General features: G+C 36.4%; 2 protein-coding genes and 1 long non-coding RNA gene across 3 annotated transcripts in view; all 3 read right to left on the reverse strand.

Moving 5' to 3' along the window:
- The window catches only part of LOC116168675 (leucine--tRNA ligase, cytoplasmic-like), a 5,558-nt gene extending 82 nt beyond the window's left edge, over positions 1-5,476 (reverse strand). The window contains exons 1-12 of the mRNA XM_031484616.1: positions 5,342-5,476; positions 4,808-5,233; positions 4,597-4,758; positions 3,528-3,772; positions 3,254-3,479; positions 2,547-2,747; positions 2,338-2,496; positions 1,355-2,286; positions 1,025-1,301; positions 716-973; positions 454-666; positions 1-406 (exon numbers count right to left, since the gene is read on the reverse strand). The exon at positions 1-406 is cut by the window's left edge and continues 82 nt beyond it. Of these exons, the coding sequence (XP_031340476.1) occupies positions 1-406; positions 454-666; positions 716-973; positions 1,025-1,301; positions 1,355-2,286; positions 2,338-2,496; positions 2,547-2,747; positions 3,254-3,479; positions 3,528-3,772; positions 4,597-4,758; positions 4,808-5,233; positions 5,342-5,344 (3,508 nt within the window). The 5' untranslated portion in view covers positions 5,345-5,476. The remainder of the gene's footprint in view (positions 407-453; positions 667-715; positions 974-1,024; positions 1,302-1,354; positions 2,287-2,337; positions 2,497-2,546; positions 2,748-3,253; positions 3,480-3,527; positions 3,773-4,596; positions 4,759-4,807; positions 5,234-5,341) is intronic.
- A 38,499-nt stretch (positions 5,477-43,975) lies between these two features.
- On the reverse strand, positions 43,976-45,736 carry LOC116167996. The gene has a single exon (XM_031483631.1). It carries the CDS (start codon positions 45,734-45,736, stop codon positions 43,976-43,978), a length of 1,761 nt encoding a protein of 586 aa, XP_031339491.1.
- An 8,563-nt stretch (positions 45,737-54,299) lies between these two features.
- On the reverse strand, positions 54,300-58,638 carry LOC116168704. The gene is made up of 3 exons (XR_004144819.1): positions 58,337-58,638; positions 57,702-58,281; positions 54,300-54,564 (listed from the first exon to the last, which is right to left on the reverse strand). It is a non-coding gene; the product is annotated as an uncharacterized LOC116168704 (long non-coding RNA).
- Between the last annotated feature and the right edge of the window lie 13,451 nt (positions 58,639-72,089).

The raw sequence follows: 72,089 nt of genomic DNA on the forward strand, positions 1-72,089 counted from the left end.
CCAAGTCGAAAACTCCATTTTTGGATACTACACTAACTCTGTTGCCGTTACCATTTATTTGGAACGTACTATCTGGCGAAATGATAACTTTGCCAAGGAAAGGATTGTTAAAGGGCACCATCCTGCGATCTCCCATAATCGGATCTTCATATCTCCAAAGCTGCACACTAGGATCTTTCAAGTTTCTGCATTCCTTAACGAGGCGAGAGACAACCTTTGGAAAGGTATCTCCATTACTGATTTTGATGGATTGTGAAAACAGCCCGGAATGTGGAATCGGATTTATAAACTCAACAGTTACTCCCGACTTCACAGCATAGTGAATTTGTGGTTGACCTGGGCAACAGTCCACGGTTCGCTCTGGAGCTCCCTCCTCATCAGTTGAACGAATTTCCATATCCTCAAGCTGCAATTACCTTTAAAAATTGCTGTATTTTACGGTTGAATACTTACATCTAAAGTATTAGTTAAATAAATACTGTTTTCTTTAAGCACATCGATTTCGTTAAAGACTAGGGTTAGAGCAAGAGCTTGTGGCCCTAACTTTTCTAATTTTTCCTTCGTAGCTTGTACAAATGGCATAACTCGCTTCATATACTTTTGTAATTCTGGTTTTTTGGATAGCTCAGCCGATAAAAGTTTATTTTCGGGCAGTTTCCCGTCAGTCTACAATTTATTAGAGTAACTTGAATGATTCATTGTAGGTACAACTTACGTCGAAAAATTTCTTCATAACTGTCAGCACACAACTTTGCCAAGGTGGAAAACTCTTAGCGACCCAAATGGTAGCAGTGTTCGGTTTTTCGACAGGTGGAGGATTTGGATTGCTCTTCGAAGGCTTTACACCTTGCATACAATTTTTTAGATGAACACGAAATGAGTGAGCGACTTCCATTAAATACTCAGAAGACTTGATTAAAACTTCATTAATAGCTCCAACTTTCGGCCAAGTCGCGTTAATGATACAATCCTCCTGAAACAAACTGCAGTTCAAAATCGGAATCCCAGTGTAAGTGTCGGCTACCTTTCCCAAAAGGCTCCAAACATGCTCAGAAACGTGTGGGCAAATTGGAGAAAGGAGTAAAGCTTGAGTTTCGATGAAATGAAGGATTAGATTGACGTTCATTCCATCCATTGCCGTCAACTCGCGGTATTTATCTCTAACTGCCTGTAACTCATAAAAACCAGTACGCAGTGCTTCTTTAAAGAGCAACTTGTTGCAGAAGTCTTCAGTTTCCTTTATTTTCAAATTAATTTCGCTTTCAAATACTTTGTCGTGGAAAGTAGTCGCTGGACCAGACCTAAAAGGTTTGGAAAAGAATTTCGCTTACGTTTGGATTTTTTGTTAACCTACCTGAGACTAGCCTTCGATGCTAAAATCTCCTTTACCCACTCAATGAAAGTGTACAATCTCAAAATGCCAGCATCAGCTATATTTTCAACGAAATTCGCATCTTCTACAGTATCGCCCGAATCCGCTAGACACAAACGCATACCATCGGCACTAAACTTCTTCGTAGCTTCTTGCAGAGTCAAAAAATTCCCCTCGGATTTTGACATTTTGGCAGAGTTTAACATTAAATGTCCATTAGCTCTAATACCCTTCGGCCATTTAGACTTATCATTCGACCAAATTGCGCAATGATTATAGATATAATACGTTAAATGGTTTTGTATCAAGTCCTTTCCTGACGCTCTCAAATCGACGGGGTACCAAAACTCAAACTCGCGTCTCAACAAGTCCAATGTTTCTTTTTTAATGCCAGACTTGGAGGGATAAAGCGAGTTTTTGAAGAAGACATAATCCCAAACCTCTGGAGTCATTTGTTCCGCTTTTATACCCAACTGATTTGGTTTATCGCCCTTGAACGAATTGCCTTGAAGAAAATGAGCTATGGTGTAATAGGCATTGTAAATTGTAGAATCGGACAAAGACTCGATTAACCACTGCTCGTCCCATGGCAGCTTACTTCCCAATCCGTACTTTCTCGAGCAGGCATGTTCGTGTAACCAGTCAAGACTTGCAGAAAAGTTTTTCCTAACCTCCTCGGAGTAGGTGTTGATCGACTTCAAAGCTTCTTCAGCTTGCTTAGTCCAATTTTCGTCGCCGTAGTCTAAGTACCACTGGTCGCAAAGGGCAACTACACAGTCGTCGCCCGATCGAGAAATAATGGTCTTCTCCGGCTCATAGTAAATAACAGCTTCATTGTCCGTTAACAAAATTTTCTGTATAGTTTTCTTGACATCTTGGATCTTCTTCCCCTTAAATTCGCCTACCAACATCACCTAAAACACAACCAGGTTTATTCCATGATTATAAAGTTAGCAAAGACGAACTCCATCATAAAAACCTTTCATGTACACCATCTCTTTTGCCTCCAGTAACTTATCCTTATCATTCTGACTTTGAATCTTCAATTTATCGTATGCAGTAACCGCGGATAAATTCCCAAATTCGGGTACGTCAATGATTGGAACAGGATCAAAAGGTAAAACCTACAATTAAAACATTGGCGTGCTTGAAAACGGGCGTTTTAGTTACCTACCATTTCATCAGTTATTCCGTACTTTTCCCTAAATGCGGCTTTCTTCTTCAGATCGACAAGAGCGGCGTAATCATCGGGCGAGTCCGAGGGCACACTCGTCACTACGCCGGTACCTTTATCATCTTTGATTGTTAACATTGGAAGAGCGTAGATCTTTGCGTAGTGCGTCATAGGCGCCTTCAAAGCAGCACCCAGTAAATCCTTCGACAAAATGCATTCAGTAAATGCGCATGTAACGGTTGCCATTTATTATTTATGCAGAAAGAGAACTTCATTACGTGAAAGAGGCGATCGGGCGGCTGCTATAATTTCCAACCGTGAATATTGCAAAGCCCCCCCCCCCCCCCCATTATACGTCAAGGGGAACAAGTTTAAATAAATTGCTACTACGAAAGTGTTGGGGTCCAAGGTGTAAAACATTCCATTGCGCCAGATTTGTAGTAGCCAGTTGCGTAAAACACAATTTACTAATCAACGTTCTGCATCCAATTTGTTTATATGAAGTGCGAACAAAATTATGATCAAAACGACTACCGGTAAAAGGGTTCAAGACAACTAGTCAATCTTCTGTTTTCATTAAACCCCGAATTAAGGCGTTCCATATGAAGTGATAGTCCAAGGGGTAATTAATCTCACTTTAATTTCTCAATTTAATAATCAAATAATGTTTACACTTCCTTTTATTATTTATTTAATGATTTTCTTACCTGACCAGTGATTTGCAAAACGACATTCACTTCTCCTTCGACCTTTGTAAATCCCTGATAGGACATATTTCGCGCCGAACGCTCTGTTGCGATAAAAACCTCTCCGGAGGCATTTTCAAAGGCAATATACTTCATATCCGGTCGTACCCAACAGTTCGTTTGGCCGTACATTGTTTCAGGCCGGAGAGTCGCAGCCACTAAGAAAATTGGTTTCTTACCGAAGACCCTGAAAATATTTCCATGAAACACTCAACTATGAACTAAAATGGTATACTTGAACTTCGGCGAATACGGCTCTAGCATTCTCATTTTGATCAATGTGTACTCCTGCGGTCCCACTCCCTCACCTGACGATCTATCGTGGTCCATGCAAGGCTGTCCATCCTTTGGTGAGTAAATGGTGTAACGTTTGCCAAACTGAACTTTATTCCGCTTTTTTAAGTGTAAAAATTGCCAACGTACAAAGGAGTCGAAAAACGGATTCACGTCAGTTGTGATAAATGTACGGCGCCAATCCACCTGTGACCAATAACTTAAAAGGTAAAATACATGCAAGGGTACATTGAGGAGGGTAGCCACTCTGAACATACATATTTGTATAATTGCAGGAATCGCAATAATCACTGAAAAATCGCAGAACCACAATAATTTTGATCCATGTAATTCATTGCTAATAAAATCACCAAAAATTTGGCAACATAAATGGTACACGGAATATTTCTAACCGATTAGAACTGCGTGTTATTAAAAATAGAGTGCATTTTGTGTGGTGATTAAAATTCCGTTTAGAGAATTTGCAAAATTGAGTACTGTTACCACAATAATGAATTTTTGCCATTATCTATCAGCACTTATTTTGGCAAAGGGTAGAATGCAATTATTTTTCCGAAATTTCTTTGTTAATCTCAGATTCGCACGAAACTGATCTGATGTCTATCTATTACGGTTTTCATTTTTTAAATAGAACACCCTGTATAAAGGTATGATACTCAATTTTCTCTTCAAAAATATATCACACCATGGATGATATTAAAAAATTAAAAAAAGTTCCAGTGATTTAAAAAATGAAAAAAAATGTTTGTCCATTTTTAATTTTTTGTGAGTTGAGAGTGTGATATAATTTGCCGTTTCCATAATATGTATATGGGGTCAGGTAAAAAAGTTATTGCACCTAAGTATGAAGGAAATCAATAAGTGAAACATTTAGTTATTTTTTAAAAAAATAAAAAAATCCATAGAGTAATGTATGTGAAACCAAAGAAACTTTCTTTAATAGATCACATGCGATTTCTGAAAATACCTGTACGATTTTGCTAGAGTGGTTACCCCCTCGGAACACATACGTGAATTCCGATACCGTTTAAATCTTCTACGGCCTTTGGAGGGAAGTAATCCAGCCAATAATTGGCATCTGCAAATTTCGGTATCTCCTCATCGCTCATTCCCAAACTCTGCATGATTTGCCACTGATATTTAGTATTTGCGGTTTTGGCAACTGCCTTACTCTATATAAAAAATATCATTCAAACATGAACTACAAAAAATGAGCCCTACCTTTTTCCCCTTGGATTTGTCTTTAGGTACCACATCTTCTCGCTCAACGGCAACAATCGACACGTCCTCAACCGGAAACTGAGGTGGGCAACCGTATTCCTCGATTTCCCTTTTCAATTTATCGGCGCATGCCTTAATGGGCATACCGGTGCAGTGAAAACCGAAGGGAAACAGAGCATACTTTCCCTTGAGTCGATTATATCTCACTGCAAACTCACATTTTGACAAGGAAAATGTGTGGCCTAAATGTAGTCGGCCATTCATGTAAGGAAAGGGAAAGGTGCAGAAGAATTTTTCATCGGTCTTCTTGGGGGTTGAGGGTGCGTTGATTTCGAATACCTTCTCATCCTGCCACCGTTTCTGAATTTCCCGTTCGATCTTTTGTAAATATTCAACCTTGAAGGTGCCCTTTCGTTCCAATGAGACCTGAAAGTGTATAAGATATAAGAAGTTGCATCAGAAAATGAAGATGTGAAATCCCTTTTAAATTGGCACACTTTTCTGACAGAAAGCGTTCAGGGCTTTATTTATTACCATTTTCCGTTTCAGTTTTCCTTATGTATTAAGTAGTAGCAAACGTTTTACTATTTAAATAACGAACACGTTGCGGTAAGATTAGAAGGCAAACATAAAGACTTAAATTGAGGTTATCTTACATTTAACTGTCACTTTTGAACAGCGTTGCCACCGTTGACAGATCTCGTTCAGCCAGTAAACTAATTAAACATAGATGGCAGTGTAAAACATAATTATATATAGTCACGAATGACTAATGTGTGTGGAAGACGTGAGGGAGTAGTATAGAAGGCATAAAAAATGTGTAAGGAAAAAGCGCGTAGGGAATTTCAGGAGGCATGAAGAAGGATGTGAATGTGAAAGAAAAGGTAAACAGGGCTTAAAAAGATGTTGTTTAGAAAGGAGAAGTATAAAGAAGACACCCAACGCAAATCAAAAAAGGAAGGAAGCAAGTGTGAAAGGAAGTCTGAGACAGATACGAGAAACGGAGAAAAACATCGACGTAGGTATGAGCATTGAATAAGCACTTTCAATGGTATGAGTTAATACTTTCATACGTCCGCGTAGAAGGAACAAGGTGAATGACGAAAGTATGGAGTGAAGAAGCGTGATGGAATGAAAGGCGAAGAGAAAATTAAGAATTCGGGAAGGAGTCATGATCGCAAGAGGGTAAAAATGCATCAAAAAAATAGAAAAGGGTTGTTAAGATGTCTGTAGAAACAGGAAAGTAATGCGGTCAGTGTACGAAAAATGCGTGAAGAAAGCGCCAAAACGTAAGATTCGACCCTTTCACGAAAATTGTAAGTTCCTAAAATTTGAATAATTTGCAAATTTACTACTTCGCCACCTAACTAAATTTGTAAAAATGCGTCTCGCAACGAAAATATCTACCGCCTTAAAATAAAAACAAATGTTTTGACAAAAATACCAAAACCGTTCTTTGAGGGAGAACTCCAGAACCCCAGAGCCCATTCCAGAGAATTCCATAAATGCGTCACGTTACGCTGTTTTCAATTCAAGATGGGCAAAAATCGAATATTCGATTTTTATAAAAAGGACTGGTGATATGTGTGTTGCATACCTCTAAGGCACATAACGGCCTACAATCTCAATAATATTTACCGATTTTGTTTGGGCATTGACTAATTAAGTAATTAATTAATTCTAGCCGATAAATGTTTGATTTCAGCGACTATGTTCATAATGGCGTTTTGTCGCAATTTAAACAATAAGCACTAACTACAAACTATAAAATGTCTATTTTAAAATTTGAAGTCTCTTAATTAGAGTATATTATTTAGTTTTTCTTGTAATTTGATATACACAATAATAAATAAAGCGCTGTAGGTATATATTTTTTAACGTTATTTATGTACCAATTACGTAGGGAAGGAAACTAAACTCATTTGTTCGACACCCATTGTCTATATAGTTTGCTTTTTCTTTTGCCTAGCAAGTTTTGTTCGAAAAGATTGGACGCACTGGCAATATTCACGCAGTAGTGGCATTCAACTAAATCTAAGATCGTTATTGGAATGTCCCCAATCAAATATGTAGGAAATCGGATTAGTTTGATTGAATGCACAATGTCAACTATTCTATTTATAGAGATATTTTCTTGAAATTTTAACCAAGCCTAGTAAAAGCAAACATATCGCATGTTTTAAAATCATGTGCGCACGAATCACGGCATACAGCATTAACGCTTTTCAATTAACTGTTTGGTCGAAAAACCACATTAATATTACATTCAGAAGTTACATAAAATAAAATAAAAATTACTATCGACAATGTTTCCTGTGAAAAAATTAATGGTGAATTGAATTCAGGTAGCCTAGGAAAACATATAAATAAAACCGCGTCAGATAATTGTCCTTCACATACTAAAGGTTTAATTTCCAAATGAAATTTGCAAAAAAATTATAGCTAAACTTCGGACGCTTCGTATAAATGTTTAGCTGACGCAAAAAACTAACGGATATGAAATATACTACAAGAAGGGGCGTTCCCTTTTGAAAATGTGTAGTTACAGCTGTGGTACAGGGTAAATATGTAAGCAAAATTGAGAAGAAAAGGATCCAAAACGAATTTTTTTTTCGTAGAGACGTATGTACGAATTTTTCACTCAAACATAGTATAATAAACACTCCCGTTATAACGACCATCTACAATCCTCAAAAATTCTCGAATTGCATAGAGGCACGCAAAGTGGGAACCCGAGTTCCATTGCTCACTTTGCTGCCCATTTTGCAAAATACCATGGGAATTTGCAAATTGCAATATGACGGTAACATTATACAATGCTAAAGTGTTGAAGGTGAAGCACTTGTGAAGTTGAATTCCTGTCTAATGTTCCTCAAATTATGGATTATGGATTCTACAGGCCACATTCTATAAGGAAATTTTTTTTCCGGGTCGTTCTGAGACAATTTTTTTTCGGGCCAAAAAAAAGGCAGTGTACAACCTTCCTTTTTTTACCAAAAATCGACTACACCAAAATTTCTCGGGAAAACACTTTTTCATATTAATTTTGGTGCGTAGAATCCAAATCATTTCGTACTTTTTCGATCAGACTTCTCAATCAAAAATTATAGACTAGAAACCAATTTCGAAAGAAAATTCAAAGGGCTGCAACTTTTGAACTAGTAGCCCAATCTTGGAACTGTTTGAAATTATGGATTCTACAGGCCACATTCTATAAGAAACGTTTGTTTGTAACGTCGGTAATACAGAACACGCATGTATCAAATCCAAAACGCATATACATAACATATAATCCCATGTATATACATAGCACATCCAAAATGTATATTTATAGAATATCCATACTGAACATAAAATACATATGCCTATCCTATAATGAATATACATAGTATATACATAACATGGACAGGATATTCCCTGTACATTATGGATTTAAAATGTATATATGTCGTAGGCATTTTGTAAAATCCGTCATTTTATAATACGCCTAGGCAGTTTATAAAACGCGGGCAGTGTACTTTCTAGAGGTAAGCGATTGGTTCCCTTCCTCTTCAAGAGCGATCCCTTACGCATCTAGAAGGGGAAGGAAAACTAACCCCACAGGTCAGCATTTCAATGACTCCGCAATTTAGAAATGACGGATTTTACAAAATGCCTACGACATAAAACTGCCTAGGCGTATTATAAAATGACGGATTTTACAATATGCCTACGACATATACATAAGATATCGAATGCTATGTGAGATGTCTAGTAGAACAACAAATGGATGCACACATAATCGATTTTCAGATTTAATTATCCGTGTGCCTCAATTTTGGAAGGACCATTAGTCTTTGCGATGCAAATCAAAATTGACCAAAATTCTTGACAATTGTCTACCTATTACTGAAAACAGAATGAGAAAATTCGAAACCGTTCCCGATGAGTTATCGTATACACAGACGGACGGACGGACGGTCAGAAAGTCGAAAATCATAAACGAGCTCTGTGGCTAATTAAGAAATCAGCATAAATACATCAGTCCACATGACGTATCTGATGGAATCCAGCGAAGTACGTATACTACAATAATTCAATGTTACACTGTTGGGACACTTAGCTGCCTCAAATGAAACGAAGTGATTCCATTGTAAAGAAAAGAAGATTTAATGTGCGAAAATGCTTTATCTTTAGTTAAGTTCCTATAAATAAAAATCAGCATTGGCATAAACTCAAATAAGTGCGTAAGTAAACTATATTGTACTGATTGAAATGATTTAGTGATGGGTGTACAAATCTGTACCAAAAACCATAAGGTCTAAATACATCTGCTTGAAACTGCAACACATAATAATGCTAATTAAACTAACCAGGTGCCCAGGTGGTACGTTAATCGAAACTGCAAGGCGGTATGTTTAGGCGAAGCAATCACGTAAAGATAGAGACTCTTCAGCTGCACCCTTTGTAGCGTTTAACGCTATTAGGATAATCATGCTGACCAATCGCCGAAAATTTACTATTATTTTAAGCAGCTGTGTAGTTGAAAAAGTTAAAAAAGTTATAATCCTGAAACCCCACCTACGTCCATCCAGGTGTATGCGGGTGAAGAACACAAAAACTAATAGATAAAACCTATTGCAGAACAATGATAGTATCTATTAACAGTCATTTGGCGAAGGCACGCGTCGAAAGCTTCCCTTTAAATGTTTTTGTTTTTTTGAGTTAGTATGTGCTCCGTCAGTAACCCGATAATGGTGTCCTCTTGCATGTACTCCGCTTTTAGTACAGACAAAGATGTTATTCAAAATTCTTGGATTATACGTGAGCCCAATGATTTTTATACATCTCAAGTTACGGCGCCGACGGTGCAAGCAGATGCGACCCACTACAATGAAAATATAAAAGATGAATTTGAAGAGGCATCGAGACCACTACGAGAAAAGAATTCTAAAAAGACTGGTGGACAAAAACACGTGCCACATAGAGATAAACCTCCTCAGATCGTTGCGAAACGAAACGCGAGAGAAAGAAGACGAGTGCAGGCTGTCAACGGAGCCTTTGTAAGGCTTAGAAAGGCATTACCGATCGAAAATAGCAGGTAAATTGCGCTAATTTGCTTTCATTAGTGTTTAGATGGTGATTACTATCGTATCGTAGTTTGCCTAGCCTAGAGCTTTGATTTGATGCACATTCCATCATTGTACCTACCTGCCAATTTTGCTTATTACTTAATCTTTTGCTAACCTTTTGTCGAACATAATGAAAGTGAGAGAACTTGCTACGCCAGATTCATCTCCTTAATTTGATTCGTAAAGAATTGTGATTGGCAGTTGACATTCATATTTCTAAGGGAAAATTAGCGAAATAAACGTAAACGGTAATGAAAAGTCTATGAAGATTTACCTATCGAAAGCAGTTTTCCGTTTTGTTTGTTTCAAGTGTATTATTAAGTTCTGTGACAAACATACTGCTGAAAAATAACGTGTATAATGCAGATGGGCTTGAGAACACGTTCTGGCCGAATGTCCCGCGATGGCTGACAAATACATATAATTGTATTACATTTTTTCCGCGCAGTTGGTCCACCTAGCTACGTACCTGCCAAAATTAATTCTCAATTAGAAAATTATTGGGGCATCATTACTGAAAATAAAATCCTAGCGGCAAGGCGTTCTGCACCCCTATCAATGAGTTATGAGAGGACGTTTAATCCAAATGTACTAACGGGCATATAATTCCTGAGCAAGATTCCGTTACAATTGCCGAATGCAACTTTTTAGCGCATTTTCACAAAAATTTAAAAAAATGCGCTATTGTGGCCACTTTGTTCGTCCGTCCGTCCGTCCGATCGTTCATTGAGACGCTACTAGTTCTTTATATTAAGAGCTATTGTTCTACTTTTTTCGCTATTTGGTTCCTTATGGTGTCGAGGCTTGCACGATTATACGATTTTAACAGAAGTTGCATCTTACAAATGGGAAATGAATACAAGTGGAAATGCGCTTTTTGTAAATCGTTTTGTTTGTAACTATCGGAACTTTTGGACAACCACCAGTCGTAATTGAACCCTTAAAAGATGATGTCGGGGGCTTCTATCTTCACTCGTTGCATGCAAGGAAGATCTGTGTTGTATGGATTAAAATTTTATTCAGATGTCTTATGAAAAATCTTCCATATTTGCGTTATTCAAGACATAGCTGGGGAGGATCCAAAGTGCTTCGAATTTGAATTCTGAATCCTTTTACAGGATCCGAACATGTATAGGTACTTCCGGAAAACAGAATTTGTATCTCGATCTTTAAAAAGTGATTGTATCATTATAAAAGGATTCGGATTAATATGACAGGAATGTTTGATCAATCCTAGAAATAGTTTCAACGTAGTTTCAACAGTTACGTCATTCAAGATGAATTATTCCAAAATGAAAACTACAAGTATTTATTTATAGTTTATAACATAGACATTTTACAACAAAACCTTATAATAATATTAATAGTTACAGCACTTGTAGTGTTTCATCGAAAAGTGTTCTCGATAAAATGGCTAAGAAAAAGCACAGTAAATTTGGAATAACCATATTTTTCTATTGCAGGATTAATTAAAATATTCTAAAGTAAAAAGCTTCAGTGCCTTCGAATGGACCCCAGGTGCTGTGAAACAAAACTCCCATATTGTACCAAAAACACCAGATAAATCTCCAGAAGTGTAACCATAACTCCAAACTACCAAAAATATTCCAAACTGTTTTCCTTGGTATTTTTATTATAAAGTGTAACCAAAAGTCCATTTATAAACATGTTTAGAAAGGATTGATTGAGAGATTGTTCAGATCTCTATTCAAAACTCCAAGCACCTTAAAAAAAAATTTTTTTTTTGCATATATATCAAATTACCGGACTTTTTAACGGAAAATCGTATGGAAAGTGTTACTTTTTTCACGATTTATACTATGTGTTTCCAGGGCGTTTAGTCCTATCTATGCACAGTAACATCAATTTTTGAGTGACAGTAAATCACGAATATCAATGATATTATTCAATTATGTCATTAAGGATCACTATACAAAAAATTTTCGTGTACAACCAGCGACGGACCTATGGGGGGCAAGGGGGGGCAGGCTGCCCCTCCAATACTTAACTAGTTGGCAATTTTGACAAGAGTTGGTAATTTTCATTACCAGTTGGCGAATGCCGCGAAAGTAGGTAAATCGTAAATGTAATAAATCGACTATTGAAGGAATGAGGAATTGCGGCAAAATCTATAAAAAAGGACTCTTTAATAGGAAAGTCACTTCCTTCTTCTTCAACACAAGGTTGGTATTTTGGTAATGCTTTTCATTAGTATTAGAGACCGTATACTGATATCCTACATTTTCTACATGATTTATTAGATTTGAAAATACCACTTAATACTTAATAGATACTTCCCGCTTGAGTTGGAAATTTTTACAGTTGAGTTGGCAAGAAGTCATGTCGGCCCCCCCAATTTTTTTGTCTAGGTCCGTCCCTGTGTACAACGCATTGCGAAAGTGTCTTTTTTTCATGAATTTGCAGTTTGATTAATGAGGGCGAAAAATATGACTTTCAAAACTAGTTGTACGAATAACAATTACAATATCCCTTCAGCTAAACCTTAAAGAAACATTCACATCTCTTTGGGGATTATTCACTTTGCAAACTGCCATCAAAACTCAAAAATTACACAAAAAATGCATGTACTGTGAACTTAGCCTCACACGCATTTTTTCAAATAAACCGATGACAGAAAATGTATCGTGTGAGAGCTACTCCCCAAAGTCTCAAAATTTGTGTTTATTCTACAATTTTCTGCTTTAACTTTAACTAAGTTTATCTTACAATGCTTTTTCATTTTTTGTAAAAGAGCGAAATCCAAAATTCGAAAAAAAATTCCAACTGCAGCTCTTGGTTAGACTAGGAAAACTGGTGGATACGCTCATTAGAGTAAAGCATTTTTCTTATGGCATTTGAACTTGAAAAGGGAAAAATGGACAGGATAATGAACTATTTCATGCATTTTGAACTATTTCCGTAAGTGAGATGATTGAGATCATTTTTTGATGGAATATTGAGGATGCAATTGTCTGTTATAATAGTTTCCCCTAAAATGTTTGCAAAGGATATTAATAGTTTCTATTTTAATACATTTCTATCCATACATATATGTGGTTTATTTTATTAGCTTATCAAGAACTGTAGAACTATTGATGATCTATCCACAACGTTTAGAAAAAGTTTACTCGTTTAATCCTTATGAACAATTATTTATTGTGGCTGTAATGACGAAATAGTTTAACAAACACTAATACTTTGTTTGTAACGATCCTTTCTCATGTTCCAACAAACTAACATGGAAAACTTCATCGATAAATCTACTTCTAACATGATCTAAAGTTGCACATTTAAGTCCATACTTTCAAAATTTATTTTAAATTGCATAACTGTTGGAACGATTTATATATTATGTACATATAATAAGTTCTGACAAAAGTGGATTCTTCTAATCTTGCCAAAAAGGTACTGAAATTGCACCTTTGTGTTTGCGCAAAAAATTTCCATTATTTTCCATTTTTGGCTAGATTTTTGAGGTGGTGATGTCGCACATATTGGCTGAAAAAGAATAATCTGGCAAATCGACCTTGTGCTAAGATGTTGAGTATAACATTTATGATAAGACAAGGATCAAACATCATACTCTTATTCAGAATTTTTGTAAAATTTGAGATTTTTTCAAGCCCTATGTTTTTCTCAGTGAAACTTGAAAAAAATTTCAGGCCTTACAACTGTGTAAATAAGCTTTCACTAAAAACACATGATTTACGAGTGAGTGAAAAATATTGAAAATGACTTTTTCGGAGTAAATGGAGTGCAAGTATTCTAAGCCTATACGAGTGCTAGTGCCATAATTAATTAGACAATTGTTTTGCAACAATTCACTTTAGAGCCGATTCGAGTTACTATACTATACTGTATCAGGCAGATGGAACAAACTTTTAAAATAAATGGGGGGCGGATTGAAATAAAACGCTGGAACACGTATTTTTAGTTGCGCATTTTTTTAACTAAAATTTTTTATACTTACTGGGTGTTTTACATGGCAGTGACCAATACTAACTTTCTTATTTTAAATACAACATCCATTTTTTTTAATGTTTTCAGATTTATTGCAAAAAATTAGTTTTGCAAAAATTGCAATAAATAAAATTATCTACTTGTTTACAGAAAATCTCTACAAACAAACAACTACAACAAACACACATTTTCCTTACTTTAGCAAATTGTTGTGTTGACTGTGATTTGAATTTCTTTGACTACATATCAGGAAAATGGTTCATTTAACTTATATGCACAAAATAACTATTAGTTGTTATTGTTAGTTATAAGATAAGTGTTAGTAGGGCATTATACATAAAATGTCTATAATGTTTTTACGTATACAAAGTTGAATAATAATATTGCATTTAAAATAAGTTAGTCAGTACTGCGGTCAAGGGGTACGAATAGAGGAAAGGAAAAAGAGACGAATAATAGCTCTAACCACAGCTGGCGGCTGCTCACGGCGAGGCGAGACTAGGATATCTGTGTATATATGGTTCGTTTCTTTCCTTTGAAGCCAAAGAATTTCATAATCATAGGGGAATCGAAGATGTCTGTCTGTTTGTGAACACGATAACTGCATACACCTGTACGATTCGATTCAAACTTTGCACAGTTGACCGCATGTAACAAGCCTATTGAAAAATGGATCAGATCTATTGACCCCGTAGGGTCACCTCGACTGCTGCTTTGTTAGATCCGCTTTAGGGGTGATTTTGTGTTGGGATCAGTGTACACTCCTTAAAATAAAAAAAGTTCATGACAATTAAACTTCAAAGCATTAAAATACAGGAACTGTTGATTTCCCATTCACTGCACAAGTACCTAATCGTGCACTTCACTGTAACTTTGCTAGATTATGTAAAAACGTCGTTTCCGCAGAGGAACTTCACCCTACCATAATCAATTCAACGTTTCAACTTGATGTGACTGGACAATGAAGGAATGTTTTGGTTTTCCCTTGATTGCTACCAAAAATTCCTTAAAAAACCATAATCAGCGGTTGACAAATGATACCTAACTTCTCCCTATGTTTAAGTTAATCAACATTCTTTGGAACCGCAATTTGTGTTTTATTACAAAACTACTTTGAATATTTAATTACAGGGGTAAACGCGTTAGTAAAGTCAAGACTCTTCAAAATGCCATTCGGTATATTCAACAGCTTCAAGAACTAATAGCGGAGGACCAATTCCACATTCGAGATGTAAGTGTAAAGAATTTTTTTCCAGTTATTGGTACAGTGTTCGCTTTTAGTACTCGTTTGAAGATTCCACAAGTGACGAAGTATTTGAAGAATTTTATTTCGAAAGAGAATTTGAAAGATGAAGCAAGCGTTTTGAAAGAAGTGAATGGTATTATTGTATCTAGTCATCTCCCAAATAAATTATCATAATTGCGAATCGTTAGCAATAATTATAACTTCCTTCATTGCTTCATTTAGGCTCAAACGTTACGAAAACAAAAAATATTGTCTTTAATTGTGGTTATATAATAATTAAATTAGTATTCGGTTAAGCGGCTCATTGACTTGGTAACAAGGGCGCGTACGTATTTCGTTTAGGTGTGGTAGGAAATATTGTTTGCTTTCGTATGCAGGTGTAAGTACGAGATATTTGCACGTCGTAAAGGACAATACTTCACTACGACAAGGACGTGTGTACAATTAATGTAATCACTTTTGTAACTCAACTGTATTTTTTCATTTTAACATATTGTTTACATGCACGGAGGAATCGGCGATGTTCATTTTTTAATTGTACCCGCAATGTATAAGAAACGACCGTGTCAAAACGAATTGATGTTTCCGTGCTCGAATGACGAATGTACTTTCTTGTGCATAATAATTAGTAACGAATTAAAAATTAGCAATCGATAAATGTACAGTTAAGTACAGATATGCGAAATCGAGCAGCGATACTGACGAAGTATTTTCGTGGATGTTATGATTGAAATTTGCTCATTTAACGTTCAAAATCACACATTTTATGAACTGAAAATTGAGAAAGTAATACACATACAGGATATACTTGTGCTGATTGAACTGGTCCTGGTGAGGTCCTACAGGTCAAGGACTATAATATTACCTACCATTTTTTGCTTTAGATTATAGCTTCGAGCTAATAGATAAGCAAACTGGCTATTTACAAGTTTCTGGTCTGGTGAATGGTAATGATTTCATTCACTTTTATGGCCAAATTATTCTTCTCTGGAATATGCTGCTTTAAAGACGCTAGTAAGTTTGCTATGGTCGATCGAATAGAAACGTAAACTACTTAATTCAGGAATTTCATTAAAAATAGCCGGACGTGGACGTCTGTATAGAAAAAGGTATTCCATTGGTCTCCTCCCATTCCTGTTTGACTGATTGGAGTTTAGTTTAGACATAGGTACATAGACAAAGTATATCAGTGTATGCGTCGGTCCGTACCGCAGTCTGACCATGTATTTCTTACTAGAAAATGCTACTCGGGCATGTCAATCAAAGTCTATGGAAAACGCGCTTTGTCAATATTTTAATTAACCCCCATTGCCTCTTGGAGGCCGACAAAAGGTCTCTTATCAAACTGATACCGGCATAAATCTGCATGGCTTCACGCTCGTTTTAAATTAACGTAAGAAACCAAAATCATCTAATAATGAGTTAACGGGACTGAAATTCTAAACTATTAATTTGCCCTCGTCTTCTAAATGGTAAGAGCTTTCGGACGCAACAAAGATAATTGAAATATCTTGACGAGAACGGTTGCAAACGGCGAATTAATTACAGATTTTGTTTACGGTAACGGCGGGGGCTGAAACACAACTACAATACCTTTACCTTCTATCTTCAATTCCTAAAACTAACACAAATACTTTCGGCGCGACACTTTTTGTAGCGAAGCGCCTCCAGATACCGGGTGTTCACGTACTCATGAAAGTATGTAAACTTCAAGTAGGAAAACGGGTGCCTCGTTACAGTACTACAAAATCACATAAATTGGTGAAGACAAGGGTGACAATGAACATAATTAGCACCCATGCGCTTATGACCCATTTCGCTTTCATCTTAAAATTAATTTCAGCATGCCGCCAGCTTACGGTCGCCAACTCATTACCGCCATCTCAACTTTCTGCTGACCCAACTTTAAACTCTTTAAACGTAAATGTTGTCGTTAATTTGAGATTGATCACAATTTCAATCATGGTATTTGAATTTGAAGTCAATGCGATTTTGTTTTAAGAGTTATTTGTTGCTTAATTTTGTTTAAATAATCGCGTGGTATTTTGATTTTATTTTCTTGTTCATTTAGAAAAATAAGGAACATATGTTTTATTAAAGTTCTGAATTAAATCCGGTCGTTGCGATAAGGCATCTGTTATCGCTGCGTAACCAAATTAGTTTGAGGATAAGCAAGTTTCGCCAATACTAAAACATAGGTGTTTAATTTCGAAGACGTGAATCGTGGCTTTTTTGGTTGTGGACGTTAAAAGTTGCTTTTTGGTACAAGAAAGTTAGTTGAGAGTTCTAAGAGCTCCAAGTGTCAGTTCCAGGGAGTTTTTTCCGCCATTAAATAGCCAATTTTTTGCGTGCGTAATTCCAACGAACCCATCAGTCTTGTCGAAATTGAAATTTAAGAGCAATTAAAGAAGTGAAGTTCCGAAGTATCATCATTTGATGTTTGTATTGATTGATTTTGTGATTTTACAATTTTTTGTTTTATCATAATTTTGGATATTTGTTTCTACAAGTGTGCAATTACGTAATCTAATTGTAATACGATCTTAAGAAATACAAAATGAAAATATTTTTTTAATAGAAACAGTATTTATAACTTTAAAATGGGGTACTATATAGAGTGTAGTAGGCTGAAAAGTATGCACTTGATCAATCTCAAAAACATACAATCTAAAATAAATAAAATATAGACTAATTGAATGAAGTGAACTTTGTTTGATTAGATTTCCAAAATCTTGAACCCAGTAATGCCCATTGTTAGATGGAATTTCGGGTCAATCGCAAAAGACCTGCTATAAATAAATAAACTGCACGAGTTAGGAGCACCGCTTCGGCTGCAAGAACAAACACTGAGAAAGAAGCGCAACTAACGAGGAATTATCTAATGTGGCATTTTTAATTATTTTTGCGACCAACCTCGTTATGAACTGCCGAAAATAACGCATTAGGTGTAAAATTGCCTGTATAATCCAAATTGTAAAAATAAACAGCGTCAAACTGAAAATGATAGGAAAATACTACATCTATTATTCAATTCGTTTGGGGGGGGGGGGGGGGGGGGGGGGGGGGGGGTTATCCGTCCGTCCTATCCGAGCGATGTAAAACGTTCGTCAATCGATTTCTATGAGTTCAAAGATCATTGCTGTGCTATTGATTGTAGCTGGAAAAGTCTGGTTTCCGAATGCGTGCTGAGTGGAAAAAAATTCCCCTGCTAAAAATCGTATATTTTTCGTATCTTGTTAGTCATAATATCACCCGTTATCATTTTATATCCATAGCGCCAATTCTGACAAAGTTACAGGGGTAAACCTAATTTGGTTTACACAAGGCACACGGTATATCAGAAAGTAGTGAAAACAAATATTTCGGCTTTTTTTAATCTATACCCGATACCACGGACATTTTCTCTAAGTTGGAATGATGCGTCGAAATCGTACTTTCGTAAAAATCGCAGGATTTAGAATCCCCCAAGTATTTTCGTAACATAATAAGAGGAAACGGACGGACTATTATTATTCGAGTAAATTTATTTATTTAAATTTTATGATGTGAAAATTGCGCTGTTTAAAATTAAGGAACATCTGGTCGTGTGCCATAAGGAGGTTATTATCGCGAAAATTAATTGATTTCAAGATGCACGTGTGTTTGGCGCTGATAACAAAGGATGCAAGTTCACAATTTCTTTTGTGTGTAATTCTGTTCTTTCAGTCTTTCGAATGATTAGGTTACTATTTGAAAAAAAAGTTCGATGCCGTTGCGACGCGCGAAACTTTTTTTTCTCCAAATACGCCCCGTCATTTTTCGAATAAAGATCTCTTTAGTAGGTAATCCTTTATTGATTGAAAAAGTACCTCTCCTCTTTTAATATTTACAATGTAACATAATTGATAGCGGCTGATTTAATTAAAAATTTACGTATGTCTGAGGGTACCCACATTGTACCTATTCTTTATCTGAGCCGCTCATTGCATAATAAGAGCTTCAGCATTACAATATTACAATGTCGCAAGCGCAACGCCGAGTTTATTTGGCGTTCAAAAACGATTACAGTTTTGTTACCCAGGAAGCCAATTAATTATTAAGCAAAAAGGCCATTGGGTAAACTATACAAACAAATTCCACTGGATATTTATCTATAAAGAAAACCATAGTTCCCTCCTTTCTTCTATGGGTTAAAGCCTTTAGTGAACAGGCCCAATTATGATAATAAGTGGAAACGTGCTATTTGAATTGTCAACCGATTAACATAAGTATTGTGTAATTACGGTCTATACGTAACTTAAATGTATTCCGCAATGTCAACACACTGCAATTGACAATTCACCTTGAAGATTATGTTTTTTGCAGTGACTTTTTGTGGGTGGTGTCAAGCGACATGTAACATATATTCTTGTAAAAGTGACGTTGCTCCTATTCTTGTAAAAACCACCAAAATAAATACGTATCCCCAAAGGTCGGGAAACTTCACTATAGCATCGGGTAGTCACCGAATAACGATAACCCACCTGATCTTCGCGGTTTACTACAGGGGCAAAATCCGAAAACAAAGGAAATTCCGAAATGTCCTTGCATTTCTGAAAATTGGTCCCAAGTTCCGTTTGCAGTTATTTAATATTCTAATAGTAAAGCCGAGTAGCTGTAAGTACTTGCTAACATCACGCATGACTCGAATACGATTTTTTTTATTTTCCTTAAGAATTTATTTTGAATACTAATTTTACTACCGTACATCCAGTACCGGTATTCCCACATGTACAGATTTCTCGGAATATGCGCGATTTCCACATTTTTTATATACTTGAACTTGAACGGCAAAAGTGGATTACTATATCAAAATTGATAAACATGTTTAAAGGTTATCGCATAAACCTCTACAGAGTTTATAATAGGAAAGTTGATTATGCTTCATCGGTCATTTGATCTGACCTTCGTGAGTTAAAAGTTCCGGAAGTAGTTTCTTTGAAAGGTTTTTGACATTATGGTTTTCTGTACACAATCAAGTATTAGCCCATGTTAAATTGCAGTATTTCAAATAAACGATTCTTAAATCATCACCTTTCGACCGCATTACAACCGTAAAAGTTGAATTATAGTTCAACTTTCGAGAACGACCGGATGTAATCTTACCAAACCGGCCCTTAAATCTTAAATTAAAATATTACCCCACACACTTATTGAGTAGCAATACCATTAAAACGTAAACGAAGCTTGTTATGTGCATCAGATCAATCCATATTGGCATTACCCAGATAACCGAGACGATCTGCAGCCCTGGGAATACCGTGTTTTTCAACAGAGTTCAGAGAAATTGTACCATCAAATATACCGAAGAATGCGAACCATGGGAAGTTGGACCTACGGAGTATGGCAAGGCCAGGGATTTACGAAGGTGGACGTGATGTTAATTAAATTGCGCAATACAATTATGAAACTCATATTGTATTTCTTTTTACGCATTTTAGCCATAACAGCACACAAATGCAATTAGTTGAAATCGTAAAGGACCTAACCGGACATCTTTTAAGTTAAGGTTGTTTGGCAAAATTTTCACCAAGTTATAAAGATTTGCGCTAAACTGGCGAATGGAGGAAATTCGAAGAAAATTCAAGCATATTCGACAAGATTCAGAAAAATCTAGGTAATCGAATCGAAGTACATTTAAAGAAAATAAAAGCAAACCGAGTTTATCATGATATGCGACAATGTCTGGAGATTCAAATTTAATTTTTTCGGTGTGTCTCGCAGTCATACTATGAACGTTTCCTTCAGAGTCGGTTCCTAATGCCATAGTGTAAGCTTACACTATGGTAATTGTAAGTGTAAGTAACCCTTATATTACATTGATGTAAATAAAATAATTAGTAGCCGTAATGGTAAGTATACACAATATCTTCATGAGTTTTGGCTCACTAATAGAATACGAATGTAACATAAAAATAAAGTTTAAAGCAATTTTTCTATATTTCTATAAAACAAAAAAGGGGGGTTAATTAATGTTGCGGTAATGTACCTACTCATTTCGCATTCGAAATATAATTATTTTTGAAAAGATTACATACTTAATTATTCTATAGGTCTTAATCAAATAAGAACAAATAATCTATTATTATTATTATTACATATGTGATTGTAGAGAGCATGGAGTAAGTTTTACATAAACGGTTATGATCAAGACAAGTTTAATGTTGTGAAGAAGTTTTCGAGTTTAAAAAGTTGTGTTTATCCAGAATGAAGAAATAATAATAAGTAATTCAAGAATATACTTACCCTATTCCTTACTCGTTATAGAATATACTATACTATCCTAGTATGTAGAAGTTAAGTGTTATTGTCTTCGAGCCAGTTTTGGCGTATTAAAAGTGAGAATCTGTCAGATTAGTGTTAAAGTGAGTGTTTCCGAACTTCGCATGTTTCTTGTCCTGGCCAGTTTATTACATTATTATTAACAGAGATGTGAGTACTTTTTGAGATCTCCTAAATTGTTTTTTTGATGGACCGTTTTGCACACGGGATGTGTCAAAAGGCACGGTTAACCTTAAACTTTTCTTACAGGATTCTTTGTATTTGATTTTCTTTTTATGATGTGTGTTGAAAATAAGTTCTTGGAATTTCTTTTTATCAATTCATGTTTCAATATGAATCGCAATTCGGAATCCAGGTAAAATTTGATTTTTCTATATCAGATTTTTTTAAATTTATTTTTTCCTAATGCTATTTCTGATTTTAATTTGAAGTGATTTCATTGGAATTTTACGGAATTTGAGTGAAACCATCAGCTCTTCCAAAATTTTCAGAGTTTCAGAGTTTTAAGTCAATGTTAGGATTTTATGGTTGTGTCAGAACCCAGTTGTGCCCTGAGCGAAACCTTAAAAAGGAAACAGAAACTAAATTGTGTTATTTTGAGCTAGCTAGGTAAGTATCTGTTGGGTAGTATAGTGACCGCGTATAAGCAATAGGGTACATGACAGTGGAACAAGAATAAATAAATGTTTGTTTCATGAGATAGAGTAAGGTGTCAGGGTATCGCAAAATAACTTTCTTTGGTAATGTACACGAGAAACTATTATATTTTAGTAAAACTAAAATTAAAAAATAACGACATTTGTCACGTGATATCAAACGCCAATCAGAGCGCGTGACGTCATTATCCTAATCCTCTGTGCGTTTATAGAGTTTGTCTACGTTTTTTAATTTAGTGCTTGTTCCATTTTATAGTGATTATATTATCCTAAAGTTTAGTTTTTAAAACCAGATAAGAATGGAAAGGGGGTATACGAATGCTGATAGCAGCAAATCTGCCAAACATTGATGAAATGATGTTAATATTTATTGCATCAAACACAGATTTTTGTTCATCAGAAAACTGCCATAAGTCTTGTAGGTTTTTAAGTTAAGCTTAGATTTTTTACAAGAAATGTAGTTATTTAAGAGGAATGTGTACTTAAAATGGTTTGCTTTTAGGTCATCGAAGCTATCATATGTTTTCTGTTACGAACATTTTGTAGATAAAGGTCTGGGTTTTTATGGCGGGCACTCTTATGGAACCTTACATTGGGTGCAGTCGAACAGAAGACTCTGACAACTTATTCACAGTTAAGTCAAAATTTGCCCGCAACATACGGTTCACGCAAAGCTGTATGCAGTTTCCTTAGTTGTCGACGAAGAAAACAATTATTTTCTTTGCCCTACCATCAAGCTACTTTTACAACCCCTCAGAGTCCAAAGGAGTACTAGTGTCGATAAAGTCTCCTTTATCACGTTTAACAAGTCATGATCTAGTCCGATTATTCGAAACTCTATCGGCAAATGGCTCAATCGGATTCGGAAGTTGTCCAAATTGTCGTCTACCGCACGCCTCAGGAGTTAACGTACGTGAAAAATGTGCTACTCATGTCAATATAGTTTTCTATGTTACGTTTAATGAGCAATCGTCGAAAACCCTTTTGGATTTCTCTACTCCAGGAAGCATTTGAATGATACAGCATCCTTGGAACCAGATTTACCCGCCTGGGATACTTAGCTGTGCCACAGAAAAATGTGACTACTGAGCCCTACACCACGACAAAGTGTACTCCATGGTAGGGCACCACTTACGGTAGTTATAATTCATCACGAAATCTTTTAAACTAAACGCTGGGGTTATGTGTTTATAATTGTCAGGACTGTGACGTCACAGACACCGCCATGACACAAAACAGCGTTTTGGCGCTAGAATAAAAATCTACAATTTAAATTGCATAAATTTGCAATAATATGATTTATTTTGCTGAAATATCATATTTTAAAGTTATAGTAGAGGTATACGAACAGTTATAACTGGTTTAAAAAATTTGTCATCTACCCTATTGCAACACAGGCATTATATTTGGCGCCAGCTTGGGGCCAACAGCAATTATTTATTTGGCTCCCAACGCGCGGGGCCACAGCATTAATGTAAACCTTGCCATCTTGCCATTTATTCAGAAATGAAGTTAGTTCGATTTCAGTTCTATAAAAAAACAACAACTAGNGATAGATGGACAGACAGACAAAGGAACAGACGGAGAGACCAACCGGCAGGCGACAGATAGCAATGCAAAATTATAAACGATCTCTAGGATCGTTAATAAACGGCAAAAGTGTAAAATTATGGAACACGTAAAAAACGGTTTTTTGTTTTTTTTACAATAACTTTTTTCTCCAACCACCTGAATAAGACGCTATTTTGTGACAGTGTTCGGTACCTAAAATTGACGTTTTGCGGATTAATCGCTTTCACCATGGCAACTGTACAAAAAGTGGATACTTTTGGTGGATTTTAAAAGAAGATTCTGAGAGGATTCTAAAAATATTATAGGAGATTCGGAAATTCTAAGAGGAAGTTTTGAATATGATTAGGCGAGTTCCAAATTAAGGTGCAAAAAACCTTACTCACACTCACTCTTTTTTAATCTTCAAGGCAGAATACTAGAAAAAATCAAATACACCTAGAGAATATTTTTCTACGTGCTGAGTTCACAACCCATAATATTTAAATGGAATGGCATGACAACACAAATACCTTTATTGTAGATTGACTTACACCCGAGGTTCAAAATTTTCTGCAAATTTAACCCTACTGTCTGAAAAGAGCCTGCTTGCATCCGATCCCACAAGAAAAAGTCAGAAACAATGAAAAATCATCTGATTTCTGCTTTCGCAACGATTGTTTAACAATAAACATTAAGGGACTGTACTCGTGATTGAAAGAATGCACTTGGGGCAAAAATAGTGCCTATTACAGTAAAATTTTTCCAAATTTCTCTTTTCCTGTACTCGACATTTGCATTAATGTAAATTTCGTGTAAAATAGTTACAAATTCAATGGTGATACGTTAACATGTTTGCAATTTACGCTTCCGGAACTCGATCGATGTGTAAATGAACAGGATTGTTTTTTCGCCGAAATACTGTAAACCGGCACAAAATGACTTAATACTCCTCCAGCAAGAAAATAACGGTACAAAACAAAGAAAAGGAAATTATACAACCTTTACGCTCCATTAGTAAATATCCAAATATGGCCAGGATAATTAGCTCTCGAAAAAACTAAGCGTATAATTTTTTAATAAAATCGTCAATTACGGAGTAAGTTAGTCGTGATGGCAATGATAAATTAATGTTGGAGCCGAACGCGCCGCTTCCTGGCCTGAAATTGGTCTAAAATAAATTGGCGCCGATAGGTCTGCAGGTTATGGCAAAAATGTGGGGACATATGCTAATGTAATAAAAAGTAATTGGTGCGTTACCGTAGGATTTCGGTCAACAGGAACTATTTAGTTGTATAATTTTTCATGGATTCATACTTTAATATTGCATAGGCACAGTGAGCGGCGCACTTCCATTTCCTAGATCGACACATTCGCTCCAGTTCTTTTAACGCAAGCTAATTAAATGAGATGAAATTTTTAAGATTGCTCAAAAAGTAGGTGGAATAAACGCGTATTGCCCCGGAAGAGGTTCGATTACCTCCGCGGGAGGGATTATATGAATGCAGGACGCGGTCTACTTTCCCTTTTTCTTTACGTAATATTGCATAATCTATTAGTAACGTTCCCCCTTTTTGTGATCGTTTTCCATTACCATTTACAAACCACGCGAATGAACTCTTTATATATGACATTTGAATGAGGATGATCTTTCTCATCTAATTAAGAAACCTCGTCGTCTATTTACGATTGTATTTTTAATTTATCTATTTATATTCACCGCTGGCTGGGTCAACTATGATACGATCTTTGGGTTGCTTCTTGTTAATGATACTTAAACATCTGTTTCTTACGATTATCGCATGCGTACTGTTCTTGCGCCAATTGTTATTCTAAAGACTAATTATACTATTTGACCTAATTATTCATAAATGAATTGAAATATGAGAACTACATATTTACTGTTCGTATGTTACATCAAAGCGGAAACGCGGTTGTAATAAAGCTAATACCGTTCGTTCAGCTATATCTTTAGAACGCGGGCTTCTCTCATCAATTGTATACCATTATATTTTTCTACAACTTTCATTAGATCAGATCACAGATTTTGTTTTGAAGGGGTTGAAAACAGATTTGTTTAATTACTTAAATACGTTTATACACATTCCGTCCGATTGAGGAAACTTTTGTAATAAAAATGAGCCAATGAAAACAATAATTAAGCTCAATAAAGAAATATAATTCAAATGTCTCAAATACACTGACGTGAGAGTGGCCACATCATTACTTACGTCCAAAATAAGGTATTCCATTCTTACACGTGTCTTATTAGGAGGTAGGCTTTACTTCTGCAACATTTTCCAAGGGATGTGTAGGAATGTTACTTATTATATTATTACTTTTTATACTTTTTTTCTCTCGCAAAGACGTTACCATATCTTACTTCCACCCTTACAAAATTAAATCGTGGCTAAGTATACTGGGCCTATTTTTGTAAACCCATTTTCATGAGTTAGTTTGTCTGAGTAGTCTAAATCCTGCTTAAGTGAAGACATGCCCCGTTTAAGACTGTTTGGAAATGGAATTTAAGCATGATGGCCTTTGGTACCCTAAATCCTGATGAAACTATTCAGTTGTGCATTGAGCAGTTTTCCTGAAGGGTACCCCAATGAGGGTATCAAATGTGTATTTAAGAAACAGGTTACATCTTATTACACGATATGAAAACAAGCACCGGCATCAAGATTGACTATTTTAACTGAAGAAATTATTAATGACATTTAACAAAGAATAGAACATGATCCTAAAAAATCCATTCAACAACTATCCACTCACTGGTATCCTACAAAATTTCTTCTGTGCAATATTTATATGCACTCTACTACAATCTTCGATTGCAAGATTATTCAACGAATACATTTAAACAATAAGAAGCCCATATAACAGAAATCCGAAGGATCATCAGTATTACCGCCATCACTTTTTAACGACCATTAATTTAAAATTGCAACTTCGATTCATACCAAATCCATGTCTTGGGCACTGAGATATTGCTCTTGGCGTTTTTACCAACGATCTTTTGGGCTCTAACACTTTTCACCTAGATCACAGAGAAGAGTTATAATGGAATTGTTACACATCTCAGAGTCATAGGGAATAATTTATTTAGGTTATTTATACACGGTCCAGATCCGTTTTCTCTAGAAAAATATTTCATTTAATAGCGTGTGAGTTTCGATTGCATGAATTAATTCTCTCGTTTTTTTGCTTTTGCTTTTTGTTGTTATTAAAGTGTGTCATGAACGTTCCATAATCCAAGTGACCATTTTTAGTGCCACCATCTGCGGTAGGATCACAACTTTAAACCAAAAAAACAAAACAAAAATGTTACCGATCCTCATAAATTACACATTTAGAGAATAGTGGTACAATAAACTAATGTTTCATTTGCTACTGTTTGTTTTACCAGACGTATATTAATAAATACGCCAGTAGACTTACACGATATGTATAAGCGATTTTACTTTTCGACGTATTGTGACAATTAATTAAGCAAAAGTAACGGCATGCGATAAAGTATCATTTTTTTCATCCTCACGCCCGTCGTTCAGTCATCATAACCCCATTTCCTCGATTTCAAAACAGATATTTATTATACGGTTCCCATCAAAGCAATTTTCTTATATAATAACAGAAATGTGCAACTAAGAATTGAGTGCATGAATATTGAGGATATATTAGGTAACACCTACAGCGACCTTTTGGTTAATTTGGGACAATTATATAATACACGTAAGTTTCGTATACTGTCATATATTAACGTGCGATATTGCAATAACATTTTTTTTTAATATATGATTGCACGAGTCATAAATCCTTTCGGATATTTATCCGACTGATGGTTGTATTTTTAGATGAAAATCTCTATTTGTGTTCTCAGTACTTTACTGTTATATATCTTATTTAATGAGATAAGAGCTTAATATATGCTAGCAGTTTACAAATTAATAGTAGGTCTTTTGTGAAATTCTTCAGTTAAAAACTTGTAGTGCTCCGTCCTGCCAAGTTTCGTATACGAAAATAATTCAAGTGCACGCTCGAGTTGTTTTCTTTCACAAATGATGATTTTCGCCGCTAACAGAAAATGTAATCAATGTGTCTAAAGGCGTTTCTAAATGTGTGAAACGCTCCCTGACAGCCGGCCAAATTTTTATTACTCTTATTAGTCACACCCATTTGCATGTTTGGGTTTTTGTTGGAAATGCACCGATTATTCCGTGTGAAGTACGAAGAACTTTTCGAAAATGACGATAGTAATAGAGAAGTAGGAATTTGTATATACATAATATAACAAAATAAAATAATCTGTTCCAGTAGTGCAGGAGGGCGAAGGAGTCGAGGAAGATTCGGGTATCAAACATTCCCAAAAACCCGAGAAAATCAAGGAAACCTATTTTATTCTACTCCGTTCATAAGGGGAGCCTCACCAAGCAGCACATAGGCAAATCAAAAGCTCATTGTGCCCCCTTGCTTTCACAACTAGGTTCAGAGCCCGTTTCCCTCGGTTCCAGATAACTGTCGTCAAGGAGCTGATGTCTGTCTCTATTCAAGGCGTCACAGTGACAGACCCCATGTTCGGTCATTTTATCTGCCTCCAGCACAGAACCTGCATGTTGGCTCTGCTACAAGCCCAATGTTGCGCAGGTGATAGTTGACTATCCAATGCACAGTAATCTGGCCTCTATTCAGTTTAGAAGCTTGAGTTGCTTGTTGCCAATCAGCCTGCAATTATCTGGTCACCCAGTCTTTAATCTTGGACCTGACAATGAAAGGCGCAATTCCTAGAGTAGGCTCGGGCCCGACAAAGACCCCACCACTGCCAGGTCAGGCGGGGGTCCATGATAACTCCCAAATATTTCACTGACCTGGTTGGATCCAGTTGACGTCCTCGCAGAGTGAATCCATCAAGGTCCGCTCTCCATCTATTCGTAAAAGGCACAACCTCGGTCGTTTCAAGGTTAACGAAGAGGCCATGGCTACTGCAGCACCTATCGACCTGATGTTGAAGAGCCCTTGCATCAGCTCCCTCAACTCCCGGACATCCTCTACTAGCCGATGAACTCATCTCCGTCGTCCCGATTCAGGATATCTCTGCTATACTCTGCTTCCGAGCATAGATCGGATTCAGATTACAATTGACCCATGAACGCAAAAGCTTTCAGCAGCCTCACTAATTGAATCGAGCGTTTTCTGAAGATCCGGGAATATCGTCCGCTCATGTACTTTTAAATCGGCCGAACGTGTTGACCGCCCATTCTCAAAGATCCCTCGGTAACCACCCCGGCAGCAACTTTCCAGCCGATCGGCCTTACACCTGCACAGGGGACATGTGACAGCCTCACACGCGGTAGACGTATCGGCCGCATGGAAGCCTCGACAGTGTCCCCACTGTTTGCCCCGGGTCTTTCAAAAGGATCTTACGAACCTTTTAAACTTTAGGAAGAGTGTTACCACAGAAGGAGAAAAGAAAGTTAACTTAGAAAACTTGAGCTTGAGCAGAAGAATCTCATTGGGAAAAATTCGTTGGGAACTTAAACGAAGCATATGAAGAGCTTTGAGGCGAATTTGATGAGAACTTGAGAATAACTTCAAAAACTTGAGAAGTAACCTAAAGGGATCTTGAGATAAACTTGTGCAAAGTGTTCTGTTAGGGAATTTAGAACTGGCAAAGGGTTTGAATTTTAAGGCTATAATCCATTGACGATATTTACTAAATTTAATCTCCCCTGGTCTTCTGATGGTAGACAAGCCGATTATAATTTTTAATTATTTAACCCTTGCTACTAGTGGACGCTCTGTTTACATATTTTAATGGATTGGGATTTAGTCTTAATAGCAAAACCACCTCTGTCATGGGGTAAAATTATGTGTGGATACACAAAGATCCGACAAATTCCTTTAGGCAACCGAACAGGTATGTACATACATTGCTCAAACGACTCGGCCATTTTAATCAAGCAGTTCCTAGCCGAAATGAATTTTCACAGCGGCTATAAATAAAACTGTAACAATTTTTTAAAGTCGACCGGATGCGAATATTACATAATAGCCTTGTAAATTAACGACCGATCGTCTATTTCCGCTGTCGGAAGCGTGGCGAAATAGAACCAGAAATCAAACAGCAGAAATTGTACCTACCGAAACCCGAAAAGTCAAAAATAACTTTTTTCAAAGCCCTGTAAAAAAACGTTGAGGTTCCCACACTAAAAGGACAATAACAGAAATATTTACCATATCAAAATATATAGGAGTTTAAGTTGCATAAGAGAGATTCTACACTTGTATCGGTGCTTTAGAAAAGCGTCCCACACTACACCTGCTCTCCTTAATGGGATCCTCCCCTATACCTTTTCATCTGAAACGTAGACAAAAACTACATCACAAAGGTGGGTCCGTGGGCCGTTTGGGATTCTTTTGTACATTTTAAATACCTAAAATGGTAGGCGCTGGCCGTGAATCATAAATTCATACACGTTTTTATTTGAAGGCTTAGAAAAGTAAATGTCATTGCGTTTCTAAATTTTAAGTATAAAAAAGACTGGTACCGACCGCAATAATGTAGTGGCCTTTTTTTCCGACCGCATATCTTCACACATGTGCAGTTATTTATTCAGTCTGATGTAGAAATTATAGGGTCTGTCATATGTTTTTCGTAAATCCCGGCGGAACTTCGGTAAACATTTCAATTACAAAAATGTCATGTGGTCGCTAACACTATGCCTTATGTGATGATTTACAGAAGGAAACATCCACTTGAACAGTACAAAAAATATCAGCTAATTGATATGCGTATGGGACATTTAAAAATTAAAACTCTTACACGCACGTTGGATTTCTCTATCTTAATTTTAAAGATGGTTATCAAAGTAATTTCTAATTAGAGAATGATTTACGGTTTCATTTAACATTTCCTGCCGTTTACTCTCATGTACTTGGAATTCCTTTCGAAAACGGACTAGATAAGTTGTTGAAGGCAAAAAGTCATAACTGTACAGACGTTTTGCAAGATAATTAACAATGTATTCCGTAAGAGATTCTGAAACAGGAATTTTCAGTGTGAGCTTTAAAGGATGTTAATTATACGTATTACCGATATTAATTAGAGAATTAAATTCATTAAGTAACAACCTAACTAGGTTTCTCGCGTTATTTGTAGTATGTAATGGCCAAGGCACACACAATAATAGTTATGTCCTGAAGGTTGTTGTATGTATAAACAGGTAAATCGGTTTGAAACGTTATATACAACAAACATTATGAATTCGAACTGTAACGTTTTATTGTAGCACCATTGGCGCTGTGCTACAATTGGTCCGAGCTTTAGAGCACCCCATACGCCATACGCCAACAAGAATAGCGCATACGATTTCCAGTGGGGCATTCACTGAAGTCTGGTTTCAAATTTCCTCGGAATCCGGCTCATATTCATAGTTACCGATCTTGAACTCCGTAGAAAACAATTGGAGAAGGTTTGCATCGCTGCCTCTTTTCATTCTGCCAAGTTAGACGAGGAAAGACAGACAGATGGACGGCTTTTAAACTTATTTTAAAATATTTTATAGTTTTTGGTAAACAGTTACACAAATTTTGCCAGCATTGCTTTTTTATTCATGTGTTTCTTTGATACTTTTATAGTTTATATAATAGTACTACTCTGTCAAGACCCACAAGTACCGGGAATGTCAATGAAATCAAAAATGTATTTATTCATCTAAATTTATTGGTATACATCTCAAAGTAGGTGGTCTTCCGAAATAATACACTGACACCAACGAACTAACCAATCATGCCAAAACATTTCGCTTAAACGCATTTTTTTGGAATCGACCTCAGTACTCGCGGCAGATTCTCTTTTAATGTCATCTATCGACTGAAAACGGATACTCGAAGTGGGAATTTGCGTTAAAATGTTGCATAAGATATCGTTATGTAATAGCAGGGTGCTAAGTATGCAAAAACTGAGGGGTGGAGGGGATCAAACAGCCCTTTTTGCAAGTAAAAACGAGGGTCAACTATTGTTTTGATCCACTCCCAAAAAGTGGTGAAATTGCATTTCTTCTTAATTTTATTTCTTGCACCATAACAATGAAATGAAAATTTACGTATCTGAATGTATGTTTTTCCAAATTTTTAAAAAAGATTAATTCCACTGCAATTCTTGGCCGGACAACTAAAATGGAGACACATTCCCAAGAATTTGTTGTGTACATACTTGATAAGTTAAGGACAAAATTGTTCGACAGTTTTTTAAATCACTGTTCAACATAAGTTACACTCAACTCACTCCGGGCCAGAAGTTCCCCGCCTACTAGTGATTCATCTAATTTCTCATAAAAAGTTAGTTGAAAATAACTTTCCACGTGTTCCAATCGAAACAGTTTGAACCCTCGATTTATTTAGAAAGGGTGCATATTTTAATAATAATAATTGTTTTTCATAGTTAATAATAATAGTAATAGTTAATAATAATAATACCTACATTTTTCATTCCATGTATACATGCATCCATAACATTACATATTTATATTATATTCATAACGTAATGCGACGCATGCGTGAAGATAAGCTGGTAAAATGCATTTTCCGACCTTAAGAAACCTTGTTATGCTGATTAAAAATAACTATTTACTACCCATCTGGGTATACAGTTATACGTATGCAAGCCAAAGGTTTCGGGGCCATTCTGTGCAACCTGTGGGAGCGGTCTAATGGACCATAATTTAGAAGCGGTTTTCATTATTTACACACGCGTTTTTTTAATCGATCTAATAGTTATTAACGAATGAATTGCTTGAAATGGCACTAACTTCCATACAATAATACAATCTTGATACTAACCTAGATCTTATATTTCTCTAGACCTTAGGGCATCCAGTATTTGAAGATAATTATTTGTCATAGTTATACAAATTTTCGATGGGACACCTTGTATATTACTTATCAGGCCCAGCTATAACCAAATAGCACAATGACTTTTTGGAAGTATATCCTGATGTCAACACTACTCGTGAATCAACCCAACTTCTTCAGTTGTACGGCCCTTTGCCCCTTCTTCATAAATGTACAACCATGAATGACAAACTATACCGTTTGAAATGCGCACTTCATCGATAATTGCTATATGTAACGCTGTTGATGAATTACGATTGAATCGAATAACGTACAGTCAATGAAGTGCGTGTAATATTCAGAAAATGGAAAAACAACAGTTTTCATTAGCTTTTCATCGAAATTGTCTCGAATTATACGGTATGTATGGGCCTATAACACCCATATTACGAATGCAAACATTTTGTTCATTATATGCTAGACCCACACGAAAATAGGCGATCGCTCGAGTTAAGCGGAGTGCAAAACATCGCAGATCCTTCCCCATAATCAGCGTGGTTATTGAAGCCTCAACCCACTTATTACCCAAGTAATAAGGAATGCTACCTAGTTTCGCAACTCTTTGCAGACCTTCCGCCGCCTTAAAAATATTACGTCCATCCACATTTACATAACAGAACGTAGCAAAATTAGCAAAGTTGCACAGAAGTTGGAAACGGTAGAAGCCTACGAATTTCGAACATTTCAATCTTCTAAATTTGAAAATCACGTCATTTATCGGAATTATTACCTCCACATGTTCGATCCAATTAAGGTACACAGGAAATAAGCTAAATTGCCGCATTTTAAATGACCACGAATCTTTCTGTATCATAGGCATTAATAACTCGAACCAGTCCATTTTAAAAAGATAGGCACGAAAATTAAAAAATTTGTTCGTGATGTAGAATCAACATCCGTTCTACACAACCACTTAAAAGAGCTAATGAACCTGGTGAACCCATCCGATGGAACGGAACGGCTGTTTTTGCCGCGATAATCTCCGCAACGAGCGACATATTTACTTCGAAGACTCATTATTTCTTGTCCTTCTAGCCTCACTAGCCACGTTGATTGCTGGAACCAGTTAGGACTTCCGGTATCTGAAGAAACAAACCTGTTCAGAACTGAGTTACTAAAAGATAATAGCCCCTCTATATATACTTCGATGACCGTTCACTACTTCTCTGGTTTGTGGTGCTATTATTATGTTTTGTCTCGAATGATTTATAAGTACGTGGTTACGGTTATATTTTCTTATTATTATACACTATGGGAACTATTGCTTTTATTGTTTTATGATAATCTATTAAAGTCTCGCAATTCACGTCGTCGGATTGTTATGCTTTGTGGATGCTGAGCATTCCTTGCTTCACTGAATAGAAATATTAGGTATTCAGTTGCAAACTACTAATTCGTTTCACAGATAGGTATAAATTTGTTTGCAGTTAATTTTATTATTTATAATTCATTTCATTTGAATAGAACTTGTACAATACATTATAGTTTCTGTTTAATGCTCGCACGTGTTTTGTTCCTTATTAGCATCTTTAAGAGCTCATGATTGCTGTTTACTTAATTAGTAACGGTTATGTGGACAAACTGCGTATTTTTACCGAACGATTACAAATGGTCTGTATTTTATTTCATACTGCTCAGATTTCGGATATCAAATGATATACATATTAATAAATTAGATCCTAAAGTATCCAAATATAATCTAAAGAAAATATGCAAAAATTTGGTTCTGATTTTCATTCATTTCTCTAAGAATTGTCTCAGATATCCAAAGTTCTCCTGTGATTACCTGGTGATTCTCCTGATTTCTTCAAGAATCGCTGTGATTTCCTCCGATTTCATCCAAGATTAGTAAAATGGATTAGTACCATATTTGCTCGAAAGGAGCGATAAGAATACAGAATGCCACACGGACAGTATCGGTACAGGACAATAACCCCCAACCAAAATCCCCGCAGACAAAAACCCCTCTCCAGTATTCCCCGGGAGACAAGCACGCCCTGACAAAGAACCCCATAAGACAATAACCCCCCTATATAGCATTTTCTACACTTGGATGATTTACACTCCCATGTGGATTCTGTTCTAAAGCAAACTCATACAAACATTATTAACAATCCAAGGGGGTGACAGCGAGCAGTGTTGGACACTTTTTTCGTGGAGTGCATAGGTATCAAATTGTTTGTGGGTTATTGTTCAAGTCCATGGAGTTTACTGTTCAGGGGTTATTGTCACCCTGAGATTTTGCTTCATGTGCGGAAGTGGGGGGGGGGGGGTATGAATAGGGGTTTTTGACCGAGGGTTATTTTCCCATGGGGTTTTGTTCTAGGTTCGGAAAGACGCAACAGTTTTAAGAGGGGGGCAGTGTTGCGAGTATCCCAGACAGGTCGCGAGTCACCCGCCATCGCTATGGAGGCGACATCAAAGGTCGCCGGCGGTAGTCTTGAAATCTCCAGAAAGTTCTGCATTCGTTCTATCTGATGCCGACGTTCCCAGACCTTCCGTAGAAACGTTGCATTTCATATACTATAAACAAATTGAAGCGCATGTGAGTTCAGTTCCAACTTCGATGAACTTGAGTTGTTATACATTGTAAGTGATCTGATAAGGAATAATTACTGTTATAAATTAAGCGATTTTAAGACTGTTATAAATTTTTTGCCCGATTGGGCATTTCTGACTGTTTACCATGGGTGTTTCCATGACTCAGTTGAGTTGCTATAATTACGAAGACGGCAAAATTACTTACTGATCTTTAACAGAACAACAATAGTTATTTACATAATAAGTCATGAAAGTGGTCGTTTACATGACGCGGAGGCTTATTGAAAAGTACGAGGACGCGCAGCGTCCGAGTATCTCTTTAATGCCTCCAAGTCAAGTGGACTCACTTTCATGACGTATTATGTATAAAATTTTACCTGAAACTGCAACATGTAGATAACTTTTCCAAATTAAATTATTCATATGTGTGAAATTTTGATACCTAATCACGCACGCTAAAATGACATTAGGTAATTGTTTCCATAGAGATTTCAAAATAATTAAAACAATCAGTGTCATTTTTAATGCAGTTTGCAGTTTATACTTTGTACTTTTCAACTATACAGTCTTAATAACTAGGTACAAAAGCAGGTATCAGTGAAGAAGAGTACCTACGCGAGACGATGTTATAATGTAGCCGAAGATGCGGCCGCCGTAGTATATTCCCTCCCTACAAAGTCAAGAAAGTACGAAAAGGCGTACAAACCTTTTAATGACTGGCGCAAAACTAAAGGAATGGTTACTTCCACACATATTCCATTAATTGTTACTAATTAAAAAACCATTATCCTTTGTATAGGTATATTAATATTTAAAAATATCCACATAGTCTGCATTATAAATATCCAAACGTTGATGGAATAACTTATTCAATGAACGATCTAATTGGTTATTTTGCAAGTACTAGGACTGTAATGGGAGTCAGGCAAAAATATTACAGTACTAGTCAGGTAAAGATCAACTTTCTAATGTCAAAATAGCCCTGAAATTTAGATTTTCTTGACGGTTTCAGGTAAAAATACTTACCGACGCCTTTTTAAAAACAATTAGCCCGAAATGAATCAATCAAAGCAATAGAGATCATCTTATCAATGTATTTGAATAGTAGAGGAGCTAGCTCGAAATCCACTGAACGAAAGTTGATAATAGCTCTTAAAAAATATTTTAAAAAATCGCTAACATTTGAAAACTCCGTAAAAAACAATTCTTAGTCGGTTTTTCACTAATTTTCTACGGAGGTAACGGTTGATTTGTTGGCAAGGACGCAAAACTGCAACTTTTGTGACAAAATCAAACTTTTTACTTCTAAGAAGTAACTTTTTACATCAATATTTTGACATTATCCCACCTGCCACGAACTATAGTCACATACCAGGTGTGATAACTAAAACTAGCACTCCCTAAACACATTTTCAAATAAGTACCTAAAAGTCGAATACGTCAAGGTCTTACACTGCATCCCATAAGATGGCGTGGCTATCCCTTTGGAAAAAATCACACATCACGTATTCAGATCTAATAACATTAAATTCAATTTCTACCTGTAACCTGGTTAGGGGTGTGTCCCCCCCCCCCCCCTCTTAACCGATTCGTTATTTTGTCCGTTATGCAATGAATATTGTTTCTTCGGCAAAACGGTACTGTAAATATAGTGCTTATACTTTTTAAGGAATTAAAAAAAACACTGCTAGGAGCTAGATCCTTGGATAATATCCGTAATCACTTGAGGAATCGAAATGCATTGTATTCTTCAGTTTTTCTATAAGGAGGAAAATTAAACGATTTTACCGTGCGCCCACCAGTTTTTTTGCATATTTTGGTTAAACTCCGGCGCGTACAGCAAAAAGAGGGCCTGAATCACTTTTACTTATTAATTTTATTGCCATTCTTTTGGATATCCAAAATTTCATTGATAGTGCAGTACTGCGGGTGTACATCAAAGCATTTCGTACAAAACTGCATTAAAAATATCATCCCGTAGGCTGCGAAGCGAGTGCGCATACCCGCATTTGCCGTAGATTCGTATTTGTAGCTATTTGTTTTCTGAAATTGTAATAGTAGCTCTTTCTAATAAAATTAAATCGATCCATTACATTAAACATGTCAAGACTAGATGTGGATGGCGAAAACTTCGGGAAACTTTTGAGGTCGAAATGTCAGAAGAGAAGATATTCACCACGCGAAAATGAAATTTATAGAAACCACGTATCTGTACTGGGTGTGCTCAAAAGTCAAGTGCGAATATCTCGAGAACGTGTGAGGTTGATCGTTAAAAAATTCCATTCCATGAACCAGTTTTTTTTTGCTTGTTACTTTGTTACTTTTTGCAGAATTGTACAGTGTACATTAACTGTTGCTTGATTTCTTTAATCTTAATTCGAATCGGTAATCAATAAATATGTGACGGCCAAATTATGAATAGCGTATCATGAATTGCTTCTTTAATATTCTTCATTTATAGGTAGTTAATATGACATAGGTAACGGCGACTTTTTTACGCACATTAGATGCAGTTTGTGTTTAATGGTAGCAATCTTTTCCACAATGTATGATATACAAGTGATAAATTGGTACACTTCAATTAGGTAGTGGAAATAAACTAAATTTATAATCTGCGAATAAATTCCACTTGTGATAATATAGAACAAAGTACCAATTGCACGCGTTTCAGGCACTACAACAGAACTACCGTTTAATATTTTGTAGCTATAGCTAGGTAACAAGTACTGGTTTAAGTCAGTAATACGCGAAACAAAGATTGATATTACTTTACCAAAGTCACAACCATTCACGGTTTTGGAGCACCCAGGGAGGATTTTTACTTTGGGCTTCTAAGTCCTTCAATAGTTCTGACACTCTCCATAATCGAAAGGATTTTGAATATTTTAAATGCCAAGAAAATGTGCAACATTTGTAATACAAATTTCATGCCTCAAACGTGGACCGTTTAGCTGACAGTGTAAAGTAACAACTGTTTTTTTTTTTTAAATTAAACAGCACTTGGCTGATTACCATAACGCTACACAAAAAAATCGGCGGAAAGGTTACCTTCTGAAAGTCCTGAGGTATGCAGATATTAGTGAAATGTTTAATGAGGATACGAAAAATCTACGCCAAGCCGATAGTTAATTAGCGGAAAATAACAAACGTAGCAGTCAGAACACGTGCTTTGGTTTTAGTTTATTAGATGTTCCAATTGCAAACGAGCAAGATAAGTTAATATGGAAATAGAAGCTGAATGCTTAAACTGTAATAAACGCTCCACTTTCCTAGCTTTGTAAAATTTGTGCTACGGATGAGTGTTAATAGTTTCTCACAAGCGCTGTACAAGTTTGATGGAATAACAAATATGATGCAATAAAAATAACCCGATAACGTACATACCCGTGCCAAGACGATGTTCGCGGAATACTTTATATTATTTAAATTAAGTTTAGTTATTTAAATATCAGATAAAAAACCGATTTACATTTTTACTACCATGTACCTACCCAATCTGATTTCGTTCACTTTGAAGTCGAGTTAGATAGGAAACGCAGGAAAATAAGCAAGCACAATGAAACTCTAAAAAGTACTACCTATCCGGTATTCTTTCAAATTTTTACGCTTCTTCGCACTTACAACCATTTTGATCTTAGGCAGGTACAAAATAGTTTTGAACAATACCCTGCATTCAGATTCAGCTGGCAGTGTACACAAATACTTGTCATGCCGTTTTGTTATTTTTCTTTTCACAAAACTGGACTCTACCAAATCATTTTTGATAAATGATACAACATAAAATACCGGATTTATCCTTCACTGGTTTTGACAGATGAAGTGTTGCGTTACGTACGTTATATTAATGAAAGCGTGATTATTTTTCTTAGAGGTAAGTGGAAATACAGACTAACTAAATAAAGCATTCCTAGATTTAGATACCTATCGTGTCATTAATTTATAATTGTCGTCCTAATCCTACGTCCAGGGTATATGCCAGGGAGAGGGGTGCCAATTATTAACTTTTACTGGTTCAAAACGTGCATATTATTTTTATTTTATTACGATCCAGTGCTGTACAAAATAACAACATTTTTAGATTTTATAGGTAATTCCAATGACATAATAGTACATAAAACTGCTCAAAAATAAAAACTATTATAGACGTGGTCACTTGCGACCGACGAAAGAGCATTTTCCCCTCACAGAATCAGTAATAACTCAGGAAAGAAGTGACTAATCCAAAAAATCTTTTGTCGCTCTGGCCTCGGGGCTGTGTTACACCGTATAAGAAAGAAACCACAACGAAACAGCTTAAACTGGAGGACTAGTAGTGGTACAAACGGACAGACAGACGGATATAGACATATAGCGCGAACAATAGCCTTCATTTCCTTTTGGAAAATGCGCTAAAAAGCTCCAGATTCACTGAGATCATACGATCAGTACAAAAGGATATCTAAGAGTACACTAAACACTGGACCAAATCTTACTTATTTGTATTTTATTTACATGAGAAACATTTACCAAATAAGGCAAACAGACTGAAAAATTTAAATTTGTCCACAAAAATGCCAGACTCCATGTTCGGTGTTTTTGTATATTTCACTTTGCACGTAGGTACTGAATCAAGTAGATATTGTACAACAAATTGGAACAAGTGTCAAGAAAGTGGTAATTACTTTTGATAGTATTTGGGCTGGGCAAACATTAAAAATCAATTTTAATTACTCGGCAAGCCTTTCGCGAAGGCCAAATTTCCATTCTCAGTAGCAGCTGAAACAGATGTAGGTATTACGAATAATTATAGTAAATAGCATTTCCGTTCACATCATTTGCAGGCCACTTGCTTCATTTCAGATTTGTTCTAGATTCAATTTGCAAACTTCGCGGTTTTTAAGACTCAGCCCGAAGCTATTTTCAGCTTTAATTGTTGCGTGTAATTATTTATAATTACATAATTCACTGGCAACAAGACCAAGAGCCACCTTGTAATTCTGAATTATAGGCGTCTCAACGACAATAGGCTTAATAAAACTAATTGTAGAAAGATCACGAGAGGTTACAAAGAATACAAGTGTAATAAAAGTGGCGTCGCTCTGAGTTAATGATTGTTTAAATTTCCGACCAATGGGATTGACTTTTTTTTGTTCGTTTGTGTACGAGGTATTAAATTAAGGATTTATGCAAATGTTATTGCTACTAACTAATAACTATTTGAAACGGCTGGGGTTTTTTAAAACGTCTCGTATTGTTTACTTAATATGTGGCAACGTTGCTGTTATTAGTGGAATGTGGTCGAAGGAAGGAAGTAAGGCGAGCGGGAGGGTGATGCTGTGCTGGATCAGTCGCTGACCTTGCAAGGAGAAGAACCAACAGCGGCGCTCCCACTGCTACAACCGGATATGTTGTACAAAATACGATTAAAAGGAATTAAAAAACCGCCGTCTAAAAAACACGACACGACTTGATAATGTTTTTTGCGTCTCAAATTTTAATTGGTCTTATTCTTTCTTTGTCTTCTTGCTTTACGTATATATACGATTGTTTGTCAGATTTGTCTTTCGTGTGAGGTAGGCATTTAAAAAATTTGAAAGTTAACGTATATGTAGTAAAGGAGTCATGCTCCAAATCGGCAAGTAACGATTTATGTTTCACTTGCGATAATAAATCCAATCGGATATTTACTTTTATTCTTGCAGAAACACGATAATATTTCGAGGATGTGGTTTACTTTTTTAGAGTCCCTAGTTCCCTATCCAGCAGATATGTGGGCTAAAACAGAAGCTACTAGTGTAAAATAGGTTGTCTATTCTCAGCATGGTTCGAGTACCTTCAATCCAAATTCGCACGTTATCCTTTGATAAGTGACGTTACAAAGAAATTAGCACCCAAGTGTGAAATGTACAACCGGAAAGACATTATGTTTAGCAATAGCATTAAATGTTTAAATACAAATAGATGCATAATATGTATAATGTAAGCCAATTTGAAATACAAATTAATAAGCTATTTGCGTGCGGAGATCTAATCCATTGAATTGGTGGTTTTTCCAACAATACCTACTGCTTACTAAACGGTTCGATGTATTTTGCAAATTTGCATGCCGGGCTGAAACGAAAAACACTAAAAAACTACAATACTTACTGATTTTAGTCCTTTTATTATACCTGCAAAATTATGCATTTATCGAAGATGAATGATGATCGATAATTCTATACAAAATAAATGTAAACAAAACCTCCTATTCTATTATTATTTTTTTTCATGAGCCGTGCCATATAGAACAACGAGTTTTTGTTTCTTCGCAAAAACAGAAATGAGATCAAAGAATTTTAAATTTTAATAGAAGAATGGTAATAACAAAAACCGTTAGAGCGCGTCGACAAGAAATGTTTACAACAAATTGGGGGGGGGGGGGGGGGGGGAGAAGGTCCAAACGATGAGATATAAGCGCTAGTATCAAAGTAAAGGCATGTAAGAGGATGTTTTGATGCCGTTTATACGTTCAATAAAAACACTAACAAATTACTTCTGGTTACAACATGTTTAGATACATCCAACTCGCATTGATACCTTGTTTACTGGAAACTGGAAAAATTAGTTAAGAGTATTCTGTACCCACTGCACCCAATGTAAATTTCCATAAGAGCGCCCGCCATAAACTCAAGTTGTTTAAAAAAAATTTTTTTCAGCACTATTTATAAATTTACACCTTTATCTACAAAATGTTCGGACTATTTTTTAAAAAAAGTTTATAGTAATTGAATACCGATTGTTTAAAGATTAGATGTTTTGCACCGATTAATAGCACTAATCTATGTATTTTGTTTTTTTATTCTCGATCAAGACGATTTATGGAAAAAGTAAACCGACAGTTTTTTAGTTCAGTTACTTCTAAATATTACCCCAAAAAATGAAATCATATTTTTTGTAAATGAAGTCTATAACTTGGCAGGCCGCAAATCAACAATTTGAGTGTATAGCAAGTGGCGCCGCTGCACAGTGTCGGTGGAAACTAAGTAAAGACCAAGACAGGAGTTGACAAAGCAAGAATATCATCTTCTCCCTTGTAACTATAATCATCTATACGATATACCATGATGTAAAAAAGTTGCGCTTAGGTAAAGAAGATTATTAATCATAAATTAATACATAACCCTAGTCAAGTGGGTGAGTTGGCGTGAAAAAGATGACCAAGTGTCCGTCATCTTACCCCCCCCCCCCCTGGTATTTCAAAATCTGATATGCGATCTGGGAATAAAGGAGATTTAATGGCCTCTCGTAAAGAACATAATTACAAAGTTCCTCAAGTCCTTACGTCGTTGCGTAAGGAAAAGACGCCATGAAGAGACGATCTATCAGAACACTTAGGGCCGTTCAAACTGAAAAATTTGGCTAAATATGTTATAGATTATTGATAAAATAGCGTTTTTTTCTTACAAAAGCACACTTTATGCATCGATTTCAACTATTTCAAGGATCAGTGTCCTGTACTGAAAATCCTATTCGATCCTTGATGAGTACGCATTTGTTATGCATACAAAAAAAGCAGTATTGATTTTTTCTTTGCTCTGCTGTTTAATTTATCGCCGCACGTTATGGTATCACCTCGTCGATTACAGGATAGCTTACTGCGGTGAACGTCTTAAATGAGTCATATAAATGGAGCATTAAAATTTGTGCGCACTTAAGGTTTTAGCACACTACAATATCAAAATTCTTAAAAATGTTGAAATAATCCTATGGGTTAGTTTGCGAATCGCTTTGGTCCCTGCTCTACAATTCTTTTCAAAATATTTAGCCTGGAAAAAATTCATTACATACTTACCTCCAATCGACATTAACAATATTAGCCTCAGTTTCAATAATGGGTCTTGCTCTACGTAATTGTTTTGGAGGTACAAAACCTTCTAAGATTTAAACAACAGGTGACGGATTAGTGTCACTCAATTTGTTTAAAATTCGATTATCATAAAATCATTGCCGCGACTACTAAAAAGAAAATTCGAGAAAAAGGGAAAATGAAATGGGAATTAGTCAGACACTGTTAAAGATAGCTATAGGAATATGTAATATCAAAATATGCCCATTTTGAATTTCTATCAAATGCAATAGTATAAGAAAATGGTCAATTGGATTAAAATAACTGAGTTTTTATTCTTTGAAATTTCTTAAATTTGGATCTCCATAGGTGCGGTCGTACCCAACCTAACTTTTTTTAAGAACACTAAAAGAAATCGCCATTCTTTCTCATATACACTAGTAAAGTAATCAATTTTCAAGGTACCGTCTGCATCCGCAAAGTAACTTAAAAACTATAAATTGTAGATATCGATATGTGGGTATCAACATTTCACATAGAATCCAATGCAATAAAAATAGGCGTTGCTATTTAAAATATCGAAGTTACTAGCTACTTCCGATATTTCTGGAAGTGTCACATTTTGAAAATATTTTACATCGATTCGGCCTTCGGAGCAACTCTTACGTATCAATTTTCTAGAAAATTTCAGAAAGTTACTTATTTCACATTCTCAGAAACGTTTAACTAAAGCTCCCCAAAAAACAGCCTAGGTAGGGTAAAGACGTATAAGAGTACGCACTTAGTGATTGAAGTGAAATAATGTCCTCATTTTTATGTAGATATATTGATTTAATATGTCTTTGGTAAAAATGAGTGTTTCATAATTTATTATTAGTTATTACCACACTATGTTATTACTTAAATATGAGATAATTAACTTTATTTGTAACTCTGTATATGCGTACTCTTATACATAGACTTGTATAAGAGTACGCATGACAATGCTAAAGAGTACGCATATACTTTTTGAATGTAAAAGTGGTATGAAGAATCAAATATAATGAGAACAAACGTTTATTTAGAGATTATAGAAAAAAGAAACAATAGAAATAGAAAATACAATCAACTTATTCACTCTTCACAGCTGGCACAAACAAAATTTCCTGTTACATAGGTTGTACATGATTCTTCCCACCATTTGTTGCATTCAGAACATTTAATCCAGTCATCTTGAGACTTGGAATATAGTTCCCCACATCCTGGACAGCTCACGTCCTTTTCATCTTTGTCATTGTGTTTTTTCTTTTGCTGTTTTCGTGATGTTCCAGATCCTGAACTACTAACTACTAATTTTCTTTTCATTTTATCTGCTTTCCTTTCTTGTTTAGTTGTTTTTGCTTGAACCAGTTCCTCTAGTTCGTTTTTGAATGGGGTACTGGATAGTATTTCCGATTTCTGAGATCTAGATTTACAACGATTTGGCTTATCTTGTATTTGCGGCAAAGGTAAAATATCTGAAACTGGTATCGATTGATTGAAATAATTTTCTTCCACTCCTTGCAAAGTGTTTGGTATCACCACACCATCTTCACACACTATTTCACTATTGATAATATCTAATGATGGTGTCACGTGCATGACATCGTTGCTGACTGGTGGTGGTGTTATGTCCAATGGAATAGATAATTCGGCCTCCGAAATTTCTTCATTAGGCTGGTTATTTGATAAAACTGTGTTAATTATCACGTTCTGTTCCATAGCTTCGGTGACATTATTTTCATTTGTATTAGAACTGGTAGGAAAATCTGTGACCAAGGACGGTGCAAAATCAAGATCATCAAACTTATCTGGATTGTAGGGATAGATTCCAGTCGCCTTGAATGAATTTTCGGCCTTTTGAATGTTTGCAACGGTAGTGTAAGCAATGTTAAATAGTCCGGCGACTTGAATTTGTGTTATCACCTTCCCGGGATTATTTGTCATCCATTTATCACATTCTCTGCTGTATGAATTTTTCAAAGGGCCAAAGAAGCCAACGTCTAGGGGCTGCATCTTGTGGCTTGCATGGGGAGGTAAAGATAACAAATCTATGTGATTTTCCCTGCAATATTGTATGGCTTGTAAATCGCGATGTGAACTATGGTTATCAAGTATCAAAAGTATTGGATTTTCAGCGCTAGGTTTGGTGCAGTTCTTAAAATGAACCAACCACTGGCAAAATAACTCTGTATTAATAAATCCAGATTCAGACACCATTTTATAGGTACCCGTTGGTGCATTTAAAAAGAGCTCCTCTTTCATTCTTTTCCTGGGGAATATCATTGCTGGAGGAATGTACGTTCCTGTGGCGCTCATACAACATACAGCGGTTACAAGCTGTCCTCGGTCAGCACTCGCCACTTTTCCCACCAGTTTCTTACCTTTGCTACTTAATACCTTAGGTAATTTATTCGGCACTGTTGACAACCCCGTTTCGTCCATGTTGTAAACTGAACTTGCTATGTATTTCCTCTTTTCGTACAAAATTTTAAGATTTTCATAAAATCTGTTCACCTGAACTTTATTGAATCCCATGATTCGACCCATTGCACATTTCTCTGGTTGACGAAGTGATATATTATGCCGGTGACAAAAACCTTTTATCCAAGATGGGCCTGCCATTTTTGTGATTTTGTTGAATCGATGTTGAATGTTATTGACTTGAGCAAACTTAAATGCTGCTATTTGTAGATTCTTCTTAGTAATGCCATAAAATCGCGAATCTAAATCTCGTACCTGCTGTGCCAATTCAATTTCCATATTTTCAGGAATATCACTTCGAAATCGCCCTAACGATTTCGGAATAGTGCCACATTTTAATCGTTTTCGTAGGGTAGCTTCATTTATACCCATTTCTCTAGCTATACTTCTCTTACTACAGCCTTCAGTGATTTTACGCTTTATATCTTCCAAATTTTCCTCTGTAAAAACCAGCTTTCGGTCACTTTTTCTTTTGTATCGGCTCATACTCGTTTACTAGCAAACTAAAAAATAGGAAATTATTAAGACTATTTCGCTATTTAGACAGTAGGAAAGCATAAAAACCTTCTCGTGTATAAGAGTACGCAGTGCGTGCTCTTATGCTTTCAAAACTGCGTACTCTTAGCCATACGTCAGAATTTTGGAATTATAAGCAATGTCTCGAAAAAAATAGCCACCCAATTAATTGTAGCTAAGAAAATAGTACGTAAGGTTATTTAGAAGCAAGAAATTGCATTAATCAATCTACAGAGTGAACACTTACCTCCAAAAACACTAAAAACTGACCCCTAGAAACTACAGTGTGAACAAGCGGGAACTTATAATCGCCATATTGTAAAAACAGCTTTGGTAATACAGATATCTGCTTTTGCCTGTATTAGAATGTGCAATTTACAATGGGCCGAGCCGCTCAAAATATCAAATAGATGGGAGTATATATTCAAAATAAAGGTGCGTACTCTTATACACCCGCGTACTCTTATACGCCTTTACCCTATAGTAACTGTTGAATGTTAAATTTTCTCAAATTACTAAAACAATATCACATTTGGGCCATGCTTACTGAAACACAATCCGATATCTTCGATACGCAGTATAATTGAATTTTCCAGTATTAACATCACAAGTGCCACTTTATTTATACATTTTATCTACACACATTGTTGGAACTTTAATTAATTAAATTTGGCAGTCTCAGTTTAATTGTATGATAGATTATGTTCTACTCAATAACCGTCTTTTTGTAACCCACTTCTTTCATCTGTGGACATTCGCTTAAAAAATACCATACTTTGAACACGAAACGCCGGGCGGCCTCTTTCATGAACGTGACTATGCACATACTATTTAATTGATGATGTAGGTACTCCTAGTTGCAATTTATGTAATTTTGTAATTAAAATTAATTGTGTGTCGCACTTCATTTGATTTTCTTCCTTTCTCCCTTCAAACTTGACAATTGCAAGTAAGTATGACATGCGCTGCAGACATTGATGGGGTTACTAATATTTTTAGCTAACTGTCATACTCATTGCATCAAGAAAAAGAAGCTTAATAATGTAAATGGCAAGTGTAAACTTGTGGAAGTTGATGATCCTCAAGCTTTAGAAATTCCGAAAATGTATTCTCAGGTACCCACCCGAAGCAAAATCAGACTAAAGGTGACCTCATACTCCGAAGGATGTGCAGAGATACAATTTTTTGTGGTTATTTAAAAGGAAGACGTCATTTATATTATACGTTCGCAAAGTGTCTTAAATGGGCGTTAGTGGTTTGGTTGTTCATATAAATTAATTGCCCGCTAGGTATTCCTTTCTAGTTGCACTGGACCACTATAATTAAAAAAGATGGGCGAGGGATGTGAAGGTTACAGAATAAAAAGTGTAAACTGGAATTGGTTTCCGATTGAAGATAAACAGGTTTCAGAGATAGGCACTTCATAAACCGGATACGAATAACTTCATATTAACAAAAAGAAGTTAGTGGCCAATTTGCATAGTTAGATCGGGCATTTTTGTTGTCGTGATGAAAAAGTTTAGCACGCCGTTGCTAATTTCAATAACGACCTGTTAACTAAAGATGACCATTAAAACTTTGAATTGTATAAATCTATACATAATGCCACGATGCGTTTTTTTTAATGTCCGGTAGGTGGTACGTAATGCGTGTGGGCCGAGGTTACAGACCTGCGAGGTGATGAAGCAAGCCAACAAAAAAGTTCGAGTACAAAATTTATATCCTCCATGTCCAAGAGGAAACAAGAATGTGTAGCAATAAATACGCATAATTTTCACTATGCAAGTATTGATATTGTGTGGATGGATAACCGGTCTCGTTTGGATATCTATTCGCACACACGTGCATGATACATTCAGGAAATGCACAATTTTTATAAATTATTCCGACCATCCTACCTTTTTTTGTATGCATCTGCAAACTGCCTTGACTTAAACACACCACATTCTTCATTTGACATATCCTGGTAAATTCGTGCTGTTGTAATAAACGTTCATTGGATGCGTATAGAATAACAAACAGTACTTTAGCTTGCCCAAAACTACAACGATTATTAATTTCAGTTTTCTGTCTGAAACATTGCAGTTTATGGCATCTGTTTGTCTCAGTTGTCTGATTTCTTGCGCTTCTCCATTAATATTCAGGTAAAAGATCACAATGTAGTTTTGACACCCACCGCAGAATAACAATTTTTTGTGCAGCCGTTTTATTTGCGTAGTAATGTAATTTTTGACTTTGATAAGTTCTCCGTAAGGATCTTGAACCTTCCCCAGCAAGTTTTGAACATTACACGCATCTATAGCTACATCACAATAAAAGCCTTCATTTTAATGAATTTATAAATTGCCATTATGTACGTGGTAAAGGGTAGGGTAAAAAGGCATAATTAAAATTTATAACAATTACAATTCTTTCAGTATGCTTTTGAATTATATTTGACTCCTCCAGAATTATTGAATCATCCTTTTTGGTGGCAACCCTCATTTATCGATCTACCAATTCAGCGTTAATAGAAATGAATAATATTGTCGTAAACTAGTTATACATTATGCATTATAGTCGTCACCTTAGAAGGACGAATGATTTCTAGGTAACTCCTAAACTTCTATCGATGTCGCATGTAGACAAAATGCTATCATCAGTGTCACAGCTTCAATTTATTGTTTGCATATAGCTTTTCATTCCTCTCAGTCGCTCATGTAGAACGTTCATTATTCCTGTCACTATAGCCATTGTTTCTGTAACGGATACTTCAGGGATACCTATACTACAAGTTGGCCCAAAAAATTTTGTAAATTACCAAATTGACATTATTCTAACAAATGTTCGTATTTTACTCACATTATAATATAAAATCTAATGTAAATATAAATATAATAAGTATAATGTCAAATGAGAAAATAAAAAAATGTTATTACTTGTATTTTTTAGTGCATTTTTTTGGTATTATATAAAAATGACCAATAAGAAAGGGGCAACACATTAAAAAAAAATAAACATTCAGTTTATGGTGGGGGATCGTTTACAACGCTGGCCCATGCTTCAAAAAGACTAAAAAGATTGTTATTGGTGGTACTATGCAATTGCCAATGTGTCATATTGCTTTAATATTGATTCACTATGGTTTGGTGCTACTCTAGGGTACTTAATCGCCTACGATCCCACAGTAAACATTTTTATTTGTTTTAATTTTTTTGTTTTTAGGTTTTTTATTTGAAAAAGTAACCCTTACCTAACATTTGAAGGCCTATGCATTTAGTAATGTGGCACAATATGAAGTCTCTTCATAATTTATTTATTTTTATGACCAAGTTCATAGTTTTGTGATCTTTCGATAAGAAGTATATAAAAGTACAAAACAACACACAAACTAATTAAACGAACGGACCTCGGTCATTATACACGAAAGGTGATAGATTATGAGTTTGGTTTTGCAAATCTTTAAAGTTTCATAATAGTCTAATTCACCTTTACTATTTAATTGTTTAACTTTAATTTTAAGGTAAATTTATGTCGAGGATGAGAAAAACCATCCAAGTAACCAATTGAAACTTATGTAACATACGCCAAAGCCAAAGGACAATGGAAGTTTTAACTTATTTGATGACTATAGCTTTGTGAGATTTTTGAAATTCTATTCTATTCTATTCTGTTTGATATTTTTATTGTATTTATAAAGACGATTATATCACGTCGAAATTCCTGAACGCAAACACCGTGAGACGTGAAAAATTCAATTACGTGAGATCAGGTGCACGAGGAACTGTACGTAAATAGTGCCGTGCAACAGAATTCCTCGCCAAAATATACATCCTACGTACAGTAATAAAATATTTACTCACACCATAGAACACAGAATGCTACCGGGAATAGATTTTTTTAGACGAATTGGAGTAGTAACTTGTTAATAATAAGTTGGGGGTACTTTTAATTTCTTTGATTCCATATGTTTTCTTGGGGTACTAAATCCAAATCTGAGGGTGGGTAATACAATTACATGCATGATGCAAACCTTGAAAAAAATACAAAAATTGGCGAAAAATATATACAGGGTGAGTTTTTTCCGATGTATAGGGATCTCGGAAACCGTAAGAGATACAAATAACGACGTTATGGTTAAAAAACCGAAAAATGTCATTTTCTAAAATGCACTGGCGTTCGATTTATTTTCAAAGATATCAAAAAATAATGTTAACAAACCCCTAGTGATTTTTCATTCGATAGAGAAGCAAATTACAAAACCAGGGTACACTTAATACTTCATTTGGGAATAATGTTTTGCATGTTTTCCAGTTCGCAAATCACATTAGTTTATTATGAATTCATCCAGGAAGAGGTTATTAAGATTTAAAATTTCGTCCAGATTGAGGGCTTTTTAATTGTTTGTGAACAGTCAAGTCTGAGGCCTTTATTGCAAAAGTGTGGTTTCTCTAAGTTGACTATCGAAAATAATGGCCGGAATATTGGTGGCAAAGGACGATTGAGTGTAAAAGCTATACGTCCAGTTTGACCTACAGTACAATCTTTACAGGGCAGTTTATAAAGGTCTGAACAAGTAAGAGGGTTAACAGTATTTTTGGATTGAGGAAGTAATTGGAAACCGGGTCTATGTAAGGTAAGGAGACGTATTTGTACTCAGGGGTTAAACGCTTGAGTTGAGGGTAGTTGGGGAATTGAGATCAGGTTGGGCGGAAATACTTTAGAAAAGGTTGGTTATCAACCATTTGTTGGCTCTGACAATTTATATATAAGATAGTGTGAAACTCAGTGGAATATTTGGTCGGGTCAAAGGGAAGGTTTAGTCTGTGGAAAACTGATGGAAAGAATAAAAGGGGATAACATGATCACTGGTGGTTTTCTATAGACACTGGAACTGGGTACCACAAGTGAATTAGATCTACCGAGTGTTAAGTCCAGAATCTAGAACATTAAGGGATTTGTTGACAGATGATTATTCTGAGTGATTTTGTTGCCTCGAAAGATAACAAAATTCTCATCAACGTAACGTTTATGAAAAATGAAATAGAATTTTATAATATTATAATTGAATAAATGGGATTCTAACTGGTTAAGCAAAATGTCAGCTAATAATGAGAATGAGGGAAGGTTGTTGCACATAAAGAGGTCAGTAAATTATTTGGCCCAAAATCGGCTTTTTACATGTGGTGTACAAAGTTTGAACTGAATCGGCACAAGCGTTCGGCAGTTATCCTTATCGTGTTTACGTCCGGACAGATCAGATGGGCACCATGGACTCCCCATAAGCTTCCATCGCTTTGCTATGCCGTTTAATAATTTATCATTACATCAGTACACAAAAGTCAACCTTATACAATGAGATCCATCAGCGGTTAATGAAGGTAATTCTTCTAGGCGATGAAATCATATTTAATAAAATAGAATAATCAGGTGCAAGCGGAAAAATAATCGGAATCAGGACATGAAAACTAAAATGTAGCTACGCAATCACCATAAACTGCAGCGTATATTATCTTTAGCAACAATAAAATGATTCTTAAAAGGTGAACGCATACCTATTACTTGACAACAGGTCATCCCATTTTTTTGATCCTCAAGTTTTTACGAACTAGTAAAATACTTCATCCAGGCGCTATCACTTTCTCTTTTCCAGGATATTAGGTAAATTTCAAAGCTTGTCCGTTTTAGCGAGCGGAGGTGTCATTTAATTGTTTCATTAGATCGCACCGTTGATGTTTATTAGCATTTTTCGAACCTGTTCTTCCTACGACATACGACGACCCCTTTTAAAGGTGAATTAATAGTTATTGCCCAACAAGTAACGCAAAGTGGGATTGCGCTGTTTTTTTATGCGATGCGGAAATTACTACATCCATTTACAAGTGTCTGAATTTTCGTACAGGTGAAAGGTAGGGATTGACCGTTTTAAGTATCTGGCCCGAACCATAACTAATTTTGGAAGCACAAGTAACTACGAGTACGAGAATAGATCTTGTAAACAAATTACCCGAAATTGAGAGTTTACAAAAAAGTTTGTTCAAAGAAAATCTGCAACTGAACGTTTCTTCATCATCGGACAAAGGTCATCCACTGCAAATCTACACATACGAAACTGATGCGGGTCACGGGTAAAGCTGAAGGTTTCCAGAAAGAAAGTAGTCCAAGTTATTGCACCCGAAAGGTAGCATGCGATTCAATCAAATACAGTACGTAATTTCCACGGATAGTCTTTGGCAATTCTAATAGTAGGTAACGTTTGGTGACGTATTTCACAATGACGATGTATTTTGTTTTTAATCGCAAGTACTTGTTAGATCTGATAATGGCTTATCACCATCGGGACAGTATAGATACGTTTTACTTAAAACTTACTCTAGCAGATAAGTGATCAAAGGTTTTGTCCTAGTCCTTGTTGCATGGTAGCAATCGCTTCGCACCTCGTTTGTATCACTTGGTACTTTATTTTGTACAATACTTATCTTATTTGGGTTCGTCGTGAGGAAAGGAAGTTGGATAGTAACGAGCCAAGCATCAAGTTTGACTGAACTTATACGTTATATATACGAGTAGTATCTAGTGACATAAGTGCATCTTGTTTGTGCTCTCTTTCCTAGTCTAAGTGTTTGTGCATATTTGTACACCCCTATTGGGTTCTTTCTCGGACTTTCAGAGAAGTAGCCCATTCATAGAATTAAAAATTTATATTTTGCCTTTGCTTAAAACCGGCGCTCTATGGTCGCAGGAATTTCCACGCGACACGATCTATATTGAATCGCGAATTGAATCTGGAAATCTTTGACAACAATTTTTAGGCGACAAAAGGCCAAAATAGAACAGAACAAACGAGTTTTTTTGTCAATTTCGAAGGTTTTGACTTTTGCCCTCAACGATTTGTATACTACCATATACATTATACAATGATACTACTTATCAGTCCATACTGCATCCCAAGTGAAGTTAACTAGCTGCAGATTAGTATCTGGAGGCAATTACGACTAATGCCAACGTGAACGCTAGACACGCCGCGCCGTTTAGGCGCAAATTGGAATAATGCGTAACTAGACATTACGCTTTAAACTTCATCCGCCCTAAGAACACCAAAATTGAGTTTTTACACAGAGACCTGTGATTTGGATTTTGTTCAAATAATACCTGGTCAAGTTTACAGCTATGATGGAACAGAAATTATATCAGGTTAGCTTCAGAGAATTGGGGCATGTGTAAAGAGTAATAGGGAATTAAACATTTTAAAGGAGACCCCTGTTTCCAAACAGTAGAGGATATTCAGAAAAATACGGAGGAGCATAAATTAATGATGACGACGCAGTAGACATTTTTTTGCATTTTATATTTGAAATTCGTACTAAAATTGACTGCTCTTGGCAAAGTGACTGGTAGGTATTAAATACATAAAATGGGTTGCAATAAAACAGTAAGTTTTACCTAGAAATAATTTCCTAAAACGGGAGTTTACAGCTATGATGGATTTGCATGTGTGTTGTACTAGTACCCATTAACAACATATAAAAATGAACACTCGTCCATACTGTGGTACGGCGGTCATCTTGGAAAATGGCGGCCGATTTCCACTTTTTAAAACTTTACATTAACAATAACAAAACTTGAATTTTGTTTGATTTTTGGCAGTTGAGCACGGGAATGACACTTACTTACTGGTTTTTCGTTTCAGAAAATGTGATGGAAAATGAGGACAAAGACTGTGTTATATGATATAATTGCTACCTACTTGGTGTATGTTCATCATATGATGAAGCAACAACGTACCTTAATTGTGCTAGTGTAGATTCAGCACCAGTCATTAAGGAATCAGCATTTGTTCAATAATGTAATTGGCAATGCGGATTCTTTAACAACTAGACTTGGAATATTTTATTCTCTGGGAGGTATAAATTGTGCTTCCCTTTCAAATGCAGTCGCCATGCGATCAATCTTTCCTCATGATTCAACTAAGATTGACACTAAAGTCACAAAAATACAGTATACACTTGCTAAGGTTAAAGCTACTCGTTAATGGGTTGAAAAATATAACTTTTGTACCCGAGACTGTTTCAAAAAAAGCTTCTAATGACCTTAATAAAGGTAGATCGCTCAATTTGTTTTGGGCTACCATAACCATAATGGAAAGTCATCGGCGTTCTAGAATTGGATTTATGGCAATCTGAAATTGCTCAATCTTGGTAAAGATATTACAAAGACAATGCCTGTATGCCTCTTCCTTTTATAAACCAAAAACCCTCTGATAAGTCAACTTTATATTCAGCATTGAGTTTCGCAGCTGATCACAGTAGATATCAAGGCCGATCTTGTATAGTAGCCCTTGATCAACCACTATAGATACATGAAGTGCTCTGAAATAGTTTTGTCTGCTAACAAAAATGATAGTTTAAGCTCTGTCATTAAAAGACTTGGCAGATTCCATTTAATGTTCTCATTCTTTGGGTCAATTGGGTATATACGGAAAGGGATGGAAGTGAGGAAGTGTAGAAGGCAGTATAAACTCAATTCCCCACAGTCCACTTCTTTTCACGTGCAATTCTGACAGTTGTTATTTTAATTCGGCTTCTTGTTGACCCTGGCGCTACTGGTGTGACTCTTCGCTCGAAAGTGTTCTCCCATGAAGTGACTTCATATTCAGTCCGATCGGCTTTTGTTGCCGATCAAAGATGAAAGATCCCTTATACAAACTGTAAATAAATAAACTGCAAAAATTTAAACAAAATTCATGTTTTTTACTATTAATTTAAGTTTTTCTTCCTAACCGTTAGAGGTAAGGTATGAAACGAGAAAAAATAATAAATTGCACATCGAGTTATCAAGATATTCAACTAGATCCCAATGGCATTTTTGTAGGGTGACTTAGTACTTAGTGAGATACGACGGATGACCAATAGGGTAAGACTGTGAGATACACGGAAACTTGAAGCTATATGCCTTAAATGTTTTAAGCCTATGTCAAATAAAATAACATGTTATTTATGGAAAACCCTGTATATACATCTACATAGTTTGAAAGAAAATGAAATTCTGAATAAAAAATGTTAGTAAATTGCAATTAAAAGAACTATGACCAATATTAAGGTTTTAAGATTATTACAATTGATCAAGCTCGTGGTAGTCGAGAATAGAATAGACCGGGAGGCAGCGTACATAGTAACTAAACCATAAGCGACAAAAAATTCGACAATACAGGCTGAAAGTACGTTGAAAACTAATAATAAAATCACTCGTCTGCCAGTCGTAAGTGGCAGCATTAACTTGGGGCGGCGCTGAATAGGTGAGTTCTTTAGGTGATCAACTAAATTACCAAACTATAAGGGTCACGGAAAAGATTTGTATCAAGAAATCCCATTTTTTTCATAGCTTTCAAATATGCTATGGCAGACGATTTCAAGTGCAGCGTTGGTAGCGAAAGACGCCCTCCAATGTAGGGGAAAACACCCCTGCACTAAACCATGAGGACCGTATAAAAATTATACATAAAAAATTCCTCTTTTTGTCACTACTTCAAAATATATATCCTGGCAGACGATATTAAGTGTAGCTTTAATAGTGGCAGACGTCTTAGAAGTTAAAAAATTTAGGTATAGTAAATCCCAGCGAGTGCGAGCGTGTGAGAGATAAGCGCGCGAGAGCATAACCAACAGATAGCGATAGGATACTGACTACTGAGATCTTTCAAACCATTTGATTCTAAACTTCTGATTCACATAGTTCCATCCACTTCAATCAAACGGATTGTAGAATCTCACACGTTTTTCGGTGGCATTCGCCTAAATTGCGATGAACTAAACCATGAGGGCCATACACAAGTCATACCTACATCCGGTAAATGCGTGGGAATCCGGTAACGCGTTATCCTGCGCGTTACACACATCAACACCCAAATTCACGAACATCTCTCGAAGATTTATGAATTTCTGCGTGTTATTGGAAAAGAGACCTACTTCCATCTACCTTGATGGTAGCGTCAATTTTACATTTCCCAAAACAATAACAGCAATATCCATATCGGAAGCGCTAATAATGACTTTGCTACTTGTTGGTAGTTTACCAAGATGGTAAATTATTCGAGAATCTGCCTCTTAGTGGCTGCAGCACAAGTCAGTTTTTACCACATCATCTTCCCTTGTCACAAATTTATAGCACTTCATATGTGGCAAACACAACTTTCCTTCCAAGTAAAGCGCAACAGGTCTTTTTTGCCTATGAACGGTATAAGTAATCTATAAGAGAGACTTTGAGCTATCATTGCGAAGTGGTTTTATGAAATTTGCAGGCTGCTTCTGAGTGGAAACAGAAATTGAGTAGGATTGTAATCTTTCCTTATTTTGATCCCGACGATCATGTTCTGCGTCTTTCATGGAAGGGGTAACTATCTGTCAAAAGTAAGATGTACTTCTCTCGCTGACACAGCACAAATCTTGCCGAGGATGTGTTCAGAAAATCGCTCAAAGGTTTACCGGAGATCTTTTGAAAGATGCAAAAAAATAATCCATGAATTAAAACAACATCTACAACTGGCGATGGACTAGGAGCACTTGAAGAAATCATACTTCCGAAAAAGTTTCAGCAAAACAAACTTGTCGATTTTAATCATCAATCTATCAATGTTGCATAGAGACAAACGGAACTGGAGTCAGAGGATAGTTTAGAACGAGCTAAAGATCTATATTCTTTTCTCTTCAAGTTTTCTGTTTCTCAGTCTGAGAAGAATTCAAGAAATACCGACAATCTTATCGCGAAATAAACAATTTATTATTTTCCCTAATTGAATTCGTTTGGTAACTCCAAGCGGTGCGTAAATCTATAGCTATCTCTGTTCGTTGTGCTCTCGCGCGCTTATCTCTCACACGCTCGCACTCGCTGGGATTTACTATACCTAAATTTTTTAACTTCTAAGACGTCTGCCAGTATTAAAGCTACACTTAATATCGTCTGCCAGGATATATTTTAAAGCAGTGACAAAAAGAGGAGTTTTGTATGTATATAATTTTTATACGGTCCTCATGGTTTAGTTCAGGGGTGTTTTTCCCTACATTGGAGGGCGTCTTTCGCTACCAACACTCCACTTGAAATCGTCTGCCATAGCATATTTGAAAACTATGGAAAAAATGGGATTTATTGATACAAATCTTTTCCGCGACCCGTATAGTTTGGTAATTTAGTTGATCATCTAAAGAAGTCACCTATTCAGCGCCGCCCCAAGTTAATGCTGCCACTTACGAGTGGCAGACGAGTGATTTTATTATTAGTTTTCAAAGTACTTTCAGCCTGTATTGTCGAATTTTTTGTCGCTTATGGTTTAGTTACTATGTACGCTGCCTCCCGGTCAGAATGTTTTCTCTCGCTTTTGCCATTTGTTGATAAGCCTTCCTTCATTATGTTTTCCGAGAGCAAAAGGTTCATCTGATATTAAAACATAAGTGAAAGCTGCATTTGGCAGTGGACCTGTTTGCTATTATCACTATTAATATTATTAATGCAATAGCAGCTTTTTCCTTACGCAAATTCTTAATTTTTGAACGAAATACGTGCTTATGCAATTGTCACACCATACGCTTTGCCATTGTTCGCTGCTTTAGCTAATTATAGCAAATGAAAATTTCAACCGCATTCCATAAAGGGTGTATCCATCAAATTTCATCAAATTCTGACTATTTTTGTGGTCCGCACAAAGTTGGATTTTCCAAAACGAAATTTAGAATCACCTGTTGGGTAGTGAGGGGTGGAAATAATACAGCAATACAGGGTGGGTGGTCAAATTTGGCCGATTAGATTTAGATTTAATTTACCGATCATTATTCCATGTACATGTACTTACCTAGAAACCGGGTTTTCACAAGCTGGTTCCTTATGGCATGTAGGCGTGCAGAAACCATCTTGTTTGGCACATCTTACGTTCGTTGCAGTTTTTCGTGGGTGATATTTGTTCGGCCATATAGACGGCAACAAGAATTCCAGTGTTTCCAACAGCTGCTGTTTGTTCTTACTGATGACGCTTCGCTTTCTTGAGATAGATGTCCACCATCAATGAATCCTGATCTATACTTTCACTGGCTTCCAATACAATAAAACTATCGTTTCATTATCGTTTTGATTTTGAATCCAACCCTGTCCCTAGAGAAACCACGATTGTTGCACCATACCAGTTGACCGTGGCGCCTGCGAAATACCACCGATAAAATTCTCGGCGATTCCAGTTAAAAGAAGAAGGAAATGAGACTTTCTGATGCGCACATGAAGAAAGCCTAAAGTGTTCACAGATTTTTGCGGTCGCCCTATCCGGACCGCAAGATAGTAAAAGGCTAAATTTGGTTAAATGAAGTAGACAGATCGTAATCGTTGCAATTACTTAAAAGTTACGTATTAAACACGCAATTTGTGGTACACCATGAAGGCTTCTGAAAAGCAACAGGTTACGTCATTTTATCGTGACTGATTAATCATAGTACTCACTCGTGGTTAGTTCTCTAAGAAAAAAATGACATGCCATAGAGAGTATTGTATCCCGGAACTCACGGCATCCCATTATTATTTCCAGTAAACATAAAGTCGATAAAACAACAAGAGGTCATTTACTGAAGGAAACGAATGTGTTTACATCGGTTTTTAGTCACGTTGAAAAATGCGCCCGTTGTCGAATTACCAAAACGATTTATCAACGTAAGAAATTTTGTTTAACAATTTTCACTCGCAATTAAGATAAATTATAAAAGTGGCCACAGATTTGATTCTGTGAAGATTTTTGCTCCGGCTTGGATGTCAAGTTAACGGATAGTTTAGCCTCAAGCATTCGGATTACTTCCTGTTGGCTTACGAGGGCCGCATCCTCCAATAACGTGGCCCCCATTTCAATAAATACCCATTAACTATCTTTTTGTGACTAAGTTATAACGGAACTCATACCGGAAAGTCCACAAGAATTGCTCGTTTCAACACTTATTATTCAGCTGAGTTAATATCTATTTTTAATTGCTTGTCATGTGAGATGTTCTGTCATCTCTACCCGTTAGGTTAAATAAATAACGACATTGTACTGATATGGCAGTGATCGTAGATTGTGCAAATTTATTTGACCTTTCCGTATGAATTTGTTTCGAGTTTAGCCTAGATGTTCCGGTCATTTCCCAATGCCCACGATGGACGTGACAAATTCGTCCTGGCACTACCAAATTATAATTATTACTAACCACAGGGAAACGTCAAAATGCAACTGTTAAAATTAAATAAAATTGATAAATAACCTTGCCGTGATCAATTAAATCAATGTACTTCCTCTCCTTTGATTTCAAAGCATCCATTCGTAAACGCACGGCGGTACTTTAATAAACTGCTGTATATTATATTTTAAAGAAAAACAACTTGTTTCCGGAAGTCCCTGCAAGGTCACGTTCATTTCTCAACTCACACTGGAATTTAAGACAATCCTAGATTGTATCTTCCCAGAACTTCATGCACGTGCTTGTCTTTAATTCTAAAAATGTAGTTTTTCGAAAGGAAGTCATTTAAATTTTATCTGCATGACTTTCATTGAATAGGGAACAAATAATTTTAAATTACAAAATTAGGATTACCGTCGAATTTGTGAGCCAGTTTTGTCAAACTTAAGGGCATCAATTGCGGATTTGGTAATAAGGTAACTACTGATCCACACACATGGTTTCCCAGATTCTTTGGCCATGAGCTGCAGATTAACAGGGTTTACTTGCAACATGCCATTAACCAACGGCAAAAATCAGTGTAGTATGATCTTTGCCAAAGGGCTCAAAACACCGGCATGTTCCTCATTTTTCGCAGAAATGGCAAAATACATAAACTTTGTAAACTGTTTGGGGCAATAACAATGGGTACTTTTTACGGAAGCGCAGAGGGGCCACATCAGTTTGTTTTTATTTTTTTGGCGAATTTCGTGTTGCAAGTCAAAATTTCGTGTTGCAAACCGAAATTTTGTGCTGAAAGTTGAAATTTCGTGTTTTCGTGTTGCAAGTAGAAATTTCGTATTGTAACGTTATTTATAAAATTCGGGTTCGATTTATATCAATATTTATTAAACAAAAACTAAAACACTATAAAATCCGTACAATTTATATCGATCATTTATATCACACACTTCGAAATTTATATCAGCTTTTCGCGCTCTATGTTTCGTTCGCACTCGATCTCGTTCGATAGTAGACTGCCCCGATGTTCGGTCCGCAACCATTTATACACGCAAGCAATGTAGGTCCAGTACATTCTCGAATGTTCCTACAAATTCCACTATCGCGCGCGTAGAAAATTCCAGAGAATTCTGGAGCATTTCCGTTACACTGCCCCCTTCTTAATTCTGGACGTCTCGTTCAGAAACTGCGTTAGTATTACTTTTTAATGCCTCGTGTCGGAATCTGCAGTCAGAGCCTGCCCGACAAACACCTTTCTTGAAAAAGTAACAGTCCACAGTTTTGCGGAGGGTCGTCCCCTGTGGGTTGAAGCAGCATACTGTAATTCGAACGCTAGTGTTTCTAAAAATCACTTCGATCATGGTTCGCACTATTTCCCAGTCCAACCCATCTAAACCACATCCAATCTTCGGGATCGCCAAGCTATTTATGTCATAGTATGCCATGAGTTTCTTTAAGCTTTTTAAAGCAGACCAGAGGTTTTCATAGGTGGGTTTGCCTTCTGACGTTTTCTTTGAAACCAAATAGAACAAAGAGCGTTGACTATCTTCCAAGCGCAGTACTTTACCCACTCGTGGTCTTTCCTTTATCAACTCGTCTATTCTTCCAAATCTTTTCCGGAATACGGAAGCTATACCTCTACCCATGCGAAGGTCTTCGGCGACACAATGGGCGATGGAAACGTTAACCGGAAGCTCAAAAATATGTTGACAAATTTCCTGAGTAACGCCAAATCGAGCTTTCTTCCGCTGGGCGTAATTTGACATAAAATCGTTAAAGTTTGGCTCGATCCCAAAGCTGCGTTCCTCTTCTCGAATACCTCTAACTTCTTCGTTGTTGTTGGATCCGGCATATCGTGCGAGTCGATTAATGTGGACAACTTTCAGTTTTCGGTGGTTCATTCTGATACGATATATCACGTCATTTATTTTCTTGATCACCTCATACGGACCTTCCCATTGTCTTTGTAGCTTGGGAGAAAGACCCCTTCGTCTCTGTGGATTGTGCAGCCATACCAGATCTCCAGCTTCAAAAGTTTCATTGACCGAGCGGAGGTTGTATTGATTTTTCATGCGATCGCTGGCAATCTGAATATGACTTCTAGCCAAGTCGTGAATATCGTTCATCTTCGCCTTTAGTTGGTCAACATAATTTTCACCCTGCGACATATTCTTCATGGGGTTTACGCCCAAACTCGAGATCACATGGAAGGCGTAGTTCACGACCCAACATAAGGCTGGCAGGAGTCTGACCCGTGGTCTCGTTGATGGCTGATCGATATGCCATAAGGAACAGGTGGAGGTACTGGTCCCAATTTTTCTGATGTTCTGCCACGACTTTTGAAAGATATTTACCCATCGTTCGATTCATTCTCTCCACCATTCCATCTGACTGAGGATGCAAAGGTGTTGTTCTGGTTTTATTGGCTCCTACCAATCGACAAACATCTTGGAACAAAGCCGATTCAAAGTTCCTTCCTTGGTCTGAATGGATTTCTATAGGAACACCAAAACGTGTAAAGAACTCCTTTACCAACACTTCTGCAACTGTTGCTGCCTCTTGGTTTGGAATGGCGTAAGCTTCAGTCCACTTTGTGAAATAATCCATAGCGACTAGGATGTATTTATTTCCGCCATCTGTCTCGGGAAACGGTCCTGCGATATCGATAGCAACTCGTTCCATCGGACTACCAACGTTATACTGCCTCATGGGTGCCTTCTTCTTGGAAACTGGTCCGTTTCCAGTAGCACATAACTCACATTTTTGACACCATCGCCGGACATCTTCTTTACGGTTGACCCAATAGAATCGCTCACGTACCCTTTGCAACGTTTTCGTAATACCAAAGTGTCCTCCGGAAGCGCCGTCATGCAATTTTCGCAATACTTCCGACACTTTGCTTCTAGGTACTACTAATTGCAGCGTCGATTCGGTGCCATCTTCACTTTCAAGGGTCCTATACAACAGGTTGTCTTTCAGAGTCAGGCTATTCCATTGGCCCCAATAACTCTTTACTTCAGGACTTGTGGCACTAATGTCTTGCCAGTCTGGTCTTTGTCCGTGGCGCATCCAGTTCAGAACAGTTTTTAAACTTGGGTCGTTTTCTTGGGCCGTTTTGATTTCGCTTGGTTTCCATTCCTCACTCTCTACAGTTGTTCGCCGCAGATGGCCCATCTTGTCTTCTATTTTAGAACAATGTGTGCAGTTGTCCTTGCACGGTCTTCTTGACAAAGCGTCTGCATTATTGTGAACTTTTCCAGCCCCGTGTTCAATGTCGTAGTCATATTCCTGAAGACGTTCTAACCATCTTGCCACCTGTCCTTCTGGGCTTCGGAACTGCAAGAGCCACTTTAGCGCTGCATGATCTGTCCTTATCAGGAACTTGCGGCCGTAAAGGTACTTATGGAAATGTTCGCATGCCTTTACCACACCCAGGAGCTCTTGCCTAGTCACACAATAATTCCTCTCGGGTTTCGACAGTACTTTGCTGAAATAGGCAATGACTCTTTCCTGTCCGTCTTGCAATTGAGAGAGAACAGCTCCAATGGCGGTGTTACTGGCATCGGTATCTAGCACAAACTTCCTTCATTTCTGGGGTAGCCAAGGATAGGTGCGCTAGTAAGAGCTTGCCGGAGATGTTCGAAAGCTCTTTGACAGTCTTCACTCCATTCGTACTCATTGCCCTCTTCTGTCAACTTTATTAATGGTTTGGCAATGTTGGCAAATCCTTTCACGAATCGTCTATAATAGGTGCACAAACCGAGAAAACTTCGAATCTCGTGCTTGTTCTCAGGAATCGGCCACTCTTGAATCGCTATAATCTTCTCTGGGTCAGCTGTAACACCATCACGAGATACGATGTGTCCCAAATATTTAACTTCTTTTTGGAACATAAAGCATTTCTTGGGACTTAGTTTTAAATTGGCCTCTCGTAATCGTCCAAACACCTCTCTCAGGTTTTTTAGGTGTTCTTCAAAAGTTTTTCCTACGACAATTACGTCATCCAAATATACCAGACATGTCTGCCACGTTAGTCCCCTTAGAACTGCTTCCATAAGTCTCTCAAACGTCGCGGGGGCATTACACAATCCGAAAGGCATTACTGTGAATTGCCAAAGTCCAGAGCCTATAGAAAACGCGGTCTTCTCTCGGTCTGTCGATTCCATTCCCACTTGCCAATAACCACTCTTTAGGTCGAGTGTGGAAAACCATTGGGCTCCAGATAGAGTGTCCAAGGTGTCGTCTATTCTTGGCAGTGGATAGCTATCTTTCTTGGTGACCGAATTTAATAGACGGTAGTCAACGCAAAATCTTGTGGAGCGATCCTTCTTCTTTACAAGCACTATCGGTGATGACCAAGGACTATTCGATGGCTCGATGACACCTTGTTTTCTCATGTCTCTAATAATCTCCTCAGCTTCGTCTCGTTTAGCCAATGGGAGTCGCCTTGGTTGTTGTCTAATCGGTTGGGAATTGCCAGTATTTATTTTATGGGTGACTATGCTTGTCTTGCCCTTGTCCTGGTCGTTTACCGCGAACACATCTCGGAATTCCATAAGCATATTTTTCACCTTTTGTCGTTGTCTATTGTCCAAATCTGGGGTGTTTTTAATGACCATATCTATCAGCTCTCTTGGATACTTTCCTTTAGATAGATTTTCCGATTTCACAGAGCGAATAGCCGAGATGGGCACACACTGTCCAACTGCAGTTCGTTTGCTTAGCTTAACAGGACTATCTTTCAAATTCATTATTCGAATCGGAACGCCATTTTGAACTTTTACCAGAGCCCTAGCCACTAGAAATTCCTTTTCGTTTAGTGCTTCGACTATCCGTAGGCTTCCCTGGCGACAATATCCATCTAAAGTGATCATTATAATTTTTTCACTAAGTCCGTCATGACGTCATGAGTGGTTAACAGGCGGATGACATCTTCTTTGTCTTCATGGAAAGGGAGTTCTTCATCGCCGACCTTTAACACGCCCTTTTTCACGTCTAACACAGCTCCGAGATTCTTAAGAAGATCCATCCCCAAGATGAATTGATCAGAAATATCAGCAATTATCACCTGGTGATTGATGGTGGTCTTTCCGATGGTGACAGACATTTGTATTTCTCCGTGCGTTTTTATTCTTTCACCAGTTGCTGTTTTTAACTGCACGGTCGAAGATGAGATCCGAGAATGATTCTTCAATAACTCTGGTCTTGCAATAGTTCTTGTTGCACCTGTGTCTACTAGCAAGGATCTGTCTTCTCCATTAACTCGGCCGTCGATGTACAAACTCAGAACTTTTCCAGACGACGAAATGTTTACAGTGAAGATCGGGGCTTTGTTTCTGCAGGTCGACGATAGCCCCTTCCTGTCGACCTTTCTTAGTTTTCCGACTGCTGCAATGGTTTTTGGCAGTTGCGGCGAACGTGTCCAATCTCGCCGTGGTTCACGTTTCTTTGCCAGTGACTGTATTGCTTTATTGATCTTTTCTTCCACTACTTTACTGACCTTTTCTTCAAAACTTCCAGAGCCACCTTCTTCTTCGATTGTTCTTACCCGGCTGTCACTGCGAGGTTCCACCATACGTACTCGCGCACTTCCATGACTAGCTATCTTGGCGGCTTCGAATTCTAACGCATGGGCCAAAGCTTTCTCAATTTTGTCGTGCCTAGCCAGTCTCAAAGCCTGCTGGGCATCTCCATCACGAACGGCATCGATAAATGTTTGTACAGCCAGTTGATCAAGAAAGCTCTCCGGTGCCGTAGGATATGCCAATCGAATCAGTCTAGCGATGTCCGCTTCAAGTTCCTGCAAACTTTCTCCAGGTTTCTGCATTCGGTTCTTGACTTGGGCATAGTAAACTTGCTGAAGGTGTCTATCGCCATATCGCATTTCGAGTCGCGCTACTATTTGTTGGAAGTTCTGTTGATCCTCGGGGATGGTCCGCAACACATCCAGAGCATCTCCTCTCAGAGCAAAAATCAGGGCTGTAGTTTTGTCTTGAAGAGTCCATTTATTTGCCGCAGCCGCTGCTTCAAACTGTCGAACGTACGTGGTCCAAGGAATCTTACCATCAAAAGTAGGTGGCTTTACTCGGGCTTGCTGAACGTCGCCTTCTACTCTAGTATTTGTTTTTGGAGCACTACTAGTACGCTCTTTCGTAGTCAGTCGCAAGAATTGCTCGCGCAGCTCTTCATACTTGTGCTCAATCTCGACGAATGTTGCTTTAAATGTTTTGGAAACTTCCGTAATTCTATCTTCAACTTTTTCTTCAATTGATGTAGAGACTTCTTCGATAATCTTTCTAGAATTTTCCTCCATCTTCTCGAGTTTCTCTTGAATATTTCTAGAATTTTCTTCCATTTTCTCGAACTTCTCTTCAAAATTTCTAGAATTTTCTTCCAACTTCTCGAACTTCTCTTGAATATTTCTATAATTTTCTTCATTAATCCTTCTAGAATTTTCTTCCAACTTCTCGAACTTCTCTTGAATATTTCTAGAATTTTCTTCATTAATCTTTCTAGAATTTTCTTCCATTTTCTCGAACTTCTCTTCAAAATTTCTAGAATTTTCTTCCAACTTCTCTTGAATATTTCTAGAATTTTCTTCCATCTTCTCGAACTTCTCTTGGTTGCTTTTCATTTCTTGTTGCAACACCTGTTGGCCATTTTGGATTTGCTGGAGCAAATTGAGCATCGTTTCTTCCATTTTAGCGGCAGCAGATCTTGTTACAGGCATACACAAGCACAAGCACTTAATTTAAACTTACTTTTAATTAATTTAATTAACCCCACACCTGACACCAATGTAACGTTATTTATAAAATTCGGGTTCGATTTATATCAATATTTATTAAACAAAAACTAAAACACTATAAAATCCGTACAATTTATATCGATCATTTATATCACACACTTCGAAATTTATATCAGCTTTTCGCGCTCTATGTTTCGTTCGCACTCGATCTCGTTCGATAGTAGACTAACTGCGATGTTCGGTCCGCAACCATTTATACACGCAAGCAATGTAAGTCCAGTACATTCTCGAATGTTCCTACAAATTCCACTATCGCGCGCGTAGAAAATTCCAGAGAATTCTGGAGCATTTCCGTTACAATAATGAAAAATGGCTCTGTGATATTCCATCAGGTATTCACTTATGAGTTAGAACGAACAAACGACCGTACAGCACCTGGTGAAACTTTTGACAACTAAAAGTCTTGATTTACTATTAAAACTATTATATATACAGATTACAGAGTGTAAGATTGTAAAAAAATTGAGTGGAGGAAAAGATGAAAACACATTTTTTTCCAAATAACGACTTATAGGTACATAATGCCTTTGGTTTCATCCTTGTATATGTTGTGGTTGCTGGGAAAAATGTAGGAAGGAACCCAAATTTTTATCAAAAGTAGAGGATCATTTGAGGTTTTGACAGGTATCGCGCCTGCCGAATCCGACCCTGCACCGGTAGTCCTTCCGTACAAAGCATAGATTTTAGAATAAAGGGCTGTACAGTGATAATATGATTTCATTTTTTATTCATTTTATAAAAGTAATCATTTGCAATGGTTATAAGCAATTTAGTTAGTATAATCACAGCTGCAATACCAGAATTAATTGCGAACTAAAAAATTGCGTATGCAGTGTTTATCTTACTCCTCAATAAATTCGATTAACCAAAATCATAATTAAATAAACAATTAAATTATGATCTAATAATTTCAAAATGGAAATGGAACAGAAACAAAAAGAAAAGACAATCCGGATATATTTCTGACTTTTCGAATTTTCTTGGGGAATGATGATAAAACGGGCGCCAATTTGATAACTTACGTACAAAGTGAATAATTAATTATTGCAAAAAGTCTTACAATAAATCACTCTGTGGAAATTTCAGGTAAATGATGCCAAGAAATAAATTTAATCTCCGCAATAATTTGTATTGCCCAGTACTTTCTAATCAGGTCAATTGTGATCTAATTATTTTTAGTTTAGATAAAAAAATGGTAAACTACATGAAACTGTGTACTAAAATCGGAATGACATTAAAATGTTAATATGTCAGTAATAATTAGTGTTAACTATGTTAAGGTTATTTCGGTCTTGGGATATAACGATTCCTGTGTTTTGTTTATTTTACATCAAATTGACTGAGTAATCCTGCAAAAATCTTCGAGCCAATATAAACTATTTGGAGGAATATTAAGTACTAAGTATTTTATTTGTGCCAGGATGCTTTACTGACGTCAGGGTAACCGGAAGTTGATACGCTCCCGCGGGATATTCGGCAACTTTTACTTCTTTGTCGCAGCTGCTGACTTGGCGCCATTATTGATGACAGATGCTAATTTGTTATTTTTTACATCGTTTTTTAATATTCTCGATAATTACCGTAGGTGAAATAAAGTCTCAAACTAAAATTAGCAAAAATATGATTTTGAATATAAGATTTTTATAATGATCTTGCTCTTTTTTTCATTCCAAGTTGTCGCACTTAATAAGATTAATTGTTCGGGCAGAAAATAGAAATGTTAAAATATGAGGGTAGTTGACTTTGAGTTATGGATTTGTGTTTGCTGTGCGAGCGTGTACTTACGAAAATGATGTTGTTTTCCTAATCTTGATACTAGAAACAACGAATGTTCTAATTCCTAATGAGAAAAGTGATAAATTGAATATCTTAAAAAAGACGCCAGCCAAAGTAAATAGTATTGGAAAAATATTTTTTTAAATTAGGTACCTACCTACGAAGTACGAGCATATCGGTGACCATGGTGTGACTTCTTTCAGGATTATTGTCAGGAAACAAAAACGTTTTTTATTGAAACATTTTACTATTTTGTCATCCTGGATTCATGTATCTAAAGTTTATTTATTTATTTATTTATTTATCCCCTCTCTTGTTTTGGGCCCTCAACATTTACTCGAAATGTGAGGCTACATTACTCCAAATTTCATAATTACATTTAAGTTGGTTAAAGTGTGCGTAACATTCCTGAGTGCCAAACTGCCAACTTCAATTTCTTAAGGGGTTATGTTATTTCCCCACGATATAATAAACATTAAAGAATGTTGTAATTGTAGAATTATACATATATTGAGTATATTGAGTAGTAAGTAATTCTCTATATGTTTTACACATTTCATAGCGGTTCATCTGAAAAATGCATTCGAAGTTAATCGACGATCGCTAAGAAAGAGGCAATCTATGGAAGATGCGAGAGATATTCTTTCCCCCTCTCCAGTGTATAAGGCGATCGATGCCATGCAGTGGTTCATACGAAGAAATGCGTTCGAAGTTAAGCGGCGGTCTATGTCAGATGCGAAAGATGTTCCTTCCCCTTTCGAATAATAATAAGGAGGCGTTCGAAGTTAATCGGCGGTTGATACGAAATAATCGGTAAATGGAACGTGCAGTAGGTGCCCGAGTTTTCCCTCTACGGACGAGTCGATCGAAGATGCAACATGTAACCTTCTCTGCGACATTCTTCTTCCCTAAGGCACTCGACTTTAGACTGTACCTATGCCCTTCCAAAAGTGGTTTTATATTGGGTTTTATTCAAGTGTATTCACATGTGACAAGGAAGTGTCGCTTATATTTTGATGTATCAGTTGAGTTAAACCTAAAATTGAACTGTATACCTATTATACTAACTTTATTACATTTGTTAATATCAGGGTTAATATACACGTTAAACCCAGTATATATTTCAATTTAGTAGACGAAGTTAACAGAGGATCACAAATTAGCTGTCACTTCATGAACTGAGCTTATATTGCGATTTTGGAAACGTTGAATTAGGGCCATTTTTATTAATTAATTAATTTATTTATTTTAAACTCGTCATATGGTTTACGCGCCTGTGTTCGCAAGCCCAGGCGTGCTTTAAACGGCGATTCTGATGTAGGTATAATAAAAATGATAATAAAAAATGTTCTAAATCCGCCTATACAAGATGAAAGCGCATTTTTGGTAATACAGATCAGTATTTTACTAGCAAACTATCTCACTGACCAGCTAGAAATTCCACAGTCCGTCGATTTGCAAGAATCATCGGGACAATTCTTGAAAAAGGTTGTTTAAGGGTTCCTCTACCTGTAAAAAAATCGAGAACGCTCTGGGAGTCACCCAGTTTGAAAGACAAAGCATCGTTTATGATTATGTGCGATCTTCTACTATTATTGTTTACTAAGAATGGAAATGGAAGAGTTTCTTTTTAGCGCAATTAAAAAAAATTTTAAAAACGTGCTCTTGTTTTCGTTTTATCCGGCCATTCCTTGATTCCTCCACTCGTTCGTTTGTCCGGACCCACTTCTGCGGTGGTCTTGAACTATTTTTAAAGGAATTGTCTTAAAGTTCTGGAATTTTTTGCAATAGGTAGCTTATAGCTTGAAGATGTGCCAGACGGCTTTCAAATTTTGTTCTCTTAGGGGAGGCCCCACCCCCCGCCCCATAAAGTATTTCCCGAAATGCTGATTCTGAAAGTATATCTCGCAAACGAAATGTCGGAGGACAGTACTCACAATGGCAAAATTGGTGTGGTTGAAACGAATATCTTGAAAAGGAAGTTTCGGAAGAGGGTAGATATTATACTGTTATTTTGTGTTAGTTACCTGTATACCTTGGTTTTATGGTAATTTCTGGTCGAGACCCCCGTCATGCCTTTTACGAGAGCACTGTTGTCGTTGAAAGCGGTGGTTAAATTCCTCCTAATTTTTAAATTTAAAATATGATATTCTCGTACAAATAACTTAGTGGCTTTATTATGGTACACAATGGACTGAAGATATTATCATGGACTATGCATTTTAACATTTCTTGGAATTCTACATGAGTTAAATGATTTTTCCTAATTATCTATGACGGCTATGCACTGTGTCCAAGATAAAGATGTAAAATTAGAGAATTGGACAAAACCCGAAAATTCCGATTACTTCCGAAGATATGCGAAAAAAATCAAAATTTGCCGATTTCGTTTTTTTTCTGATGTTATTTGAACAGATACAACAAATAAGAAAAAACCTTCTCACTTTTTGGAGCTCTACAAGACAACGGTGACAGATTTCCAAAACAACGTTTCGTTTCGGAGAAATCACCATCAATTTTATTTTTGTATATGGCCCGTAAAAAAAGTATACACTGTATTGAGTAGATTTTTTTTATAGCGAGCACAACGAGGGAGGTGTATACAGGGTGTACCTAAATATGATGTAAATACAGAAGGGGCTAAGTCTTTGGCTAATGAATGAGTCTGTCCGTCAGTGTACATGACAATTCTCGAACGGTTCCGAATTTTCCAATTATGTTTTCAGTATTATGTTTATTATTTTAAAAGATCAATAAAAATATTCGAAGCGAAAATGCTTTTTACACCGTCGATGAGTTTGAAGAAGTACCTATGTAAGTGCTCAAGGTTTTAAGTAATGTTATGTTATCTTTGTTAAGTTATGTCAATGTTTTCCTTCCCCCTTTCTTTTTTCTTCATTTCATATCCTAATACAATATTATATTGTCAACAGGAAACAATAAAGGTTAGTAATCACCGATGGAAGAACTGATTAAATTTACAGTGACCCACGAGCTCGTTTGCTATATTTGTTACAAGTTTATTTTATGACTAAAAGTTCATACAAACATAGGTCCCCTTCGTTACCGGTCTACAGCGTGTTATTATAGTTCTACCGTTCACTTTACAATTTAAACCTTGAATTTATAAACAAATATGCAAATACAAGATACAATATGCCAACTGTCAAAACTAATAAAAACAAGATATTATCCAAATACAGGGCCTACTGGGCCATTTTAAAAATTATACTTTCATTTAGCCAACTACCCAAAAATTGATTTTTATTTTTTTTCTCGATACTGGTTACAAATACGAAAAAAATACAAGAGACCAAACAGTTTCTAAAAAAACACAGGAAATCAATTTCTTGTTTCACAATCTACCAGTGGCGGACCGACAAAAAGTTCAGGGACGGAAAATGGAACATGACCTCTTAAAAAGTAACACCTGTAAATTCTCACTACCCTTAAGCGTGACTTATATTTCAATATATCAAAAACTGTAGGAGATATAAAGAAAAAACTTAAAAAAACACCCTAGTAGTAGATCGGTAAGAAATCGTTTTCGAATTTATGTATCACTTTTAGTCATAAAGTTTTTTATTCGTCTATTCTATTCATTTTCATATACTGTGCGATTTTTTCATTTTTCCCATAGGGNGTTTTAAGTAATGTTATGTTATCTTTGTTAAGTTATGTCAATGTTTTCCTTCCCCCTTTCTTTTTTCTTCATTTTTGTGACATATCCTAATACAATATTATATTGTCAACAGGAAACAATAAAGGTTAGTAATCACCGATGGAAGAACTGATTAAATTTTCAGTGACCCACGAGCTCGTTTGCTATATTTGTTACAAGTTTATTTTATGACTAAAAGTTCATACAAACATAGGTCCCCTTCGTTACCGGTCTACAGCGTGTTATTATAGTTCTACCGTTCACTTTACAATTTAAACCTTGAATTTATAAACAAATATGCAAATACAAGATACAATATGCCAACTGTCAAAACTAATAAAAACAAGATATTATCCAAATACAGGGCCTACTGGCCCAAAAATTGTTTTTTATTTTTTTTCTCGATACTGGTTACAAATACGAAAAAAATACAAGAGACCAAACAGTTTCTACACTACCCTTAAGCGTGACTTATATTTCAATATATCAAAAACTGTAGGAGATATAAAGAAAAAACTTAAAAAACACCCTAGTAGTAGATCGGTAAGAAATCGTTTTCGAATTTATGTATCACTTTTAGTCATAAAGTTTTTTATTCGTCTATTCTATTCATTTTCATATACTGTGCGATTTTTTCATTTGGGATTTGGGACCCCTATGTTATTCTACGTTCTAAAAAAGATAAAATAAGGATAACTAACTACAATCACACATATTTTCAATAACAAATTTCAAATAGAAACCGAGAAAAACATTGCGGCAGAAACATCCTCATCCTCATCTTTTAAATAAGCCTTCATCCAG

This window comes from Photinus pyralis, unplaced genomic scaffold, assembly GCF_008802855.1.
Source record: "Photinus pyralis isolate 1611_PpyrPB1 unplaced genomic scaffold, Ppyr1.3 Ppyr1.4_LG4, whole genome shotgun sequence".
Classification (NCBI taxonomy): domain Eukaryota; kingdom Metazoa; phylum Arthropoda; class Insecta; order Coleoptera; family Lampyridae; genus Photinus; species Photinus pyralis.

Coding starts and splice junctions, on each gene's coding strand:
- LOC116167996 (XM_031483631.1), bottom strand. CDS start 45,736: ATGGGTATAAATGAAGCTACCCTACGAAAACGATTAAAATGTGGCACT.